A 72089-nucleotide genomic window follows, 5' to 3' on the forward strand; every position below is an offset into this window, starting at 1 on the left:
GAATACATAAGAAAACATATACACAATAGTGAAAAACAAACACATGAAAAAGAAACACCTAACTAGCTTTTCCTAGTTACAAATTCTAAATCATGCTTCCCAACAACATTCACTCCAAAAAGATCTCCATAACATCTAAGTACATACCACCTTATGAATTCCTATACTGCACACCTTCTTGTTGACGATGATCCATCGAAGTAGATGAAGATGATAAAGCAAATTTTCTTTCACCATCATGGTGAGTATCCTTGTTGACGATGATCCATCGAAGTAGATGAAGATGATAAAGCAAATTTTCTTTCACCATCATGGTGAGTATCCAAGCTCAAAAACTCATTTGGGTTTGAACCTTCTGAATCAGGATTTTGATTAAGAGGGTGATGATAATTTTGATTATGATTATGATCATTATCACTTAGCTTTCCTCCCAAGTTCTTTGGATTAAAGAAAAGCTTAGCATCATCAGCTCTACCAGTAAAAGAGTTAAAGACAGACAAATCATTTGGCCAATTAATGTCAAAGAAAGAAGATGAAAGTTTAGCAATTCTAAACTGAAAATTCAAAGAGAGAAACTTTCCATTTATTCATAAAACATATAGATTCAAAGAAATAACAAACATTGTGTTTAGTTTTGTTAGAACTTAAAATGGGTGTTCACTTTGATATAAGCATTATTATTATTATTCACTTCCTATTGAAATTTGCTTCGACAGTTTTATTCACTTCCATATAGATTCAAGATAACTGAAGTAAGTTTCATCCAATGATAATGCATTATCTACTGCTTCTTTATGCGTGAACTCCACATAAGCTGCACTGCTTCAAAAAAAAAGTGAAATGATATAGAGGAATAGAAAAATCTTGAACTTATAAACATACATAATGTGTAAGAACATCTTAAACTTCTTACTGCCCTGTTATTGAATTAGTAACTATAACAGCTTTCAGTACTTCCCCAAATTTATTAAAATGCCGACATATGACATCTTTGGTAGCAGTAAAATGAAGCTGAGAAGATCAATATGCAACTTTAGAAAGTGAACAAGCTCTATTCCTGCCTAACCCCAAATGCATACCAAACCCATAACAAAGGAGCACGAATTATTACATTGCTGGCAAAAATGGTTTGAGAATCAACATCAAATAACAGACAACTGGTGGCACTTGAACCTGAGAACATAAAAGCTCAAGAAAATAGTGCAGCTTTAGATAAATAAATTAGAAATGACAAATCTATTATGTATTGATAAAATAACAGAAAAGTTAATAATATTTATGTCCTACACCAAAAATATATATTTTTTCATAGTCCTACTGTATGCAGGAAGCTTTGATACAACCGGGAGTTGATGAATGTGCCTTCTGAGTCTCTTTTAGCAAATTCAAAGTAGGTTTCATCTATTTACGACATAAGCTTCAACAGGAGATTCAGAAACCACAAACCTGTTGAAAAGTAAGAGTTGTGCTCATAAAAGATTAACCTATCATAAAAACAAAACAACAAATTTAGAATCAAAACAACTAAGTTAGAATTCGAAACCACAAAGTCAGGATTCGAAACCCTAAGCAAACCCTAACAAATTAAAAATGAAAAACTGAATAAAAAGGTTACCTTGTAACAAAATCATGTTGGTTTTTGTGAGAGACGGTGACTGATGGTGACAGGGAGGTTGGTGAGGTTGAGTCATTGTGATTGATGAGAGAAAGACGTTGGTTGATGAGAGAGAGACGGTGGATCGCGAGAGAAAAAAGTTGTGGACAGTGCTAGGGATTCAGACGAGAGTGAGAGACGAGGGTGAGGTGAAACTGAGGGTATTGCATATCCAATCGACACCGTGCAGCTAATGGGTATGGGCGGGCCCAGGTACCCGTGGTTCAGTTATTCTTACTCGGTCCGCCCATTATAAACCACCTTAAACCGAGTTAGTCACCCGTGGACCCGTTTTCCCGTGTTAAACCGCCTGTTTCTTTTTGTTTTTTTGGGTTCGGGTGGTCTGGACCGAGTTACCGGTTCTTGTCCATCCCTAATCCCTTGTCCATCCCTAATCCCTGTCCATCTAAATTTAGCAAAACCCTATCTCACAGAGCTCACTTGTTAAGTCAACCTGTATATTATTATTCTCTTCAATTTTTTTGCTCAACCTTTTTTCGATAGAAGCATCCTACTGTCTTTTACTTTATGAATAAAAGGATTTTTCAGCTAAACCGCCCGTTTCTTTTCTTTTTTTTTCGGGTTCGGGTGGTTTGGACCGAGTTACCGGTTCTTGTCCACCCCTAATCCTTGTCCATCTAAATTTAACAAAACCCCATCTCACAGAGCTCACATAGTAAGTCAACCTGTATATTATTATTCCCTTCAATTTTTTTTTTCATTTTTTTTTTCTCAACCTTTTTTCAATAGAAGCATGCTACTAACTTTTACTTTATGAATAAAAGGATTTTTCCGCTCAAGAGCATTAGAGTTCTTCAATTGTCTTTATTTTATTGAGAAGATTGACATCATAACAGTAAGGTTTTGATGTTTTTGGATTTGCTGGTTGTGTCTCGACATGGGGTTTTTTGTAAAACAAACCGGGTTTTGCGTAAAATAGATCCGTTTGCATCAATTTAGAGCAATCATTTTCTATTTTCTATGTCTAGGGATCAGATCAACAAAGATGTACCTTGAGTATCATCCAAATTCTCCTAAACAAATAATACTATTCTTTTAACATCATAACCTAGTTATCCATTGGAAAGCTCTGATTATCCATACATAATCCACACGATAAATTAATGGTGATTTAATTGGAAAACTCCTATAATCCACGTAATTAATCTATTTTCTTACCATCAAATTCCAATACAAGCCCATTTCAAATAAGCGATTCTCGCCTACAAACAAACAAACCGGGTTTTGCCGGATTTTGCGTAAAACAGGTCCAACATACATTTTCCATATAAGGGGTTTGCATCAATTTAAAGTTCTAAATTGATGAGATCTAAATCTTTTTCTTGCAACACATTTCCAAGAAAAAGATTTAGATCTCGTCAATTTAGAGCTTTCTCCAAGAAAACTGTCAATTTGAAAATCTCGAAAATATTTTGCATCTAAAAATCCTCTATATCTTGTCTTGATATTTGAAAAGCATATCATTGCAGAGTAACATTACTTCCTCATGATGATGAACTATTTTTAAGAAACACTTTAAAGATAATTTCAAAAGTGGTTTCAGATATGATTTTTTTAAAGTTAATCCTATAAGCCTATAAGAGAGTGTGATACATGATCATATAAGAGAGTGTGATACATGATCATAATAGTGAGTTCGCTATTGCATATCACTTAGCAAAATGCTTTCGAACCAAATATATATTCTCAGGAATATATCCCACTCAGATATATTTTGAATTCTCAGAAATATATCCCACTTAGATATATTTTGAAACTATCTTTAAAACGTTTCTTAAAGATAGTTCACTATCATGATACACAGGAAGTAATATTACTCTGCAATGATGTGCTTTTAAAATATCAACATACAGATAATTTTTCAGATGCAACACATTTCCGAGATATTTGAATTGACATTCGTCTTAAAGAAAGTTCTAAATTGATGATAAGATCTAAATCTTTTTTCTTGGAAATGTGAATCTAAGGCAAACCCCATATGGCAAATGTATGTTGGGTCTGTTTTGCGCAAAACCCTGTATTTTTCAAGAAAAAACCCATATTCAGGCTATAGTAGGCAATAATAACTTATTTAAAATGCGTTTGTATTGTAATTTGATGATAAGAAAATATTAAATCAACAATTTTCCATCAGATTTATTATGTGATTTATAGGAGCTTTCCAATTAAATCACCATTAATTTATTGTGTGAATTGTGTGGATAATCGGAGCTTTTCAATGGACAACTAAGTCATGATGCTCAAAGAATACTAAAATTTCTTTAGGAAAATTTGGATGACACTCAAGGTACAACATCTATACTGATTTGATCCCTAGACATAAAAAATAGAAAATAATTTAATAGCAATACCTAAGGCTAAACAATGTAAGTCATTTCCGCCTATTTTCTTAATCGATTTGGCCGGGTTGGGCCGGGTTATGAAGGGTTGCTTGTCGTTGAAGATCCTTGAAGAATAAGAAACCTAAGATGACCTAAAAGTCTATTCATATTAAACTAAAGATTATTACCTCCTCCATAGAAGTGATCATTATTCTGATCCTAATCATATTAAACCGTAGATTATTACCTCCTCCATAGAAGTGATCATTATTTTGATCCTCAACCATTCCAGGAGTGGTTGAAGGTGTTCTTGGACGCTTCAAGATAGACACTATTAACCAAGTGACAGGATCAAAACTTAATTATTGAATGTCTAAAATAATAAGCAAAACTTCATAATGTCTAACCCTCTAACACTTAAAATACTAAGAAAAAACTTCAGAACATGCTATCTTGCGCACTTAGTTACATAATTTTGTTTTATAAATACAATTTGAATTGCTAGGACACTAGTTACCATAATTTTGTTCAAATGAAGCTAAACAAGTGAAAAAACTAGGATGTGTAGACTTGTGATCTGTGGCAAAATTAAGGTAAACACATTTTTTTAGGATAAAAGGACAAAAAGAAAACCAAATTTGTAACCTTGATTCCGTGGGATGTGGGACAGGTATAGTTGATGAGGCATTAGCCATCCAACCAGCCAAATCATAGCATTAGTAGTTGCTGCGGCAGGTGGAAAGGGCTAAAGAAATAAATGAAAACAAAATATTCATTAATCAACATGATAAATTAAATATATAAGTGCAAGGAACCAGTAACAAGTAATCTAATCAACAATTAAAATCTCATGCAAAAGAGATATAGTATCTATATGTATCAGGAAGGCAGAAGCCACAAAAACTTCTTTCCATTTTCCATGCAAAGAGACCCCCCAATAAAGTATGAAGCAATTAGTCAGAAAACACAATAAGTTCTAATGACCTCGGTGGGCAGTCAGACTAGGTTGAAAACTTTAACCTGAATATTTATCTACTATTGTTGGTGTTTGTGACTTTGTGTGTTGTCGAGTCTAGTGTCAGTGTTTTACATTGTATATGACCAATTTTGTCTCAAATTTCTCCGTTAAAATATCTAAACTCACTTACTCAAAGTATTAAGTAACTATGCTTGCACAACAACCTTTATAATTCCAACAAAATCAGGCTCAGGAAACTCTTGCCTATCTTACATTCTTATTTAACTCATTACATTTTTCCCTCTCAACCCACAACATCAATCTGAACCTATTCTTAATCCCACAACATCAATCTGAACATACTCTTAATCAGTGTATGCAGAAACGAAGTTAAGACGTAAAAACTCTCGATTTTACGTTCCATTTACATGTCGTTGTGCTGCGAGTCTGTTGAAATCGTAAGGATAAAACTTGGTAGAATCGTACGATTCAGTTAAGCAAAAACATTGGGCCATCTGATATGCAGCCGCCCCATTTTTTTGGGTTTTTTTTTTAAAAAAAAAACTAATTTTTTCGGGTTGCATTAAAAAAACAGAATTTGGAAACGTGTTGGACCGCGATACTAGTATAGCAGTATATCATTATTATTATTGTCTCAAACCTAGAAAGAAAAACTTTTTAATGATTCGTCTTATAATAATTATTATTATTCTCTAATAATAATAATTATCATCCAATTCCTTTTCAAGCCTTATTAATTACTTGATTATTATAATTAATACAATATTCCTTGATTATTGTTTTAATTTTGAACTAAGTTTTTTTTATTGTTTTGGTTATGAATTTATGAATATAGAAGGTGAACTTATGAATTTTTTATTATGATTTAGAACTTATTTTCTTTATATTTGATTATTTTTTACATGTGTATAAAATTATGCATATATAAATATATATTTTATCAGTAGTAGAAACTTATGTTCCGTGCTACGGTTCTTGAGTCACGTTTTCTCAATTCTCTACCGTTTCCGTGTAAACTCTAGAGTTTTTTAACATTAAACTGAATAGTTGGAAAAAACAACAAATTTTCATAAACATCAACAGACACCACACAACAACACCTCCTAACATCACCTCAAACTTTCAATCCCAAAGAAGCTATCTCAATTGTATAACAAGCTGGAACGGGATCACGAGAAAACCGAAATCCTAAAATTTTCACACAAACTATTAAACTGACTTATAGACAAACAACGCATGCCAAGGGTGTGAGAGAAAAAGAATACCCCAAGAAGAAGAGAAGTAAGAGCACCATGCAACTCCCCTTTTATAGAATGACAAATATCAATAGGCTCCCCTATTGTGCTTAAAGGCATCTGATACAAGTTCTGAAATTCTGGAACCTAAATCAGGTTTGACTGCTGCATCGATCCATCCACCATGGTTATTCTTAAATTCATACCTACGTCACAAATAGTAAGATAAGAAAGGATTCATATTTTAAATAAAGGAAATATCTGCAATATCTAGAATATTAAGGATGGAGTAGTGAGCTATATACCTTTGAAGCAATCGCATTGCACTTGAAAGTGCAGCGAGTGATGGTATGTTGTATACTTGATTTGTGTTTTCTTCACTCATGAAATGTTTCAAACCCGGAACTTTAGGCTTCACATAATAATCACCAAGGATTTCATGCCTGATTACATCATCTGCAGCTGTGGATAGATACATGAACAAAAATTATCGGTTAACTAAAATTGGACAAAATAACATATAATTATGCTGAATTGATATCGAACATTTACCTCCACACAACTTTTGTACTGCTTTGATGACAGTATGTGGAACTACATAATAAGGAAGAGTCCAAAGCTGAACACAATCCTATGCAATGACAACCTGAGTAGGTCTAACAGGTGTGACCTGTGGAGATTGCAAAAGAAGTCTTTGGATCCCTAGCACACATCCTAGATGTGAATATGAGAATAAGAAAATCAATTCAGAGAATAAGGACTCAACAATTTCAGAAGCTATATCAGTTCCTGCTGCTGTATCAGTTCTAAAAATCCCACAATATGATGTAGGCATTCTTGCACTTCCTGCTGTATCAATTCCTATAATTTTAAGAACAAATTTAAATCATTAATCTCATGGAGCGGAAGAGTATCCTAACTTTAAAGGAAAAAACTTAACAGCACTACAAAGTATCAACTAAGTGGTGCTCAAAATAGCTCATGGAATGGAAAATTGGATGACCTAAAGAGAAATCAACAATCTTTGCACCACCAGCAACAGCAGAACCACTAGAAGATCCTCCAGGAATTTGGTCTTCTGCACCGAGTCAGAATTCGAAACAACGAAGTCAGGATTCGAAACCCTGAGCAAACCCTAACAAAACAAAAATGAAAAACCGAATAAAAAGTTACCTGGCAACAAAATTGTGTTGATTCAGTCATAAAATAACAAAATCCTCCATGTGTTCGGCAAGGTCGGTGAGAAAAGGAGTAGTAGTGATTGGTGAGAAAGACGATGACTGATGGTGGCAGTGAGGATGAGTTACAGTGGTTGGTGGAAGAGAAGGTACGTTTATCTGTTTAAAATCGCCCATTTCCCTTTTATTTTCTCTTCGAACCAAAGAGGTTGCAAGTGTGAATCTGAAAGAGAGAATGATTAGTGAGAACTGGACTAAGAATTCTGTGAGTAGTAGAACAATTCTTTCAAAATTGAACTAGATGCGGACGTACTAGATACAGAGAGAAAAAGTACCGTTGTGTTTCACATGTGTTTCACGCGGGGCTTGAGTTCTCCCAACCTTTCCTATCAAATACTAAAACCCAGGAGGAATAGATTTAATGAAAAATGAAAATGTATTGACAATTTTGCCCTTTTATATATTTTTATATAGAATTAATTAAATATTATTAATAACTATTTTTTCTTTGTTTTTGCGCTTATGTGTTTTTATATAGAATTAATTAAATATTATTTATAACTATTTTTTTCTCCAAGTTTTCTCGTTAAGAATGACAAGAATGAGGAGGATTCGAGCATTACATTAGACTAGATGCGTTGTCTTAGCGAGTATTCTGAAGGATACATTTATGAAGACTAGATTAGATTTATATTTGGCTTCACCTTTGAGATATCAATAATTATAGATTTTTTCTTTACCCACCTCCCTATGGGGGTCACCCCCAGCGAAAAACCCATTTTACGCCGCTTCGGAAATGCATTTCCGAAATATTTTTTTTCTAAATTTTTCCATACTTCGGAAGTGCATTTCCGAAAAAATCCCAAAAATTAGGATTTTGATTAATTCGGAGATGCATCTCCGAAAAAACAAAAAAAAATCTAAAAATTCCAAAAATTAATTTTAGGATATGAATTAATTTATATATATTATAAATTTGATATAATTTATAAGTAATAAATAATAATAATTATATATTTTGATATAATTTATTAGTTATGAATAATAATTATTATATATTTTTATTCTGATTCATATTTTAAAATTTAAAATTATTTTAATTAAAAAATTAAAATAATTTCACTTACAAAATGAGTTATAATTTTTTATTTATATATTTATATATTTATAATAATCATTATGTATTTACAAAAAAAATTAAAAAAAATGAGTGTTTTAATTTATATATTTATATAATAATTATAATAATTATTATATATTTATAAAAATTATTATATATTTATATAATAATTATTATATATTAATTATAAATATATTTATATATTTATATAATAATTATAAAAATTATAAAAATGAGTGTTTTAATTTATAATAATTATTATATATTTATATATTAATTATTATATATTTATATATTATATATTTATATATTATATATTTATATATTTCACTTACAAGATTAATAATTATTATTATATATTAATATATTTCTATTCTGATTCATAATTAAAAAGGAGATAATTTTTTATTTAGTTTAAAAAAATTAAAAAAAGATTTTGTCTTAATTTTATTTAATGAATAAATTTTATATTTAATTCTATATAATTCAAATTTTACTTATGGAATTAAAATGTTTTTGATTTATATAAGTTAGTAAAATAATTTTTAACTTTCAAATAGTTTAGGATGTTTTGATTCACCTTGATTTTATTGATTCACCTTAATTTTATTGATTCACCTTGATTTTATACTTATTAATTGTATTGATTCACCTTGATTTTAATTTTTTTAATAATTATTAATTATTTCGGAAGTGTATATGCGAAACATTCCAAGACCAATTTGGTCTTGGAATATTTCGGAAGTTCAATTCCGAATTCCTCCAAGGGGGGTGCGTTCGGAGATGAACTTCCGAAACACCACATTTTCTGAAAATGTAACTTTATTTCGGAGATGCATCTCCGAAATCAATATTTTATATTAAAAAAAACACGTTTTCGGAAGTTCATTTCCGAAAACACCTTTTTAACAAAAAAAAGTACCTTTTCGGAAATGAACTTCCGAAACAAGGGGTAGTGTGGTAAATTCACCGGAGGTGGGCAAGAAGGTTAGGAGGTGGGTGAAGAAATTTTCATAATTATTTCTGGATTCTTAGAATTAATTTTGACGTGTTTGATTGATCTCGAGCAGAATTGATTATGCTTTCAAGAATTGATTCTACTTGAAGTTAGGATTTGTAGCTTTTTATCAAACATGTTTGTTGCCCCTTTAGAGTGTATGTCGAAAATTTGATGGTGTTATTGTATCCCGTTGTTTTTTAAATTTTGCATCTTTGTGTAACAGTATTCAATTGTATGTGGAAAGAGTACCCCTTGTACTCAATATCAATGAATTTGCTTAGAAAGAAAAAAACGTAATTTTTACACTGAAATTTATTGTTCAACTCATTTTTGCAAGAATTTCTTCAAACATAAATCACTTTATTTTCAACTCATTTTTATCTAAAATCAATTTTACATAATCAATTAACTCTAAATCAATTTTTTTACCACAAAACCAAATGCACGCTAGGATAGTTGTTCCAATGCTTTCGACCACCAACATATAAATGAGTTGTATTGCAAACTTAATACTCCTCGTAACATTTTTGTCTACTTTCACGTTTTTTGTTGGGTTTAATGTAAGTTTAAAGTTTTTTTTTTAAAATTTAATTGTTATGCACTATCAATGTAAAAAAATTTACACTATCGTTACATCACAACCACGTGTAAAATTTCTTTACTCGTTAATGTATTCGAATTAAATTTTTCTTTTTTACTTTAACCATTTGAATAGACTATCTAATAGGTCTCTCACTTGAAAAACTAAAGTTTCTTTTTTCATCTCAAATCAATATGAACTATTGGATTGAAAGATTTAATGGTATATATATATATATATATATATATATATATATATATATATATATATATATATATATATATATATATATATATATATATATTAAATCTTATGTTTTTTTAAATTAATAAATCTGAGGTTTCTTTTAAAATTAATAAGAATAACTTTTCTTATTTAAATTGATAAATTGGTAGTTTTTTAATTAATAAATCAATTTTTATATTTAAATTAATAAATTTGATGTTTTTTTAAATTAAAAAAATAAATTATGTGTATATGTTTTAATTTTTTTTAACATTAAGAAATCTCACATATTTTTAAATTAATAAGTATGACGTTTTTTATTTAAATCAATAGATTGGAAGTTTTTTTAACTAATAAATCAAATATTTTTTATTTAAATTAATAAATTTGTTGTTTTTTAATTTAAAAATAAATTATATGTATATAGATAAAGAAGCAGTGAGTGATAACCAAGGGAGTCAAACATATGTACCGTCGCCGCCTTATAAACCACCAATTTCATATCCGCAAAGGCTAACAAACCAAACAAGACACCAAATATAAGAAATTTGTAAAGGTAATTGAAAAACTACTCGTTAAATACCCTTCACCGAAGTTATCACCCAGATTCCTTCATATGCTAAATTTTTGAAAAACATCTTAACAAACAAGCACAAGCTTGACAGATCCTAAACCATTGGAGTGCAATGTGATTGCTGAGAACAGATTAGCCAAAAAGAAGAAATATCCAGGACGTTTTTCTATACCATGCGTTCTTGGAAGACATGTTATTGACAAAGCACTTATGGACTTAGGTGCAAGCGTAAATTTGATGCCTTTAGCTGTTTGCGAAAGATTAAACCTAAGAGATATGTAACCCACAAGGATGTCCCTTCAGTTGGTTGATCGATCAGTTAAATATCTTATAGGTAAATTAGAAGATATTCCGATTAGAATCGGCCAACTCTATATTCCTACAAACTTCGTAGTAATGGACATTAATAAGGACGACGATATTCCTATTCTTGGTAGGCCATTCTTATCAACTAAAGGAGCCATGATAGATGTCAAGAGAGGAAAAATGACTTTTGAAGTAGGTGACGAGAAAGTCGAGTTCATCCTATCCAAATCTCTGAGAGCTCCCGTCATAGATGACTCATGTTGTGGTATTGACATTATCGTTGAATGTATCAGAGAATTGGACAAGGAGGAACCTATCGATACAATAAACTACCCTTTACACCTATAATGAAAGATGACGGAATAAAAGCATATACATCATATATAGACGACAGCTTTCGCGAATGTTTAACACTTACCCCTGATTACATACCTGACCTTAAGAAACCCTCGATAGAACTTAACGAGTTACCTAAGAATCGGAGATATGAATTTCTTGATGAAGAGCTCAACCGTCCAGTTATAGTAAACGTGAATCTAAACAGCAACAAAACTAATCAACTCTTAGGAGTCTTACAAAAATACCTTGCAGCTCCAGGATACACCATATGTGACCTAAAAGTGATAAGTCCATCTGTGTGCATGCCCCAGATTATGCTAGATGAAGACTCTAAATCCTATAGAGAGCATCAAAGAAGAATAAACCCAAAAATGAGTGATGTAGTAAAGAGAGAATTGTTAAAATTACTTGAAGCTAGAATCATTTACCAAATCTATGATGGCAAATGGGTTAGTCATGTTCATGTCGTGCCAAAGAAAGGAGGTGTCACAGTTATGCAAAACAAAAAGGGAGAATTTGTAGCGAAACATATAGAAAACAGATGGCGCATGTGCATAGACTATAGGAAGCTAAACAAAGTAACCAGGAAGGACCATTTTCCCCTTCCTTTCATCGGTCAAATGTTGGAACGTTTAGCCAAGCACTCTTATTTTTACTATTTAGATGGATATTCAGGCTTTTCCTAAATCCATATTCACCCAGACGATCAGGAGAAAACAACTTTCACATGCCCCTATGGTACGTTCGCCTATCGAAGAATGCCATTTGGACTATGCAACGCCCCTACAACCTTCCAACGATGTATGATATTTATATTCGCATATTGCTTTGCTTTAATTCTTCACAATTGGGTGAATCCTCCCCAATTACAATGCAAACACAATTATCCTAATTCCTAAAGTCAAAGGAGCTGGCCCTATGGATAATTTCAGGCCCATAGCCCATGCGAACTTCAAGTTCAAAATAATCTCTAAGATCATAACCGACATGATTGCTTCTTTAATGTCTTTTCTAGTTAATCAAGAACATCAAGGTTTCATTCATGGAAGAAATATAAAAGATAATATATGTTTAGTCTCAGAAGTTTCTAACCTCATAGAAAACAAACAACATGGAGGAAATTTAATCATGAAAGTGGACATTTCCAATGCATTTGATACCTTCAACTAGAAATTCCTCCTCAATGTGCTCAATAGGTATAGTTTCTCAAACATCTTATTGTTTACGGTGATTTCCGGTAAACAACCGCTAGTCCTCCAAACTATAAAATATACTTTGGTTACTCACAGGATCGACTAGATTGATCATAGAACATAGTTAAACAATTGTCTCTTGATATGATTCAAATCATGTTTGTTTGTTCTGACTTCAAGAAAACTCGTTTATGATGTGATCGTGTGAATATTCACTTAAAAAGCAAACACTCGTTATACATGTTAATACAACTTTCGATAAAGAAAACGTAAATAAAAGCGTTTAAACTGTAGGAATGTAAAGTGCAGAAATATAACGTGCAAGAATGTAAAATTGCAGAAATGTAAAGTGCTTCGAAATGAAAGTTAAACGAAAAGGATAAATGAATTGAAAAGATACTTGAATAGATAAAGATACAAATGTATTTAAAACGATGTTGGTGTCATACGTACATTTCTCAGCGAACTCGTTCTCTAAACACTTGATACTTGAGTGATTTGTGAGTGATTTGTACAAAATGAACACCCGGAATCCTAACATTAAGACCCTTATTTATACTACTTTCGATCCTAACGGTCCTACACTAATCTGATGCCACGTTGCCCACAAGAATCCCTAGGATGCCATCTGTCCTTGTGCAGTTACACAAACTACTTCGAAATTCAAATCCTCCCGCCTGAATCCTCTTTCGACGCGTGGCAACGTGATCAGAACCGAGAATGCCACGAAAACACGTTCAGCCTCAGTATCTTACGTATTTCGCAAAATGTTTAAGTCTCTAAAGATAATTCACTTTGAATTAGCTCCGATTCTAACCATCTTTACTCCAACTCAAACAACATTCTCGAAACATGGCCATCAGTAGCCATTTTTAATCTCCGAAATGGTCATCAGCAACCATCTTTCTTCGAATCCTAAACTCTTCAAAGAATATTCTTCCTGAACGAAATCTTCAGCCAACACTTATGCAACTGTATTCACTCAATTCTAGCTTCTGCTTCACTTTCAGTGGCAATTAATGGCTCTCTAAAAGTCTCTACTTTAATTGCTCAAGGGGTGAGACAAGGTGACGCTCTCTCACCCCAGCTCTCCTACTTGGCAGAAGAAGTTCTTAGTAGTAATATTTTTAACCTGGTGACGGATGGTAAATTGAAGCTCGTTAAGAAATTAGGCCTGTCTCGATATCTTCTCATGTTTTATATGCAGACGACATGGTCATTTTTTGCACAAGAAAGTTCTCTAATATCCAAGTGTTGGCCAATCTTTTTACTTCCTATTCTATAAATTATGGTCAGATATTTAGTGTGACTAAATCCAATGTGTTTGTTGGCTTTATGTCTAGAAGAATGTTAGACAAGATTGTTAGAAGGACAAGTTTCACTAAAGGCTTTTTCCCCTTTAACTATTTTTGTGTGCCTATTTTCAAAGGTAGAATGAAGGCTTCTACCCTCAAATCTTTAGCTGACAGGATCATTGCTAAATTGGACAGCTAGAAGGGCTTTTTATCGTCGATGGCAGGGAGAATTTTGTTGGTAAAGTTAGTTGTTCAGAGCATGCTAACCACCTTGATCACTATATATTTTCAACTTGTTTCCCTTTGTAAGGATATTGAGAAAGCAATTAGCAATTTTATTTGGAGTGGTGATGTTACCAAGAGGAAAATGGTTAGGGTAACTTGGAAAAAATGTGTACCCCAATAAATAATGGAGTTCTTGACCTGGGTTCTCTCACCTTTTTTTAATACAGCAACAAACTTGAAAATAACTTGGGACATGTTGACACCAGAAGAAGCTTGGGCCACAATTCTTCGATCTAGAACGATTAGACACTTTGGCATTATAAAGTATCATATTTTCTCCTTTGTGTGGAAATAGATCAAAGGAGAATTTAACTTTCTAAATAGTAAAGTTAGTTGGATTCTGGTTCAAGGCACTAATATTAGATTTTGGATGGATTCTTAGTGTGGTTCCCTTTTGATTGTGGAAACCATTTTTGCCATTCTTCATTCAAAAGATCTAGACATCAATGCTAAATTTTCAAATTTTCTGCACAACGGGAGATGGAATTTTCCAACAGAGTGGTCATATCTCTTTCCTTTCATTTATGTTATAACTTGAGATTTTAATAGCATAAATGACAAAGATCTTATGGTGTGGTCTTCAACTACTTCTATTTTGCTAAGTATGAAGGATTCCTACAATATTAAATCCCCTCCCATCCTAGAGAATTTCTTGGTCATCATATATGTGGTGCACTGATATCCCGCCCTCAAAGTTGCTTCTGGTTTGGAAGCTTATTAACAAAAAAGTCCCAACCGATGAACAACTCATGTGCAGGGATGTGCCTTTCGTCTCACAATGCGGCCTCAGCAATACTCATTCAGAATCTAGCTCTCATCTTTTCTTCTCCTGCAAATTTGCAGTCCAGCTTTGGCATTGGTTCTACAAGAAAGCTAACATGAGCAGTAGACCTACAAACCTGGAAAATATGATTCATCACTACAATGCTGCCTATTCTTCCCAGTGTTTTTTGATTTTGAGATTTGATGTTATTTACAGTATTGGCAACGTATGGTCAGCTAGGGCTTTGGAGAAATACAATCAGATCACTCCTAATGTGCAACATACCATTAGACAAATTCTAGCCAAAATTGAATTCACAAACATGAATGCTAAGATTGCCTCTAACCCCTCCATACAAGACTTCACTCTTCTCAGTTCCTTCAATGCTCAAATTCATCCTCCCAAGGCGCCGGTGATAAAAGAGGTTTTTTGGCGTCCCCATAACTTCGGATGGATCAAATGCAAGTGTGCAGTGCTTTTAGCTATGATAATCTCAATGCCAGACGTGGGGATATCTTCAAAAATTATAGTGGGGATCTAATTTTGGCCTTCTCTAAAAATCTATCATGACATTCCTCCATGCATGCTGAAATTAGCATTGTGATGAGAGCAATTGCTAGTGGCAAAGAGAATGGTTGGCCTAAATTTTGAATTGAGATGAATTCCAATCTAGTTATACAGGCTCTCACCAACCATAAGATCATTCCTAGGCATCTTAGAAGAAATTGGAAGACTTGTATGAATACAATCTTTAATATGACTTTTATTTTATCGCATATTTACATAGAAAAATTGTTGTGCGAATTATTTTTTATAACATATGCATCACAACTACTTCTCTCACCATTTTTTATTCTATCCCTATAAAGACAAAGAAAGAATATGTACAAAATAGACTTGAAATGCCTTTTTTTTAGATTCATCACGTATTAGTGGATTTTGGCCTTGCTTGTCCCCCAAATTTTTGTGTATTTTTTTTCTTCAATATATGACTCTTTTATTAAAAAAAATGTTATATAATAAAATTATAGTAATTTTGTATTTGACAATTTATATATTAATATTTAGACAATTTTTATATATATTCTTTTGAGTTAGGGATTCTAGTTATGTCTCATCTAAATTATAAAAAAAATTAAAGAAATATGATTGTTTAGAATTAAATTCTAAATCAACAAATTATATCTATCCAATCCAAACTAATACATTTCGAGTTGAGCTACTCCTCATATATATATATATATATATATATATATATATATATATATATATATATATATATATATATATATATATATATATATATATATATATATATATATATATATATATATATATATATATATATATATATATATATATATATATATATATATATATATACTATCTACCCAATATTATTAAATTGAGCAAACTACCTAATTTAACCTTCAATCAAAATAACTTTACCCTTACTAAAGGTTACTTCAGTAATTAACAAATTGATTTTTTTGCCTTGCCATTTGTTGTTTGCTGATTCGTCCACAGAAAGAAATTGTACTTGATTTCACTTTTCCCTCCAAAGAGCTATTACTTTCCCTTTCTTTCTCACTCTTCGTTTCATTCTCATCACTTCCCAAATATTTCCTTTCCCTCTCCTCACAGAACTCCTCCCTGACTCAGAAGCCGAGTTTTCGGTCCCTTCCTTTTGCTTCTCTCCGGCGCCGGTAAGGATAAATACAGAAAGGTGAACGTTTGATATTTTTTGAGCAAAGAGGATGAATGTTATTCCTTGGTTTTGAACTTTGTTAATGTTTGAGTTGTTTTGTAATCCTTTTTGAAATGTCATCGGTTATGAGATTTCATTATGACTAGAAACTTGATTCTGATTTTGGGATTTTGACACCCGCCTTTTTTATTCATTTTCAAAGTAGAACGTTTTTTGTTTTTCCTGATAACAACAATCTTCCATTCTAACACAGGAACAATGTCAAGGGCTCCCATTCTCATAAATGATCTGGTCAAAGGGAACCAAGTCTGGAAAATGTTGATTAGGGTTGTTGATCTATGGGTTGTGAATGAGAAAAATGGCCATCAACACCTTGAAATGGTGATTCAAGATGTAAAGGTATCATTTTTCCTAAGATTCTAAACATTGTTTGATTGTGCTTTCATAAATTGTTATCTACTGTTTGTGTTAATCGCAAGCAAACATCCTTGCGTTCTTTTTTGTTTCTGGTTTATGAACATTGTTAGACGATGCTCTTTGCAGGGTGGTAAGATTCATGTCACCACTTGGAACCGAGATTTCAAAGATTGGTTTGAACAAGTGAAGGAGCATGAGACTTATATTCTGTATAATGGAGAGCCCGTTGACAACGAAGGTCCTTTAAAAGTCTGTTCTCACCCACTCAAGCTCGTCTTCAACGGAGGGACTACGATGACTAAGGCGGCGTTACCCGACATACCAACCCACAAATACATTTTTCATCCTATTGATAACTTTCTCAAAGGGAACTACAAGCATGACATCTTATATGGTGACATATCACTCTTTTATTATATCTTTGCATATGGTTTACTTATTTGTTTCTCCTTCTGTAAAGTCACCATTTCCATGCATTTGTTAAGTTGTTAAATACATTTTTCATCCTATTGGGAACTTTCTCAAAGGGAACTTCAAGCATGACATCTTATATGGTGACATATCACTCTTTTATTATATCTTTGCATATGGTTTGCCTTTAGGATTTTTCCTTCTGTAAAGTCACCATATCCATGCTATTATTAAGTTGTTAATGATGCTTTATTTGCTTCATACATTTCAGATGTTATAGGGGTGTTGCAAGATGTTGTCAAGACACAAATGGGCGGTGGTGGTAGGAAATCTTGCGTCAATATTACCTTGCGTGATGTCGAAGGGAATGTTATCGAGGTGGCATTATGGGAAGTTTACGGCAAGCAATTCATGAACTACACTACCCCAAACAACAGTTCTGGTCCTACAGTTATCATTTTGACCCATGCCTGGTGCAAGCCAAATACAGGTTTCAATTTGTTTATATTTAACTACTTTGATTTTTAGTTCAATATTTCATGTATTCTGTTACACTGTCCTTCTTACAAACCATCGCATTCCATTATAGTTTCCGGTTTGCCGTCTCTTTCGAACGCATGGAACGACTCTAGACTTTTAATTGACTTGGACCATCCACAAGTGGCCGAATTCAAAGCTAGGTACTGTATCCACTTAACCGCCAAAGGCATCAATTTTTATTATTCAATTCCATATCATATTTTATGACATACCTATTTTTGCAGTTTCGGAGCTAATGCTTTATCTGGTATACCTGCCCTTTCCCAATCATTAACATGTGATTCTTCCATTCAACCTGCAAACAATTTTTGGACTAACTTGAGTGAGGTCAAAACTATCCGTGCAATCTCTGCACTAGGAAAGGTTAGGCTGATATTACATTATTTGTGTTTTGAAAATAATTTTAAAAGATCTATGTCATTAGCACGCCATTATTGCTTCAATTCTGTTTTCCATTCCCTTCGATGCAACAGGATTCTTTCGGAACGACTATTGGCACTACTGTCGGTTTCAAAGCGTCTAAGAACGGCTGGTATTTTGAATCGTATGCTGGGTCATCTGGAAATATTGATTCAAAACCTGTTATGAAGTGAGCACTTATTCTTGCCCTTCTACCCAATTGCATAACTTACTAGCATATCTATCTATGATCTTAACCTCACTTATTCATGGTAGGTTCAAAGTTGAGGTTGAAGTCGTTTATGCTGATCACAAGGAAACCTTTGTTTTTTGGGATAAGGATTGTATCCCTTTTACAAAAAAGACTGCTAGAGAATTAAGAGAAGTTATGAAAGAGGTGAGATTTTTCATAGGCATTTCACTTTTTTTACATTAAGCCAGTTACTCACATATTAATACTATTGTTATTTTGTTTTTTTGAATAGGCTGGAGAAGACAACCCTAAAATTTGGCCTGCTCATCTAGATGTTTTGTTGAATAAACAATTTGTGTTTCGTGTCAAGTACCAACAACAGTACCGACAATTCTCTATTGTGAAAATACTTAACGAGGAGGGCCTTTACGACAAGTTTGACAAATACCTCACACCTGATGAGGTACAGCCTGATGAGGTACAACATCTGTTTCATGCTTCTTTTTGAACTTCCATAGTCTTTTAGAGTAAGAAAATATTTTCTTTGCATTAACATCACATTCATTTTATGATGTTACAGACCATGCCAGGCGAGCCCATTCTTGCAACGTCCACCACTGCTCCGATACTTAATCCAAACCAAGTTAGTTCATCCCACTTTACTTCTATCTATTGTAAAAATAAGTTTTAATGTTAACTCCCTCTGAATGTTAGCTCATTTCTTTGTCCCATTGATAGCTCACACAAACTTCGGAGCAATCATTCTGTGCTGAGCCATACTCGGCTGCTAACCCGAGTTGGAGTCCTGAGGCAAGCTCCAACAGTACTCCAGCCAAGAGGGGATCTGAGTCAACCTCAATTAATGATATCATCCAGCCCGAAGAGATCACACCCAAACAATCCGCCACTAAGGCCAAGCCTGGAAAGAAGATTAAGCATTTGAAGAAAGAATGATTTGGTGGGTTTGTTTCAACAATTTGTCTATTTTTTTGTTGCTGTTTCTAGCATTTTGTAAGTGTAAGGATATAATCCACTAACTGCACTAAATTCTGAACTTCTCGCATTATTAATTATCTATCCCATGACTTTGTACTATTAAAACTCCTTTATTGAGTATGCACCATGTCAAGTATTCATTCTGATATCGCTTATTCAAATTTGTCATCAAATCGTGGTATAGACAAATCAAATTAGCACACAGAGAACAAATGTATAGTAGCTAGAAACATCATGCGTCACTACTACAAGAAATACATAGAAATGAAAGCAGAATACTTGTGATGCATTGATTTCCTTTGTTAGCATAGGATATATATTGGAAGTGTATAAGCATGATACAGTGCATATCAGTCTAAGGGATAATGTGATCAATATTATAAATGACAAGTGAACAAAAGAAAAGAAAATTAGCACATGTTGTTGATTGATAGATTGGTGCATGCTGAAAAACCAATGACAGAGTGAGGTTTTCATACAAAAAATGAAGTACATATACCAGTATAGTACACTAATCTACAAAGTCACCTTCATTTATGTATTGGACTTAGCCAATATATATATCTACAAAGTCATTGATCTTCCATGTTATCCACGTAACTGTTTTATAGGAAAAAATATTTATATGTTGTTTTTCATATACCTCTATTAGTTTTGGGCCAATATATAAATGTCTTTATACGTAGCCATGCCTTTATACATTTTCGAACTTTCTTATTGTTTGTGTGCTGTTTTATGGTTAGATATACTTAATAATACTTAATATTGGCCTTTTGATTGTACACTTCAAAACTTTGCTTATTATGTTGAATTAAATTTTTTAGTTTCACAAGTGTATGCTTCCAAGAATAAGGTCAATTGACAGCTACTGTTCCCGACCTCAACATCATTTTTTTGTGTTTCATAACAGCCCTAGCAGTTTTATATTTTTCTATTGTACAATGCACAACATCCTTTTTCAGCATTGCTCATTGGGCCATTCAACAAGTCTCTAAAACCCTCCTTAACTGCGCAGGTACAGCAGGCTCATGGTTGCACAGTCCAGCATTTTGGGAAATTCTAGAGATATGTGTCACATCTACCTTAAATGCTATGTACACTTTTACACGGTAAGTCAAACATTTTCAGGAAAGCTGTATTTTTTTATGACATCCCTTTCATAATTACATTCAGTTTTGATGTGTTAATGTATTGTAACTTTAAACATTAGGACCCTTTGTGTTGCAGCATGTAATGATATCCTAGCAGAGTAGGTCTGCATAAAATAACTTTTTGGAACCAAGTACATATTTCATTTACAATTTTTCTTCCTTTTTAAAACTAAATACTAACTACCTTTTGTAAGAGACAACTAATTTCGTTTCTCCTCAACAGAGTATGAGTTACCACATCTTTTTAACTGCAACTCAATACATTATGAAAAATATCTTTGGTTTTAGGGGGAATTGTTACTATTCGTTTTAAAAATTGACATGTCTTTTAACTCTATTCAATATAATTTTAATTGGTACATCTGTGAAATACATTGGACAAACAAAATTAACTAACCTTGACAAACCATTTCATAAGATCCTTTACTAGGCAATTGGCTTGGCATCCAACACAAATAGAGAAATATTTGTTAACATTTGTTTTATATGCAACAGTTTTGCAACTTCATTGTGCCTGAGAAAGCAGATCGAGACATGAGAAAGATATAACTTCATCAGGTGCAAATCTAACCTATTAAAGTATGTATGCCCCTGTAGTAATATATATTGGAATTTGCAAAAACAAACTAAATGAATCCATTGCTGTTGAACTGTTGTTACTTCCTTTGCATTTACTATGCCCAACAAATCATAAATACAAGCAAGAATTATTTTTAGGGATGAAACTGATTCAGAAACGTATAATTTGACCTTATGTACAAGTTGAGAATATTGCTTAAAAGTATATATGAATGCGAATAAATTGACTTGACGATTTAACAAATACAAGATATGCATACATGTTCTTTAGAAAACAACACCTTTCACCAATGAACTCACCAGTCAGAGCAATGTATTAGAAAAAACAAGATAACCACTTCATCAATATACAATATATGGCTAACCGTTCCAAGGCAATACCTTTTACAGATTTGCATTTGTTGTTCTAATTATCCCTGATTTATTCTGAATGTGAAAAGCCAAAGTTTGTTGAATATCGCCGAACTATGCTTCTATTTATATAATTTGAAACATCTACTGATTCTTTTAGATAACTCTTATAGTTATCTTTTTATATAGAGTGAAGTTGGTTGGAGCCTTTAATGTATGGCACATCTACCACATTGATATCAATAACTGCTATATCAACTATTTTAAAACTTTTCTAAGTCATAGAGATGTTGTGTTTTTACCCTACCTTTGAGAATTTAATGCAATGTCTTATTTAATTTGAGATAGGAGCAGTTTTTATTTTGGTTAACCAACGACAAAACAGTATTAATGGTACCCTATAACTATACTATGACATGTTGCAGAATAAATGTTGTTCATAATCGTTTGTTTTAAGACCGTCATCATTGACCGATTACTAATTGTAATATGAATGATTGTTAGGCATCATTTTGTGTTGCTAATTATGGACGCTGTTCACAAAGCATCGGGAAAAAAGGCTAGAGCAAGAAGAATGTTGATTTTGAAGGAAAACCGGTCAAAACGTCAGAAATATAGTCCTCACCAATTTCTTCGTGGGGAGACTGTGATTAATAATCCTACCTTCCACACGCCGAGACAACCTTTGGACGAGCTTACTCCGTCATTCCAAAACATCCTTACAAGAACACCAGTTGATCAACTTGCTGTTACTCCAAGTCTACGCGATGCAGGGACAGAACCTAGCATATCAAAACTCGGTTTTAAAAATTTGAGAAGCTGCCACATTGGCTCCTTAGGAACAAATCTTTTCTTAAAGTTTGCATCAAGTTCTACACTAAAGGAGAATGTTACTTTTGCTAAATTCTCACTGGACACTAATCAGCAGCCCCTTCCTCTTCATGAAAATGAAGTTCCAGCCGGAAGTTCTTCTAATAGAGCCAGGTTACTGTAATTATTTTTTCCTTCGTACTAGCTGTTACAACCAATGTTTATATTTAATAAGTATACGGTCTATAGTTGGTTATTTCTAATGTATTCGCCGTTTTATTTGTCAACAGTTGCCAACCGGATTCCAAAACAGGTCGGGGACGACCTAAAAATCCCGATGAAGTTCCAAATATGGCGCTTAACTTGTGCAGAAAGTTTCCTATACCAACGAATATCCAAGACACTGCCACACAAAGTGATACCTTCTATGCAAACCCACAAACTAGGTAAATTATTTGATCATATAATTAAATTACCCTTCAAATCACCTAAATATTTGGTTGTTTAATCTTACTAATCTTGGGGAGTTGTACAGGTGTTCAACATTCCATAAACCTGGCAGGGGCAGGCCTAGAAAGAAAACCACAGATCCTAACCTCTCTATGAATTTGAATACAAGGATCTCCAACCAAACTATTAACCTGCAGCAGTCTATTCCAACTGAGAGATATGGTTCAAGGTACCAAACAAAAAAATCTAACCATTACTTTGACAAATTATTTCAATGGTAACTCTCTAATATGCGAATTGCATTTTCACTCCAACAGGGATGTCGTTACACCATCTGTCCCTGGGCTGCAAGTACCACAGAAAAGGGGCAGTCTTGGTGGTGACAAGTATACGCCGGTCTCAAGGCCCACGCATGGTCCCAATTATGTAATTGAGCCAACATGTCCTATTTTTACACCTACGGTAAATTTGGATTTTAATAGCGACTCAGACACTGATAGCGACTATGACCCTTTTGCAAGTAAGTTTAATAATTTATATAGTACACTGTATTAATGGTGTGTATTTTAAACTGTGTCAATGCCACCTATGTTCCCATTCTATTTCAACTATACCCACACATGTGATTATATTCCTTTACTTCCATTAATTTTTCTTTATCATAACATTACAGCATATCTATCCGAGGATGAGTTATGCTCGGAAGACGAACATTATGATGCACCTTTCACAATTCATGATAATGCTGCCGACAATTCTGAAGGTATCAATTCTTAAACAGGACATGTAGCATATCACAAAAACAGTTCTGTTTAGATGTTCTATTTCTTATAAAATATTGATACATTTCATGCTTTTGTAGAATATTACGATATTGGATCCCCTCTTATTGAATACCGTTATTGTAAAGCGATGATGTGGTATCAAGAGAGGATGCATAAAAGTTCTCATTCCGCCAACCCGAAGTTTATGATGTGTTGTGGGAACGGAAAAGTTGAACTCCCACTGCTTAAGGAGCCTCCGGAAACCCTTGCAAAACTTTTATTTGATCACGATAGTTTAGTTAGCCGCAAGTTTCAACAACAGATCCGAGTATACAACATGATGTTTGCGTTCACGTCACCGGGGCAAAGGTTGACAATCGATTTAACAATGGCCGTGGGCCTCCAACACTAAGGATACAAGGTCAAACGTGTCACCGAATCGGAAGTTTGTTGCCTCCGCAAGGTCAAAAACCTAAGTTTGCTCAGTTATATATTTATGACACAGAAAATTAAGTAGCAAATCGAATGCATGGACTAAGGTTATTTACTGAAACCCATCCCTGTGATTGTGTCATATACTACTCTCTTTTGTAAATATTGTTACTGTTTTTATATCCTTTTAATTAATATTCATTTTTTCTCCATATCAAGGAACAAAGAAGATTTTGATCTGGTGGTTGTCAGTCGATTATCAAGCATGCTGTATGAATTCAATCCTCATGCTAAGAGTTTTCAAATGGCAAAACAATGGTTAAATAATGCGGAAACTCCAAACTTAAAGCTGCGACTTATTTCCAACCGATCCACCGATGGGAGGGTGTATAATCAACCAACTGTGTCTGAAGTGGCTGCTTTGGTTGTTGGTGATATTGACACTGCTGAAATGAGGGATATCATAATGCAGACAAAGGGAGGAAGACTTCAAAGAATCAACGAACTGCATGCTGCTTACATGGCTTATCAGTATCCTTTGATATTTCCTTATGGTGAGGACAGTTATAGACCTGATGTTGCACATAGAGACTTGCCCGTCAACGAAAACAGCATAAGAAATAGGCTCACAATACGCGAATGGCTTGCCTTTCGCATTCAGACAAGGTTAGCTGAAGCTAAGACTTTGTTATCTTCTAGAAGGTTGTTCCAGCAATTCCTGGTCGATGGTTACACAATGTTAGAATCCGAAAAACTAGAATGGCTTCGTAAAAATCAACCAAAGCTTCGGGTGTCAAAGTACAACTCTTTAGAGAAAGAGGGCGATCAAAGTCAAGCTCCAGGAATAAGCATAGGTAAACGAGTTGTTTTGCCTTCTTCCTTTGTTGGCGGTCGTAGGTTTATGGATCAATTGTACTATGATGGGATGGCTATATGCAGCAAAGTCGGATTTCCCGATTTGTTTATTACTTTTACATGTAATCCAAATTGGCCGGAGATTCAAAGAGTTCTCGGACCTCTACATTTGAAGCCTCAAGATCGACTGGATGTCATTTCAAGAGTTTTCAAAATCAAGTTCGATCAATTGCTTTCAGATTTAACCAAAAAAGGCGTTCTTGGGAAAGTGCTTGCTTGTGAGTTAATTCTGCCCAGTTACTCAAACTTTATAATACTATTACTGTCATGATTGCTAATTTTGGTATATTCTTCCCATGCTAGATATGTACACCATTGAGTTCCAAAAGAGAGGATTACCTCATGCCCATATTTTGCTGTTTTTGCATCCTTCAAACAAATATCCAAGGCCCGAAGACATTGACAAGATCATTAGTGCCGAAGTGCCCGATCCCAGAACACACCCTCGATTGTACAATTTGGTAAAATCTCACATGGTCCACGGTTCTTGTGGTTTGGCAAATCAAGACTCACCTTGCATGAAAGATAACAAGTGCACCAAATTTTATCCTAAGAAATTTCAGCCTACAACTATAGTGGACCACGGGGGCTACCCGGTTTATAGGAGAAGAAACAACGGACACACAATTGAAAAAAACGGCATAATATTTCATAGTGGTCATGTGGTTCCTCACAATCCAAGTTTTTTGTTGAAATACGAAGCCCACATCAACATGGAATGGTGCAACCAAAGTACTTCCATCAAATACCTTTTCAAATATATTAACAAAGGTTCGGATCGTATTTCGGCAATCATACAAGGTCAGGACAAGAATAACATTGACGAGATCAAGCAATATTTGGATTGTCGATACATCTCCCCAAGTGAGGCATGTTTTTTCATATGGAAGGTGAAAACTCTGTGTACTACAAAGACTACTAGCAAGTAGGTGATGTTTTACTCAAACCAAGTGTAACCGAGTCAATGTTTACATCTTGGTTTGAGGCAAACAAAACTTATGAGGAAGCAAGATTGCTAACTTATGGTGACTTTGTTTCTAAATTTGTTTATCATAAAAGAAGTCGGACTTGGAAACCAAGGAAACGAGGGTATACCATTGGTCGACTAATTTGGGTTCCTCAAAGCACTGGTGAATTGTTTTATTTAAGAATGATGCTCACGGTCACAAAGGGTCCTTTATGCTATAAAGACATTAAGAAAGTTGATGGAAAACAACTTAAAACTTTTAGGGACGCATGCTTTGCGATGGGATTTCTACAAGATGGTCGAGAATTTGTCGAGGCGATCAAAGAGGCACATCTTTGGGGTTCCGGTCCATTTTTACGGAAGTTATTTGTGACAATGTTGTTATCTTCGTCCATGAATAGACCCGAACATGTTTGGAGAAAGACTTGGATGTATTTGTCAGATGGCATTCTTTATGATCAACGCTTATTCACAAGAAATCAAGGTATTTTGTTTTTACTCTAACTGTAGTGTTTATTTAAATATATAGCTCCCTTCCTGCATTTTTCTTTCGTGTTGCATCATGCTCTTTTACTCTTACAGAAAACTTGCATGCAATATCTTAGAACCAATAGATCCAGTTTATTGCATTCAATTATTACAGCCGTAGAACAGCATCTGGTAACTGTAAGGCGACACGTTTTTAAACGTATATATCTATGTCTCTGGCAGTTTACAGCCTATGTGCTACATGCTTAAAACAATGTCCAATTTATTTAACCATGGTTACTTAATTTATATTTTTTTTAGGAGAAGCAGCCTACTGGTACGTTACAATATATTGTATGCATAATGGGATGAATATATATGTCTCAATTCGTGTTTACTTAATTTATGTTTTCATAGGAGAAGCAGCCTACTGGTAGCTTGCAATATATTTTATGAAACATGGAAACTGGACGGTACATATAAAGTTTCAATAGGTTTTTTTAAAAATTCATTTCCAGGGATAATACCTTGCCTATCATGCATAACATTCTATCTTTATTAACAAGGTCTACGTAAATTTTTTTGTATTATGCTCTGTCATGCATAACATTCTTTTTTTAACAACTATGTCGTAGGTCTGACAATGACCGATGTCGAGCTCAAAGAAAGGACACTTATGGCCATTGAAACACTTTTACAAAATAATAATCGAAGTCTAAAAGACTTCAAGACAATGCCATATCCAAAAGATTTTGTCGTCTCCTTTACTGGAAATAGGCTACTTTACGATGAACTTCAATATGAGGTTGTAGCTCAAAAACAAATTTTTGATACTTTGTATGCTTCTCTTACAGGTAATATGACTCTATTGAATAATATGACTCTATTGAATAAATTTGACAAAATAATGACACTTTTGTTTTTATTAACACTCTGTTTTGAAATCTCTATTATACATAGATGAGCAAAGTAACATTTTTGAGGAAATCATGGATGTTGTAGAAAAGCAACAAGGTGGGGTGTTTTTTTTATATGGCTATGGTGGGACTGGTAAGACCTTTATGTGGAACACTTTATCAGCAGCACTTAGATCTAAAAAGAAAATTGTCTTGCCGGTTGCTTCAAGTGGAATTGCAAGTTTGTTATTACCAGGAGGAAGAACGACTCATTCTAGATTTAAGATTCCAGTTCCTACTTTAGAGACTTCTATTTGCAACATTGAAAAAAAAGATGATATTGCTGAGCTTCTTAAGTTTACAGACTTAATCATATGGGATGAGGCTCCTATGGCTAACAAGTTTTGCTTCGAAGCTTTGGACAAATCCTTAAAAGATATCATGAGTGGATCCACACATGCATCTAAAAAAATATTTGGAGGTAAGGTTGTTGTTTTTGGTGGTGACTTCAGACAAATTCTCCCTGTTATACCAAGAGGTACTAGATCTGATATTATCCATGCAACAATCAATGCTTCTTATATTTGGGATCATTGTAAAGTATTGAGACTTACAAAGAACATGAGGTTGCAGAGTGGTACACCTACTACTACAGCTGATGACATTATGAGCTTTTCTGAGTGGATTCTAAATATTGGAGATGGGACCATGTGTGAACCTAATGATGGTTATGCTGATATCTGTATTCCAGATGAGTTCTTAATTTCAAACTTTTCAGATCCGATTCAGGCCATTGTTGAAGATACCTACCCTGATCTCATTCATAATTATCTTGATTCCAATTATCTTCAAAGTCGTGCGATATTAGCTTCAACAATCGAAGTAGTTGATGACATCAACCAATATATCACTAACCTTCTTCCAGGTATTCATATGCCACTTAGTTCATTTCATACATGTTAGTCATAAATATCTTTTGTACTATGATATATCTTTTTTTTCTCTTTAACATTTTTAACTAAATCTTGGTATTTTTCATGATGTAGGTGATGAGAGAGAATACTTTAGTAGTGATTCCATTGATAAATCTGATGTAACTAACTTTGATGCATATGAGCATGTGACACCCGAGTTTTTGAACGCTCTTAAAACCTCTGGATTGCCTAACCATTCAATCAGGTTGAAAGTAGGGGCCACTATTATGTTAATGCGCAACCTAGATCAGTCAGAGGGCTTGTGCAATGGTACACGACTAACTGTAACCAGACTTGCTGCCCATGTCATCGAAGCCAAGATCATTTCTGGAAAAAATATTGGTAACATCTTTTACATTCCTAGAATGTCTTTATCCCCCTCACAGTCTCCATGGCTATTTAAATTGGTGAGACGCCAATTTCCAATTATTGTTTCCTTTGCCATGACTATTAACAAGTCACAGGGCCAGTCACTTGACAATGTTGGATTGTATTTGCCAAAGGAAGTTTTTAGTCATGGGCAATTGTACGTGGCTATCTCAAGAGTCAAATCCAAAAAGGGATTAAGGATTCTTATTCACGACAAAGAGAAACAACCTATGCTCTCTACCACCAATGTTGTATTCAAGGAAGTGTTTCATAACATTTAAAAGGTGTGAAGTTAGATATTGTTTCGTACCAAACCATTATCCACGTAATTTACCACTTCGAAATATTATTCATTCACAATTTAACTTTGATTGTGTTTTTTTCCTATCTTTCAGGTTATATTCATTCACTTCATTTTGGGATGTCATGTTGCAGCTCAACTTATTTTTTATAAGCTTTTGTAACACATTTTGTATTTCTCTACTTATTTAAAGCAGCATATTGTTTGGTCAGTACCAAGCTTATAACATTTGGAATTTTACTAAAGCCAAAGAAAGTCATATGGAGGCTACCACTACTTCATTTACATGACATTAACAATACTATCAATATACTTTTTGGCATATTATATCTTTTCATTATGGCCATATTCCATTTGTTAATTTAATCCGGAACTAAACAACATCATTATATATATATATATATATATATATATATATATATATATATATATATATATATATATATATATATATATATATATATATATATATATATATATATATATATATATATATATATATCAAAAGTTTGGTAGATGTTTAGCATAATATAAATCACTTATTAAAAACAGTTATCGAAATTTATTTTATGGAGAGACTATTCAAAAACAACTTTTTTATTTGAAATATTTTTAAATTTTTTCTCTCTAAATTCTCAACTTTTTAAGAATCCATAGCAAATAGATGAAAATTTATAAAAGAGGTTGTTTTGTTTTGCATAATAAAATTCAGACAATTTGTATTTTATAATAGATGAGCTTAATCTCTCAAAATTCATTAAACATAATCTATTATATTTTGGTAATATTGTATTACTTTTTTTCACCATTTTTTAAATTTTCATATAATTTATTATAAAATGTTTAATGAAATTTAGAGATAATGAAAATTTAAATTAAATAACTCAATCAATATTAATTATTTTTATATTTGTAAAAAACAGTCAGATTCTTCAAAGTAATATTGTAGTTATTAAAATCAACCAATATTTTAATATTAAGATGGTAGATAACTTTGAACATCTTACATTTCCCCCTTTTATAAACGAAAAACCATGTTCTCCCCTTTGAACAAATCTGGTATTACAACCCTTGAGCTAAGTAGAATCAACCCTTGAGTGATAGACCTTTTTTCTTCTAAAAAGTGTAATTTTTTAAAATTTAAATAAACTCGTGTTGTTTCATATAAGTATTAATTATTGATAATTTGACAATTAATATATTAAACATTAAAAGAAAAAATGAAAAAAAAATTCATGTTGTATTTCTTTTTATTAAAAAAAACAATTTTATATTGAACAAATCAATTCAGTACTTAAGTAAATAAATTATTTTATTATTTTAACTATTAAAGTAAATAAATATAATGAAATATAATAAGGTGGGTGGTCTCAGATAAGTGAGTGAATTCGGTGGGTGGTGTAAATATATTAAAGAAAACGTTTTGTCTATGGTCATCATGTTTGACTGGAATGTTGCTTTATCCTCCAATTTTCGCCCAAAAATATTAAATTAATTTTAATCTTAAAAGACTAAAACTAAAAATATCAATAAAATATTCATCTCAGGTCCTTCATCACTAATATTAAAAGGCGGAAATGTTTGGCAAAGATAAACAAACAAGTAAAGACGAATACAAAAAACAAGAGAATGTCTGACCACGATGCTGAGAGAAAGCAAGAGCTTCAGCTATTCACTGCACCACAACCAGAAATCGAAACACCAAACACCAATACCACCGTAGATAACAACCATCACGCATCTTCCTCCACTGCCTCTCGCCGCCCCCGGGGGCGTCCTCTTGGCTCTAGGAACAAACCTAAGATACCTGTCATAGTAACACATGACAATACTAATGTTGTAAGTTCTCATGTCCTTGAGATTAGGGTTGGAGACGACATATCAAAAAGTGTCTTTGATTACGCTCACCGTCAGGGGAGGGGCATATGCATTCTCAATGGAGATGGATTTGTGACACATGTTAGACTTCGCCTACCCACAGGAAGAGTTACAACCCTACAAGGAAGGTTTGAGATTATTTTGATATCTGGGACAGTTTTTCCAACGCCAACACCGATGAATGTTGGAGGATTGACAGTTTACTTATCAGGAATAAATGAACAAGTGATTGGGGGAAGTGTGATGCCCCCTTTGGTGGCTTCAAGTCTAGTGACTTTGACGGTTGCTTCCTTTGCAAACACTGCACCCGAAAAACTTTCTTCGGTGGTAGTTGATCGAAAAGAACATCACCTTCCATGCATCGATGGAGTTGGACAAGTGAGAGTAGGTGATCATGACTTGTCCAATGCTGGAGATTCAACATCTGGAACGAGAAACATGATGAGTAGCAACATCAGTTATCCATCATCCTCTACTCAAGATCGTGTATTTGGATGGGATGCTACTGCAACCGTAATTCCCCCACCCAAACATCCCCGTTTCTAGATGGATTGAATAGAAATATACATTTTTATATTTTTAAAACATTTATGCTTATCTAAATAAATAAATTTGTGGGTGGAATGAGTTTTTGTTGTTTTATACATACATTTTCTTCATTAATTTATTTATGGCACTTGCTCTTCATAATATGATAAATATGAATATTAAGTTTAATTATAGTACTTTTCAATTGAGTAAAAGTAAGGGTGTAAATAAATTAGTCTGATTAACACATGCCTATTGTCTAACCTACAAGGGCTTACATAAAGTCATACTTTTTAAAAAATAAAAAATGCATAGGGCTTTTTATAAGCCTATTTAGTTGAAGAAAAGGTAGTTCACACACCATTAAAAATATGTTTTAAAATTATCAGACCGATTTACTTAAATAAATAGACATAATATTCGGAGTTCATTTTGGTCCCATAAATTTAAAAAGGTTAAATATGTCAGGGGTCCCTATAAATATGGCAACCTTCAATTTTAGTCCCTAGAAAAATTTTCTTTAAACAATGATCCTCGTAATATTTTGCGTCCCTATTTTTGGTCATTGCGTTAGATTCCACTAACGTAGGCTTACGTGGCACGCCACGTCAGTTAAAGTCAACACTAAATAAAAAGAGACAAATTACGGGGGTTTTTAACCCCCTTTAAATAACTTAAAAAACATGAGCAAAAAATATAACTTCCAATAATTTTAATTGGTGTGTCTGAGCTTCATAGCATATAACAAAAGCCCAACCCACATGCAAAAATATAACTTCCAATAATTTTAATAATAATTGTCTAGGATTCCTTATTTTTATGAGAATAAATTTATGGAAAACTATACTTTCCCTCAACAACAACAACTACTTGAATTTCTACTTCTACATTGTTCTCTTGTAAATTTGTCAGATAGCGATTCGAAAAATTTGAAGAGAAAAACTTTGGTGAATCTCAAGAAGGGTGAATATGCAACTCAACATACATGATTTGTCTGATAGCGATTATCTCAGTGAGTGAGGGTTAAGTAATAGTGGACACTTGACACACACAGAGGGGAATCAAACGTCACCAATGTTATATAATTGTCTTCTAAGGGGCCTCAAATGCTCCGTTTTTGTGAAAATTATTGTTTTTTAAGTTATTTAAAGGGGGTTTAAAACCCTGCAATGTGTCTTTTTTTCTTTAGTCTTGACTTTAACTAACGTGGCGTGACACGTGGTGTACCACGTAAGCCTCTGTTAATGAAATCTAACGCGAGGGATTGTTAAAAGTGTAACTCCTTGTGTCGAAAGCAGTATGTTGTGTGACACAAGGTGTGTCAAATTAGGAAGTTGTATGTCGAAGTGTTGTAAATAGGTTGCTACACACACATTTCAATTTAGATCCAAAATAGTTATTTTGGACATTTGTAGTTTTGGGCTTTTCGGCTTAGATAGCAAGCTAACCTAAAGTTATAAATAAAGGGAGTAACCCCTATTTTGTAACACATTGAGTATTCTTAGAATTTGCAGTTGCAGGTGAATAAAGAAGTTTTTCTCAATTTGTGGGCAGAGAGAAACTCTGCAGAAAATCATCTTCTTAACTTTCTTTCTTCTTCAAATTTCTTTTCTTTTTTGTTGTCATTATGTGTTGATAACAATCTTTTTCATGAAGATTGATAGAAATTCATCATAGGTTTTGGTGGATTTCCATCATCTGGTATCAAGAGCTCCGGTTGAGCGATTCAAGGGAAAAAGAAAAAAATCATGATGGTGATTATGCATCTGAATGGGAATTTTCTAGCAAGTCTTCCATTTTTCAAAAGTGATAACTATGAGAATTGGTGCAAGCAGATGAAGGTCGTGTTCTGTTGTCAAGATCTTTGGAATCTTATGAAAGATGGAATGGAAGAGCTTTCAGAAGACACTTTAGAAGAAAAACAAGCAGTGTACAAATAATTGAAGAAGAATTATAAATCTCTCTTTATAATTCATCAATGTCTAAGTTCATACAATTTTGAAAAGGTTAGTGATGTAGAAGAGGCATGAGAGATTCTTGAAAAATCATTTGGAGACGCTGAGAAGGTGAAAGAGGTGAGGTTACAAATTCACAAAAGATCGTATGAATTGTTTCAGATGGAAGAAAGTGAAATAAGCATGAAAGATTTCTTCACTAGGTTTACGAAACTAGCGAATCAAATCAAGGTATATGGAGAAGTGTTGACATTGAAATATGTTGTAGGAAATATTTTGAGATCTTTGGCTCCAAAGTTCGATCATGTGGTGGTAGCCATAGAAGAGTCGAAAGATTTGTCGAAATTGACAAAAGAAGAGCTTCAAGGAACACTTGAATCTCATGAACAAAGAATGGTTGAAAGAGCTGCATGCAAGTCGAAGAGTGATGTAGCTCTGCAAGCGCAACCGTCTAGAGAAAAGAAAGGCAAAGGAAAGTGGTTCGACAATAGAGGTAGAGGAGGCTACAACAATTCTACTGGTAGAGGAAACTAGCGGGAAGGAATTGTGTCGAATCAAAGAAGACCATACAAAGCAACCAAAGAGGTGGTCTTGCTAATAGAGGAAGAGGTGGTAGTCGAAATCCTGACAAAAGTCACATTCAGTGTTTCAATTGTCAGAAGTATGGTCACTATTCTAGTGATTGTCCAGAGAAACAAAAGAATCAAGAAAGTGATGCAAATTTTGCAAAACATGAAGAAGAAATGATGACGATCATTGTAACACCCGAAAATTTATTTAATTATTTAAATAAATTATTCGAGGATTTAATATGGAAATTCGATCGAAGTTGGATTTATTAGGGATATTATAAGACGAGGAATTTGTATTAATAGAATATATATATATATATATATATATATATATATATATATATATATATATATATATATAAATATATATCTGTGTGTGTGTGTGTAGGAGCGATTAAATTATATTATCGGATAAAGTCGGAGGATAAATAATATTAGAGTTATTATTTATTTTATAAGTTATTAGATAATTTTGGTTGGATTTAATTATAGGTGTGAATTAGCAATTGAGGGGTATTAGTTAGTAAAACCCAAACATGAGTTTTAGAGAGCCCAATTATTCTATTAGGTTTTGTTAGGGTAGTGGTAGTTATCAAACCAAAACAAAAGAAATCAGAAGGAGTCACGTAGCAGAAGGAAGAGGAAAAATAAGAGCTAAAGGTTTTGGTGCTAGCAGTATGGAAATTGGGAGTTGTAGTGTTAGAGGTTGCAGTTACCGATCTATTTTCGAGCTCCGTTCAATCCAAAGGTAAGGGGTGAGATTCGACTAATATAATTGATTGTATGATGGTTGTTATGTAGGATTTAGGGTTGTGTGATTTTACTGCTAAATTGTGTTCATGTGCTAAATTGTAATTTCTGTGATTTTGTTGTGTATCGGTTGATCTGGATTTATAACTAAGTTGCTATGTAGTTGATAATTGTTGGCATATGTTGTGTTGAATCGAGTCTGGAATATATATTAGTATATCAATGAAATTGTATTGGAAAAATTTATAAGTGTATACGTAATGGCTAAGAACAGGAATAAATATGAACGAGTGGAGACGGGGGTTTCGAAGTGGGTGACTTCCCACCCATATATAGGAGACGAACGTCTCCCTAATTTCTTCTCCATAGGAGACCGGCGTCTCCAGGACATGGTAGGAGGAGGCGGGCGCCTCCCTTCCTTAAGGGGCCCCACCTCTTTGGTTTTTCCTCCTTTTAAGATAGGATAAGTGCCCATTTTGTTTTACTGTGTTTTTAGTGACCTTTAACATAATTAGGTGAATTTTTTGCATAGGTGACATGGATTGATGTTAGATACCAGATGAATACACCTATGTAATAGATATCAGATGAATGAATTGTGATATTTTAGCAGTGGTTTGGTTAGAAGGAGAAAATCAATAATTGGCAGAATAAGTGTAACAGGAACAATTGTTAGTACCAAAAGTTATAATTTTGACAGGAAATTAACAATGCAGGAATGGCTTATAATAATGGTAGTAGTTAATAGGAATGTATAGTTGAACGAATAGATGTCGCGGGAAAACAGAAATAGTATAAAAACAGCCGCGTAGGTGAAAAATAATGGTATAATTAATTAACTGGAATTGAATGAAATTCGTCAGAGAGGTTCGTGTATATAATTGGATAACGTTGGTTGGTTATTTTGTTGACTATTATATCGATTGTGTGAGTTGCAGGTACTGTTGAAGTAAGTGGGTTTTGTCTCGAATTTGGACAAGTTTTGGTTGTAGGCTCAAATAGCCAAGGTGGAAAGCTGTTTAAGTTGTAGTCTAAGTTGTTGTTTCTGTTGTCGTTGTTTTGATTGTGTTGTGATATTGTTGATTTGATGTCGTTCATATTGTCGCATAACATTGCATTGCTTAAGTTGGCCTTGATGGCATTGATTAAGTTGGCCGTGATGGCACCCTGTTCAAGTTGTTGAAATGCCTCGATAACCTAGCATTTGTTTAAGTTGGGAGTTTTACTCCGATGGATCCACATGCATTTTCATAGTCGAGTTTCATGTTGGGTTGCATTTTGACACTGTTGTTATTGTTATGTTGCTTGGATGATTGTTGTATATTGTGGTTGCTTCTGAATGCGGCGAATATTATATGATTCTATGTCTAATTTATCAATTATCATACTTTTGCTTATACTTTTCGATATCTCACCCTTTATTTGTTTTTCTCTGTTGCCTTTATATTGGTAACGTGCAGGTAACGAGGAGTAAAGACTTAGTTGCTTTTGGGTATCGTTGTTCTGATATGTAGCACTCGGGGGAAACAAACGCTTGTTTTGATTTATGTTGTTATTACCTTAATGTTGAATTCAATTGTTATTTTGAGGAGTTTGCTGCTGATTTAAGTTATTGAAAGATGCTATGAATTACTCAAAGTTTTAAGTTGATTTGTTTTCCGCCGCAGTTATTTAATTAAAGTTTAATCATTGAGACTAAATACCTGTTAAAGTTCTGTGTTTTATTTTGGTGCTATATATCTGTTTAAAAATCAAGTTGTTTGCGTTGTTGTTTTTGAAAGTTGAATGTAATACCTCAAGTTAAATAGAAATTTTGGCACTCTGATTTTAATATAAACGTTGGGTAGATCTGGGGCGTTACAATCATGGTCACAATAATATATGAAGAGAAATTCAAGGACCAATGGTACTTGGACTCAGGATGCTCATCACACATGTATGGAAGAAATGATTGGCTTTTCAATATAAAGCCCTAATGAAGAACATGGTGAAATTTGCAAATGACAATACCCTAGCAACTGGAGGTATTGGTGATGTTCTAATTATGAGGAAGGACGGCAAAAGGTCAGTAATTTCGAATTTTTTGTACATGCCAGACACGAAGAGCAATTTGCTCAGTATAGGGAAGTTGGTCGAAAAGAATTATAAAGTGTCGGTCAAAGACAAGATAATGAGAGTTATTTACGCAAAAGGAAGGTTAATATTTAAGGCTCCAATGTCTCAAAATAGAACCTTTAAGATTGAACTTAATGTGATGGAGTACAAGTGGCTTGCAACTGCAACTAGCAGAGATGAATGGATGTGGCACTATCAACTAGGCCATCTCAACTTCAAGGACATCATAGATTTGAAAAGAAGGAATATGGTTTCAGTCTTTCCAGAAATCTACATTCCAAATGAGGTATGTGAGGAATGTGTACAGGCGAAGCAACACAAGAATAACTTTAGCAAGGATGCAAGAAGCAAGTCGAAGTCTATTCTTGAAATCATATACTCTGATGTATGAGGACAAATCCTGGTGGATTCGATTGAAGGTAACAAATACTTTGTCACATCATAGATGACTTTAGTCGAAAGTTGTGGACTAACCTGATCAAGAAGAAAAGTGAAGTGATCAAGGTATTTTTCAAGTTTAAATTTATGGTCGAAATACAAAGTGGGCTAAAACTCAAGACTTTGCAAACTGATGGTGGTGGAGAATATGTGTCGAAAGACTTCGACATGTTATGTGAGAAAGAATGGATTGTGCATGAGGTGGTGTCACACTATACTCCACAGTAGAATGGAATTGTAGAAGTAAGAATCAAACCACCAAGAATATGGTGAGAAGTATGTTGAGTGGAAAGCATTTACCTAAAGACTTTTGGGGGTGAAGCTATGTCAACTACAACATACATTTTGAACAGATGTTCGACGAAGAAGCTAGAAGGAATCATGACAAGAGAATGTTGGTCTAGTTTCAAGCGTAGCTTGAGTCATCTGAAGGTGTTTGGATCTATAGCACATAGACATGTGTGTTAGAACAAGAATTGTTCTGATCAATAATCTTAGTTTTGATGATAACAATGTATATGAATTTTGTTCAAGATAATGTGGTACTCTAATCCTATGCAATTTCCTTTTCAGGAAATATATAAAGAGTATGCACAAATCAGCGCTAAGAAGCTTTGACTCAGAAGGTTCAGTATGCAACTTCAGCACTGAAGGATAGAAAAACACTTAGAAAGGGGGGGATTGAATAAGTGTGACTTTAAAACTTGGACGATAAAAATAAATTGCACAATTATTTTTATCCTGGTTCGCTGTTAACGAAGCTACTCCAGTCCACCCCCGCAGAGATGATTTACCTCAACCTGAGGATTTAATCCACTAATCGCACGGATTACAATGGTTTTCCACTTAGTCCGCAACTAAGTCTTCCAGAGTCTTCTGATCACACACTGATCACTCCAGGAACAACTGCTTAGATACCCTCTAAGACTTTTCTAGAGTCTACTGATCAACACGATCACTCTAGGCTTAGTTCACTCCTAAGACTTCCCTAGAGTATTCTGATCAACCTGATCACTCTAGTTACAAACTGCTCAGCCAACTGCTAAGACTTCCTAGAGTATACTGATCACACGATCACTCTAGTTCCTTACAACTTAATGTAATTCTAAGAGTATTACAAATGCTTCTTAAAAGCGATAATCACAACTGTGATATTTCTCTTAATGTTTAAGCTTAATCTCACTAAGATATTACAACAGCAATGTAGTGAGTTGATGAAGATGAAGATTCTGAGTTTAGATTTGAACAGCGTTTCAGCAAGTTTGATATGAGATGTTTTGGTGCAGAATCGTTAACCTTGCTTCTCATCAGAACTTCATATTTATAGGCGTTGAGAAGATGACCGTTGAGTGCATTTAATGCTTTGCGTGTTCCGTACAGCATCGCATTTAATGTTATACGCTTTTGTCAACTACCTCGAGCCTTGTTCATGCTGTGTCTACTGACGTAGCCTTTAGTAGCTTTTAACGTTCCTTTTGTCAGTCAGCGTAGATTGCCACCTGTACTTCCTTCTGATCTGATGTTTGTGAATACGACGTTTGAATATCATCAGAGTCAAACAGCTTGGTGCATAGCATCTTCTGATCTTCTGACCTTGAAGTGCTTCTGAGCGTGATACCATCTTCTGATCTTCAGTGCTTCTGATCTCATGTTCTTCTGATGCTTCCATAGACCCATGTTCTGATTCTGCTTCGACCATCTTCTGATGTCTTGCCAGACCATGTTCTGATGTTGCATGCTGAACCATTTGAGACACAACTTCTGAGCGCTGAATTATGCGTACTCTTTATATATTTCCTGAAAGGGAAATTGCATTGGATTAGAGTACCATATTATCTTAAGCAAAATTCATATTATTGTTATCATCAAAACTAAGATAATTGATAAGAACAAATCTTGTTCTAACAATCTCCCCCTTTTTGATGATGACAAAAACATATATAAATGATATGAATTTGCGATCAGAAAGAGTAGACGGCAAAAGACAAATTACACAGCTATAGCATAAGCATATGAATATGTCTCCCCCTGAGATTAACAATCTCCCCCTGAGATAAATAATCTCCCCCTGAAATAAATACTCGAAGAACTTTGATAAAAGACTTCCCTGATTATTTCGGTAGAGACGATCATATAAGCTTCTGCCTTCAGAGAATTCATAGCTTCTGACTTCTGCTTCCATTGGACAGCTTCAGAACTTGAATTTCTTTAGATCCTTAGAACACTCACAGCTTCTGATTCCTGCTTCCATCGTGGACAGCTTCAGAACTTGAATTTCTTTGATCTTCAGAACATTCACAGCTTCTGACTTCTGCTTCCATTCAGGACAGCTTCAGAACTTGAATTTCTTTGATCTTCAGAACATTCACAGCTTCTGATTTCTGCTTCCATTCAGGACAGCTTCAGAACTTGAGTTTTCTGGATCTTTTAGAACATTCACATCTTCTGATTTCTGCTTCCCTCGGATAGCTTCAGAACTTTGAATGTCTGCCAACATCGCTTCATGCTAGATTTGTATCAGAACATTGTTGAATGTACCAGAGCATCATCAGAGCATCTCTACATCCTGAAATGTTACAGAACAAAAACTAAACGACAAAAGTCAGCATGAACGAGTTAGAACATAAAATGTATGTTTGAACACATTATATGAATCAGAGCCATATAGGCTGAAATAATGTATCAGAGCCATAACATTATATGTATCAGAGCAAATAGAATTTTGTCAGAACAGGATAGACAATGATATTCAAATTCTATTATCAGTGCTTCTGATTCATTCTTCTTTCTTGCTTCTGATCTCTGAAGCTTGACAGCACTCAGCTTGCTTCAGTTTCCAAGAGCTTATTCCTTTTACAGAATAACGCTTCTTATGGTTTCGCTTTCTAGTGTTTGCTTTGAAGATTCACTTCACTTCTCTGTACCTGCAAAACACTTAAACCATGTAGAACTTGCAGTTCTTGTTAGTGAATGTGTGGGAGCCTTTACCCAGCAACTGATAGATTTAATCAAATCATTTATCATTTATCTTTCTCCCCCTTTTTGTCATAACATCAAAAAGAAATATTTCAAAAGATTCAGATGCATAAGACAAATAGAAACACTGGAATGTAAAAACAAAGAAACTTATTCATTGATAATCAAAAGAGGATTACAAGAAGATGTGCAACAAAGAAAAACAAAACTACTAAGACCAAATCCTAGAACCCTAGCTAAGACAACGTCTGTGCCAGCATGCCATGAAGGAGTGAAACGCCTCATTGACTGCTTCTTGGGCTTTCAGGCGAGGGATCAGGGAGACTTGGTCCTGAAGCAGATCTTCCACCATCTTTACCAGAGACAACATTCTCAGCGGGTGAAGATGAAGAGATTTCTTCAGAAGAGATTAAGGGAGAGGAAAGGTTAGATGAAGAGGAAGCTGAGTCTTGAAGGTCGAAAGATGAGGAAGAAGATGGAGATGATGGAGGGCTTTCACCAGGAGGATGAAACACTCGTCTAGAATAATTTCCAGACAACATTGCTTCGAAAGGATTCACCTTGAGAGGATCATAGGTGATTTTGATCTTTTTGGGTTTGGAAGGTGATGTTTCAACAGCTTTCCTTTTGTTGTTTTGATCATTTTCATTATTTCCTGGGCTTGATGAAGAGTTCATGATGGGTTTGCAGAAAAAAAAAATGAACAAGTAGGGTTTGATATGGAAGAGAGAGAGAGAGAGAAACTTGATGAGGAATGCACAGAGATAGAGAGAGTTGAGAGGGAAAGAGAAGAGTTTAAAGAGTATTTAAAAGAAAATGAAATGAAACGAAAGATGAAAATCATTTAATGTTACGTGACGTGAGGAGAGATAATAAAGACAAATGAGGTGACTAGCACAGTTACCTATGGTCGGCGTCCCTTCAACTGCACGCGCACTTATCCATGAATAGTAACGACAGGTTTACCATCCCGAGATAAAACGTAACAGCTGTTTTGCTTTAAAAGAGGTTCTGAATCAACTTAGACAATGAAACGTTAGTAATAACCGAATCATAATTTCTAAAAGATTTCAATCAGAACTTATGATTAAAAAAAATGTTCCACATTCATTTCAGAAGATACTCATACATGAGAACTTCTCATCTTCTCATTCTGGGCATAAATCCATACTGATGTTCTTCAGAATGAACTTAAACCTATCTTCAGCCAGGGGTTTTGTAAAGATATCAGCCCATTGATGGTCTGCATCAACAAAGTTTAAAGATATAACACCCTTCTGAACATAGTCCCTTATGAAATGATGTTTAATCTCAATATGTTTAGCTTTTGAATGAAGAATAGGATTCTTAGATAAACATATAGCAGAAGTATTATCACAGAATATAGGAATGTTACTCTCAAATATCTGATAATCTTCTAACTGACTCTTCATCCAGAGCATCTGTGTGCTACAACCAGCAGCAGCGACATATTCTGCTTCTGTTGTTGATAGAGCAATTGTTGCTTGCTTCTTGCTGTACCAGGAGATCAAATGACTTCCAAGAAATTGGCAACTTCCTGAAGTACTTTTTCTTTCAATTCTGTCTCCAGCATAATCAGCATCGCAGAATCCTACTAAGTTGTATTCTTTAGATTTTCTGTAAACTAAGCCAACATTAGTAGTACCTTTCAGATACCTTAGAATTCTCTTAACAGCAGTTAAATGAGATTCTCTAGGATCTGATTGGAATCTAGCACACAAACAAACACTGAACAGAATGTCAGGTCTAGAAGCAGTCAGATATAGAAGAGATCCAATCATACCTCTGTATAACTTCTGATCTACCTTCTTACTTACCTCATCCTTACCTAGGATGCATGTTGGATGCATAGGAGTTTTGGCTTCTTTGCAGTCCAGAAGATTAAACTTCTTCAGAAGTTCCTTCACATACTTGGTTTGGTGAACATATGTTCCTTCTGATGTTTGATTTATTTGTATTCCAAGGAAATACTTGAGTTCTCCCATCATGCTCATTTCAAACTCAGCCTGCATAGACTTAGCAAACTCCTTTCCAAGTGTAGCATTAGATGTTCCAAAAATAATATCATCTACATATATTTGACAGATTAAAATATCCTTTTCAAAGGTTTTACAAAAGAGAGTAGTGTCCACTTTTCCTCTAGTGAAACCATTATCCAGAAGAAAAGAACTTAAGCGTTCATACCAAGCTCTGGGAGCCTGTTTCAATCCATACAATGATTTCTTTAGTTTAAAAACATGATTAGGAGACATAGAGTCTTCAAAACCAGGAGGTTGATGGACATAAACTTCTTCATCTATATAACCATTTAAGAAGGCACTCTTAACATCCATCTGATAGAGAGTGATGTTATGTTGAGTGGCAAAAGAAATTAATAGACGAATAGACTCTAACCTGGCCACTGGTGCAAAGGTTTCTGTATAGTCAATCCCTTCTTGCTGACTATAACCCTGAGCCACCAGTCTGGCTTTGTTCCTTACCACTTCACCTTTCTCACTGAGCTTGTTTCTGAAGACCCATTTTGTACCAATTATATTGAATCCATCTGGTCTAGGAACAAGATCCCAAACATCATTCCTTGTAAACTGATTCAGTTCTTCTTGCATAGCAATTATCCAGTCTGGATCTTCTAGAGCATGATCAACAGAAGTTGGCTCGATCAAAGATACAAGACCTAATTGACAATCTGCATTGTTCTTAAGGAATGCTCTTGTTCTGATTGGATCATCCTTCTTTCCAAGAATGACATCTTCTGAATGACCAGAGATGAGTCTGGATGATCTTCTGACAGATGGTTCTTCAGAAATACTTAGATCCTCCAGAGAAGCTGATACTTGATCTTCAGATTCTTTGCTTCTGAGAAGCTCTGCTTCTGATGCGTTGCTTCTTGGCTCAACAACTTCTGATATGTCAATATCACAATCTGCAAAATTATCAACCTGCTTTGGTTTTTCAGAACCAAGCTTATCATCAAACCTGATATTGATTGATTCTTCTACAACCAATGTTTCAGTATTGTATACTCTGTAGCCTTTTGAGCGTTCAGAATATCCAAGAAGGAAACACTTTTGAGCTTTGGAATCAAACTTACCAAGATGATCTTTAGTGTTCAGAATAAAGCATACACATCCAAAAGGATGGAAATATGAAATGTTGGGCTTTCTATTCTTCCACAATTCATAGGGAGTCTTATTTAGAATAGGTCTGATAGAGATTCTATTCTGAATATAGCATGCAGTGTTTATTGCTTCTGCCCAGAAATGCTTAGCCATATTGGTTTCATTGATCATGGTTCTGGCCATTTCTTGCAGAGTCCTATTCTTTCGCTCTACAACTCCATTTTGTTGTGGAGTTCTAGGACAAGAGAAATCATGGGCAATACCATTTTCTTTGAAGAATTCTTCAAAGGATCTGTTCTCAAATTCACCACCATGATCACTTCTGACCTTTATGATTTTACACTCTTTTTCAGATTGAATCTGAATGCAGAAATCAAAGAACACTGAATGAGTCTCATCCTTGTGTTTCAAGAATTTTACCCACGTCCAGCGACTATAATCATCTACGATGACTAATCCATATTTCTTTCCTCTGACAGATGCTGTTTTGACTGGTCCAAACAGATCAATGTGCAAGAGTTCTAATGGCCTTGAGGTAGAAACAACATTCTTAGACTTGAATGCAGGTTTGGAGAACTTGCCCTTCTGACATGCTTCACAAAGAGCATCTGATTTGAATTTCAGATTAGGGAGTCCTCTGACAAGATTCAGTTTGTTAATCTGAGAGATCTTTCTCAAACTAGCATGACCTAATCTCCTGTGCCAGACCCACTGCTCTTCAGAAACAGACATAAGACAAGTCACCTTCTGACTCATAAGATCTTGCAGATCTGTCTTATAAATGTTGTTCTTCCTCTTGCCTGTAAATAGGATTGAGCCATCCTTCTGATTTACAGCCTTGCAAGACTTTTGATTGAAGATTATATCATAACCATTGTCACTTAATTGACTGATAGATAAGAGGTTATGAGTTAATCCTTCTACAAGAAGTACTTTAGAAATGGAAGGAGAGTTACCAGACTTTATAGTTCCAGAGCCAATTATCTTGCCCTTCTGATCTCCTCCAAACTTGACTTCTCCTCCAGACTTAAGCACCAGGTCTTGGAACATAGACCTTCTTCCTGTCATGTGTCGCGAGCATCCAGAGTCCAGGTACCATGACATGTTGTGCTTTGTCCTTCTTGCAGCCAAGGATATCTGCAATAGGAATAATCTTATCCTTAGGTACCCACATCTTTTTGGGTCCTTTCTTGTTAGATTTTCTCAAGTTCTGATTGAACTTGGATTTAACATTGTAAGCAATAGGAGGAACAGCATGATAATTCTTAATGTGAGTTTCATGATATTTCCTAGGTTGTGTCACATGCTTCTTAGTGTGTGTAATGTGAAAACTTTGAGCATGTGAAGTGTGCCTAATATCATGTGAGTGGCCATACTTGAACTGATCATACAATGGCTTGTATGTGATTTTCATCTCATCAACAGGTTCAAGTTTGTATGGGATTTCACCCTCAAAACCAATGCCGACTCTTTTGTTTCCAGACACAGCATATATCATAGAAGCTAGCTGACTTCTGCCAATACTTCTAGATAAGAACTTCCTGAAACTTAAATCATATTCTTTCAGAATATGGTTTAGACTGGGAGTGGATTTTTCTGAATCAGAAGGAGATCCAACATTATTGGATAATTTTAAAAGTTTTTCTTTTAATTCAGAATTCTCCAACTCAAGCTTCTTTGTTTCAAATTCAAATTGCTTTTTCAGCTTTTTGTATTTGAGACTAATCTGAGACTTGAGTTCCAGAAGTTCAGTTAGACCGGAAACTAACTCATCTCTAGTAAGTTCAGAAAATACCTCTTCAGAATCTGATTCTGATGTAGATTCTGATCCGTCATCTTCTGTCGCCATCAGCGCACAGTTGGCCTGCTCATCTTCTGAATCATCTTCTGACTCATCCCAGGTTGCCATAAGACCTTTCTTCTTATGAAACTTTTTCTTGGGACTTTCCTTCTGAAGATTTGGACATTCATTCTTGTAGTGTCCAGGCTCATTGCATTCATAGCACATGACCTTCTTCTTGTCAAATCTTCTTTCATCAGAAGATTCTCCTCGTTCAAATTTCCTTGAACTTCTGAAGCCTCTGAACTTCCTTTGCTTGCTCTTCCAGAGTTGATTTACCCTTCTGGAAATCATGGACAGTTCATCTTCTTCTTCAGATTCTGATTCTTCAGGATCTTCTTCTCTAGCCTGAAAAGCGTTAGTGCATTTCTTGATATTTGATTTTAATGCAATAGACTTACCTTTCTTTTGAGGCTCATTTGCGTCCAGCTCAATTTCATGGCTTTTCAAGGCACTGATCAGCTCTTCCAGAGAAACTTCATTTAGATTCTTTGCAATCTTGAATGCAGTCACCATAGGACCCCATCTTCTGGGTAAGCTTCTGATGATCTTCTTTACATGATCAGCCTTGGTGTATCCTTTGTCAAGAACTCTCAATCCAGCAGTCAGAGTTTGAAATCTCGAAAACATCTTTTCAATGTCTTCATCATCCTCCATCTTGAAGGCTTCATACTTCTGGATTAAGGCAAGAGCTTTTGTCTCCTTGACTTGAGCATTTCCTTCATGAGTCATTTTCAAGGACTCATATATATCATAGGCTGTTTCCCTGTTTGATATTTTCTCATACTCAACATGAGAAATAGCATTCAGCAAAACAGTTCTGCATTTATGATGATTCCTGAAATGCTTCTTTTGATCATCATTCATTTCTTGCCTTGTCAGCTTTACGCCACTGGCATTTACTGGATGTTTGTAACCATCCATCAGAAGATCCCATAGATCACCATCTAGACCAAGAAAGTAACTTTCCAGTTTATCTTTCCAGTATTCAAAGTTTTCACCCTCAAATACCGGCGGTCTTGTATAACCATTGTTACCGTTGTATTGCTCAGCAGAGCCAGATGTAGATGCAGGTGTAGGTGTAGTCTTTTCACTTTCATCAACCATCTTTTACTGAAGCGTTTTTCTCTTCCTGAATCTTTTCTAAACACGGTTAAGTGCTTGCACCTTAGAACCGGCGCTCTGATACCAATTGAAGGATAGAAAAACACTTAGAAAGGGGGGGATTGAATAAGTGTGACTTTAAAACTTGGACGATAAAAATAAATTGCACAATTATTTTTATCCTGGTTCGCTGTTAACGAAGCTACTCCAGTCCACCCCCGCAGAGATGATTTACCTCAACCTGAGGATTTAATCCACTAATCGCACGGATTACAATGGTTTTCCACTTAGTCCGCAACTAAGTCTTCCAGAGTCTTCTGATCACACACTGATCACTCCAGGAACAACTGCTTAGATACCCTCTAAGACTTTTCTAGAGTCTACTGATCAACACGATCACTCTAGGCTTAGTTCACTCCTAAGACTTCCCTAGAGTATTCTGATCAACCTGATCACTCTAGTTACAAACTGCTCAGCCAACTGCTAAGACTTCCTAGAGTATACTGATCACACGATCACTCTAGTTCCTTACAACTTAATGTAATTCTAAGAGTATTACAAATGCTTCTTAAAAGCGATAATCACAACTGTGATATTTCTCTTAATGTTTAAGCTTAATCTCACTAAGATATTACAACAGCAATGTAGTGAGTTGATGAAGATGAAGATTCTGAGTTTAGATTTGAACAGCGTTTCAGCAAGTTTGATATGAGATGTTTTGGTGCAGAATCGTTAACCTTGCTTCTCATCAGAACTTCATATTTATAGGCGTTGAGAAGATGACCGTTGAGTGCATTTAATGCTTTGCGTGTTCCGTACAGCATCGCATTTAATGTTATACGCTTTTGTCAACTACCTCGAGCCTTGTTCATGCTGTGTCTACTGACGTAGCCTTTAGTAGCTTTTAACGTTCCTTTTGTCAGTCAACGTAGATTGCCACCTGTACTTCCTTCTGATCTGATGTTTGTGAATACGACGTTTGAATATCATCAGAGTCAAACAGCTTGGTGCATAGCATCTTCTGATCTTCTGACCTTGAAGTGCTTCTGAGCGTGATACCATCTTCTGATCTTCAGTGCTTCTGATCTCATGTTCTTCTGATGCTTCCATAGACCCATGTTCTGATTCTGCTTCGACCATCTTCTGATGTCTTGCCAGACCATGTTCTGATGTTGCATGCTGAACCATTTGAGACACAACTTCTGAGCGCTGAATTATGCGTACTCTTCATATATTTCCTGAAAGGGAAATTGCATTGGATTAGAGTACCATATTATCTTAAGCAAAATTCATATTATTGTTATCATCAAAACTAAGATAATTGATAAGAACAAATCTTGTTCTAACAAGCACATGGTCTGGCAAGACATCAGAAGATGGTCAAGCAGAATCAGAACATGGTCTATAGAAGCATCAGAAGAACTTGAGTTCAGAAGCAGAAGCACTGAAGTCATGGAATCACGCTCAGAAGCATATCAAGATCAAAGGATCAGAAGATGCTCTGCACCAAGCTGTTTGTACTCTGATGATTTTCAACGTAGTATTTACAAAGAACAAATCAGAATCAAGTACTAGATGGCAGGCTACGCTGACTGACAAAAGGAACGTTAGAAGCTATTAAAGGCAATGTCAGTAGTCACAGCAAAAGCAAGGCTCGAGGTAGTTGACAGAACAGTGAAACATTAAATGCAATGCTGTACGGAATACGCAAAGCATTAAATGCTCCCAACGGTCATCTTCTTAAACGCCTATATAAATGAAGTTCTGATGAGAAGCAAGGTTACCAATTCTTGACAATTTCTGTGAATATTAACTTGCTGAAACGCTGTTCAACTCAAAGCTCAGAAACTTCGTCTTCATCAAAGCTCACTACATTGCTGTTGTAATACTTTAGTGAGTTTAAGCTTAAATCTGTAAGAGAAATATCACAGTTTGTGATTATCGCTTTTAAGAAGCAATTGTAATACTCTTAGAATTTGTTTACATTAATTTGTAAAGGACTAGAGTGATCGGGTTGTGATCAGTATACTCTAGAGAAGTCTTAGAAGGTATCTAAGAAGATGTTCCTAGAGTGATCAAGTTGTGATCAGAAGACTCTAGAAGACTTAGAAGTTGTCTAAGTGGAAAACCATTGTAATCTGTTACGATTAGTGGATTAAGTCCTCAGTTGAGGTAAATCACCTTGTCTAGGGTGGACTGGAGTAGTTTAGTTAACAACGAACCAGGATAAAAATACTTGTGCAAATTATTTTTATCTTACGAGTTTTGAAACTACACTTATTCAAACCCCCCCTTTCTAAGTGTTTTTCTATCCTTCAACTGGCATCAGAGCGCCGGTTCTAAGGTGCAAGCACTTAACCGTGTTTAGAAAAGATTCAGGAAGAGAAAAACGCTTCAGTAAAAGATGGCTGGTGAAATTCCAACAAATACATCTGCATCTACATCTGGATCTGCTGAGCAATACAATGGTAACAATGGTTATACTAGACCACCAGTATTTGATGGTGAAAACTTTGAATACTGGAAAGATAAACTGGAAAGTTACTTTCTTGGTCTAGATGGTGAATTATGGGATCTTCTGATGGATGGTTACAAACATCCAGTGAAAGCCAATGGCGTAAGGCTTACAAGGCAAGAAATGGATGATGATCAGAAGAAGCTTTTCAAGAATCATCATAAATGTAGAACTGTTTTGCTGAATGCTATCTCTCATGCTGAGTATGAGAAGATATCTAACAGGGAAACGGCCAATGATATATATGAGTCATTGAAAATGACCCATGAGGGAAATGCTCAAGTCAAGGAGACTAAAGCTCTTGCTCTAATCCAGAAATATGAAGCCTTCAAGATGTAGGATGATGAAGATATTGAGAAGATGTTCTCAAGATTTCAAACTCTAACTGCTGGATTGAGAGTTCTGGATAAAGGCTACACCAAGGCTGATCATGTAAAGAAGATCATCAGAAGCTTACCCAGAAGATGGGGTCCAATGGTGACTGCATTCAAGATTTCCAAGAATTTGAATGAAGTTTCGTTGGAAGAGCTTGTCAGTGCCTTGAGAAGCCATGAAATAGAGCTGGATGCAAACGAGCCTCAGAAGAAAGGTAAGTCTATTGCATTAAAATCTAATGTTAAAAAATGCACTAACGCTTTTCAGGCTGAAGAAGAAGATTCTGAAGAATCAGAATCAGAAGAAGAAGAAGATGAACTGTCCATGATTTCCAGAAGAGTCAATCAACTCTGGAAAAGCAAGCAAAGGAGGTTCAGGAGCTTCAAAAGCTCAAAGAAGCCTGAAAGAGGAGAATCTTCTGGAGGCAGAAGAAATGACAAGAAAAAGGTCGTGTGCTATGAATGCAATGAGCCAGGACACTTTAAAAGTGAGTGCCCAAAACTTCAGAAGGAAAATCCCAAGAAGAAATTTCATAAGAAGAAAGGTCTTATGGCAACATGGGATGATTCAGAATCAGAATCAGACTCTGAAGATTAGCAGACAAATCTGGCACTAATGGCCACAATGGATGACGGATCAGAATCTACATCAGAATCAGATTCTGAAGAGGTATTTTCTGAACTATCTAGAGAAGAGTTAGTTTCCAGTCTAACAGAACTTCTGGAACTCAAGTCTCAGATTAGTATCAAATACAAGAAGCTGAAAAAGCTATTTGAATTTGAAACTAAGAAGCTTGAAGTGGAGAATTCTGAACTGAAGGAAAAAGTTTTAAATTTATCCAAAAATACTGGATCTCCTTCTGTCTCTGAAAAATCTACTCCAAGTCTGAACAATATTCTGAAAGAATATGACTTAAATTTCAGAAAGTTTTTATCTAGAAGTAATGGCAGAAGTCAACTTGCTTCTATGATATATGCTGTGTCAGGAAACAAAAGAGCTGGCATTGGTTATGAGGGTGAAATCCCATACAAGCTTGAATCTGTGGATGATATGAAAATATCATACAAGCCTCTGTATAACCAATTTAAATTTGGCCACTCCCATGATATTAGGCACACATCACATGCTCAAAGCTTTCACATAACACACACCAAGAAGCATGTGACAAAACCTAAGAAATATCATGGAACTCAGAACATAAACTATCATTCTGTTCCTCCTATTTCATATAATGCTAAACCCAAGTTCAATCAGAACTTGAGGAAAACTAACAAGAAAGGACCCAAGAAGATGTGGGTACCTAAGAAAAAGATTATTCCTATTGCAGATATCCTTGGCTGCAAAGAAGGAAAAGCACAACATGTCATGGTACCTGGACTCTGGGTGCTCGCGACACATGACAGGAAGAAGGTCTATGTTCCAAGACCTGGTGCTTAAATCTGCTGGAGAAGTGAAGTTTGGAGGAGATCAGAAGGGCAAAATTATTGGCTCAGGAACTATAAAGTCTGGTAACTCTCCTTCTATTTCTAATGTTCTTCTAGTAGATGGTTTAGCTCATAACTTATTGTCCATAAGTCAATTAAGTGACAATGGTTATGACATGATCTTTAATCAAAAGTCTTGCAAGGCTGTAAGTCAGAAGGATGGCTCAATCCTATTTACAGGCAAGAGAAAGAACAACATTTATAAGACAGATCTTCAGGATCTTAAGAATCAGAAGGTGACTTGTCTTATGTCTGTTTCTGAAGAGCAATGGGTCTGGCACAGGAGATTAGGACATGCTAGTTTGAGAAAGATTTCTCAGATTAACAAACTAAATCTTGTCAGAGGACTCCCTAATCTGAAATAAAAATCAGATGCTCTTTGTGAAGCATGTCAGAAGGGCAAGTTCTCCAGACCTGCATTCAAGTCTAAGAATGTTGTTTCTTCCTCAAGGTCGTTAGAACTCTTGCACATTAATCTGTTTGGCCCAGTCAAAACAGCATCTGTCAGAGGGAAGAAATATGGATTAGTCATTGTAGATGATTATAGCCGCTGGACATGGGTAAAGTTCTTGAAACACAAGGATGAGTCTCATTCAGTGTTCTTTGAATTCTGCACTCAGATCCAATCTGAGAAAGAGTAAAATCATAAAGGTCAGAAGTGATCATGGTGGCGAATTTGAGAACAGATTCTTTGAGGAGTTCTTCAAAGAAAATGGTATTGCCCATGATTTCTCTTGTCCTAGAACTCCACAGCAAAAGGGAGTTGTAGAACGAAAGAATAGGACTCTACAAGAAATGGCCAGAACCATGATCAACGAAACCAATATGGCTAAGCACTTCTGGGCAGAAGCAATAAACACTGCATGTTATATTCAGAATAGAATCTCTATAAGACCTATTCTAAATAAGACTCCGTATGAATTGTGGAAGAACAGAAAGCCCAACATTTCATATTTTCATCCTTTTGGATGTGTTTGTTTTATTCTGAACACTAAAGATCATCTTGGTAAGTTTGATTCTAAGGCACAAAAATGTTTCCTTCTTGGATATTCTGAACGCTCTAAAGGCTACAGAGTATACAATACTGAAACATTGATTGTAGAAGAATCAATCAATATCAGGTTTGATGATAAGCTTGGTCTTGAAAAGCCAAAGCAGTTTGAGAATTTTGCAGATATTGATATTGATATCTCAGAAGTTGAAGAACCAAGAAGAAAAGTTTCAGAAGCTGAAAACCTAAGCAGCAAGAATCAGAAGATCAGGTTGCTGCATCCTTGGAAAATCTGAGAATTTCTGAAGAACCAACTATCAGAAGATCATCTAGACTCACATCTGCTCACTCAGAAGATGTCATTATTGGAAAGAAAGATGATCCTATCAAAACAAGAGTATTCCTCAAGAACAATGCTGGATGTCAATTAGGTCTGGTTTCTCTGATCGAGCCAACTTCTGTTGATCAAGCTCTTGAAGATACAGACTGGATAATTGCCATGCAAGAAGAGTTAAATCAGTTTTCAAGGAATGATGTTTGGGATCTTGTTCCAAGACCTAAAGGATTCAATATTATAGGAACACAATGGGTTTTCAGAAACATGCTGAGTGAGAAAGGTGAAGTGGTAAGAAACAAAGCCAGACTGGTGGCTCAGGGTTATAGTCAGCAAGAAGGGATTGACTATACAGAAACCTTTGCACCAGTGGCCAGGTTAGAATCTATTCGTCTATTAATTTCTTTTGCCACTCAACACAACATCACTCTTTATCAGATGGATGTTAAGAGTGCCTTCTTAAATGGTTACATAGATGAAGAAGTTTATGCCCATCAACCTCCTGGTTTTGAAGACTCCATGTCTCCAAATCATGTTTTTAAATTAAAGAAATCATTATACGGATTGAAACAAGCTCCTAGAGCTTGGTATGAACGTTTGAGTTCTTTCCTTCTGGAAAATGGTTTCACTAGAGGAAAAGTGGACACTACTCTCTTCTGTAAAACATTTAAAAAGGATATTTTAATTTGTCAAATATATGTTGATGATATTATCTTTGGAACATCTAATGCTACACTTGGAAAGGAGTTTGTTGAGTCTATGCAGGATGAGTTTGAGATGAGCATGATGGGAGAACTCAAGTATTTCCTTGGGATTCAAATCAATCAAACATCAGAAGGAACGTATGTTCATCAAACCAAGTATGTGAAATAACTTCTAAAGAAGTTTAATCTTTCTGACTGCAAAGAAGCCAAAACTCCTATGCATCCAACATGCATACTAGGTAAGGATGAGGTAAGTAAGAAGGTAGATCAGAAGTTGTACAGAGGTATGATTGGATCTCTTCTATATTTAACTGCTTCTAGACCTGACATTCTGTTCAGTGTTTGTTTGTGTGCTAGATTCCAATCAGATCCTAGAGAATCTCACTTAACTGCTGTTAAGAGAATTTTAAGGTATCTGAAAGGTACTACTAATGTTGGTTTAGTCTACAGAATATCTGAAGAATACAACTTAGTAGGATTCTGTGATGCTGACTATGCTGGAGATAGAATTGAGAGGAAAAGTACTTCTGGAAGTTGTCAATTTCTTGGAAGTCATCTAATCTCTTGGTACATCAAGAAGCAAGCAACCATTGCTCTTTCAACAACAGAAGCAGAATATGTTGCTGCTGCTGGTTGTAGCACACAAATGCTCTGGATGAAAAGTCAGTTAGAAGATTATCAAATATTTGAGAGTAACATTCCTATCTTCTATGATAATACTTCTGCTATTTGTTTATCTAAGAATCCTATATTGCATTCAAAAGCTAAACATATAGAGATTAAACATCATTTCATAAGGGACTATGTTCAGAAGGGTGTCTTATCTTGAAACTTTGTGGATACAGACCATCAGTGGGCTGATATCTTTACAAAACCCCTGGCTGAAGATAGGTTTAAATTCATTCTGAAGAATATCAGTATGGATCTTTGCCCAGAATGAGAAGATGAGAAAATCTTATGTATGGCTATCTTCTGAAATGAGAATGGATTAATCTTTTATAAGAGGTTCTGTTTTTAAATCAATTAGAAGTAGTGACTCATTTATTACTAACGTTTCATTGTCTAAGTTGATTCAGAATATCTTTTAAAGTAAATACAGCTGTATCTAGCTTTCCAGATGGTAACACGTGTCTACCCTATTTGAACAAGCATGCCTGCAGTTGAGGAGGCGCCTTTCCTAGGTATCTGTTCTATCACTTCATTTGTCATAGTTTCTCTCTCCTCTTGTCACGTAACATTAAACGCCATTCATCATTTCCTTTACTTTCTTTTTCGTTTTATATCTTGTCAAATGTTTCCTTCCCCACGTTTCCTTCCCCAAATATCGGGGATCGCTGACTTTGATTTCAAGACAGATCTCTCAAGATTCCAAGAAGTCTCAAGTCAGATCTCTTCTGTGATGTTGTTATCAATATTTATCCAAAGGAAGAAGACTTTCTTGAGATACTGGATGAAGTTAAGGATCATGTTCTTGACTTCTATGTTAAGAGAAAGCCCCGTTTGCGACATTAGCTCTCTTTCTGTGAACTGTCTCTCACTTCCTCCTTGAATTCATGCATCTCTCCGACAGTGGAGGTTCTAGTCTGGACAGGCTTATGACTAGGCTAGGGTTGTAGTCTTTGTGTCCTTGTAGTTTTCTTTGCTTGTTGCACTTGTGTATCAGCATACATCTTCTGTAACTCTGTTTGGTTAATCAATGAAAAGCTTATTCTGCATAACTCTTGTACTTCTACTTGTTTTATCAATGATTATTTGTCTCTCTTTCCTTTGTCGAATGCTTACATCTGAATCTTTTACATTCTTTTTGATGTTATGACAAAAAGGGGGAGAAATAGTGATAAATGATTTGATTAATATTAGCAGTTGCCGGGAAGAAAGCCCCCACATTTCTAACAGAAGCTGCAAGCTTCATATGTTTCTAAGTTGTGTTGTTGCAGGAATTGAAGATTCAAGATCAATAAGCAACAAGATGAATCAAGTTCTTGGATTCTTGAAGAAAGCTGAGTGCTATGAAGCTTCAGAATCAGAAGCAAGAAGGAAGAATGTTCAGATATTCTGATGATAGAATATGTTCTGATACATTTTATATGGCTTATATGGCTCTGATACATATTATGTGTTCTGAAACATATTTTATGTTCTGATTCATTCATGTTGACTTTTGTCGTTTAGTTTTGTTCTGTAACATTTCAGGATGTAGAGATGCTCTGATGATGCTCTGGTACATTCAACAATGTTCTGATACAATCTAGCATGAAGTGATGTAAGAAGAAATTCAAGCTCTAAAGCTGTCCGATGGAAACAGGAATCAGAAGCTGTGAATGCTCTGAGGATCAAAGAAATTCAAGTTCTGAAGCTGTCCGATGGAAGCAGAAATCAGAAGCTGTGAATGCTCTGAGGATCAAAGAAATTCAAGTTCTGAAGCTGTCCGATGGAAGCAGAAATCAGAAGCTGTGAATGTTCTGAGGATCTAAAGAAATTCAATGTTCTGAAGCTGTCCTATGGAAGCAGAAATCAGAAGCAGTGAATGTTCTAAAGTTCAAGCATATGTGAACGTCTCTACTGAAATACTCAGGGAAGTCTTTTATTTATAAAATTCTTCTAGTATTAATTTCAGGGGGGATTATTCATCTCAAGGGGAGATTGTTAATCTCAGGGGGAGACATATTCACATGCTTATGATTTAGCTGTGTAATTGTCTTTAGCCGTCTGTTATTCTGATCGCAAATTCATATCATTTATATTTGTTTTTGTCATCATCAAAAAGGGGGAGATTGTTAGAACAAGAATTGTTCTGATCAATAATCTTAGTTTTGATGATAACAATGTATATGAATTTTGCTCAAGATAATGTGGTACTCTAATCCTATGCAATTTCCTTTTCAGGAAATATATAAAGAGTATGCACAAATCAGCGCTAAGAAGCTTTGACTCAGAAGGTTCAGTATGCAACTTCAGCACATGGTCTGGCAAGACATCAGAAGATGGTCAAGCAGAATCAGAACATGGTCTATAGAAGCATCATAAGAACTTGAGTTCAGAAGCAGAAGCACTGAAGTCATGGAATCACGCTCAGAAGCATATCAAGATCAAAGGATCAGAAGATGCTCTGCACCAAGCTATTTGTACTCTGATGATTTTCAACGTAGTATTTACAAAGAACAAATCAGAATCAAGTACTAGATGGCAGGCTACGCTGACTGACAAAAGGAACGTTAGAAGCTATTAAAGGCAATGTCAGTAGTCACAGCAAAAGCAAGGCTCGAGGTAGTTGACAAAACAGTGAAACATTAAATGCAATGCTGTACGGAATACGCAAAGCATTAAATGCTCCCAACGGTCATCTTCTCAAACGCCTATATAAATGAAGTTCTGATGAGAAGCAAGGTTACCAATTCTTGACAATTTCTGTGAATATTAACTTGCTGAAACGCTGTTCAACTCAAAGCTCAGAAACTTCATCTTCATCAAAGCTCACTACATTGCTGTTGTAATACTTTAGTGAGTCTAAGCTTAAATTTGTAAGAGAAATATCACAGTTTGTGATTATCGCTTTTAAGAAGCAATTGTAATACTCTTAGAATTTGTTTACATTAATTTGTAAAGGACTAGAGTGATCGGGTTGTGATCAGTATATTCTAGAGAAGTCTTAGAAGGTATCTAAGCAGTTGTTCCTAGAGTGATCAAGTTGTGATCAGAAGACTCTAGAAGACTTAGAAGTTGTCTAAGTGGAAAACCATTGTAATCTGTTACGATTAGTGGATTAAATCCTCAGTTGAGGTAAATCACCTTGTCTAGGGTGGACTGGAGTAGTTTAGTTAACAACGAACCAGAATAAAAATACTTGTGCAAATTATTTTTATCTTACGAGTTTTGAAACTACACTTATTCAAACCCCCCCTTTCTAAGTGTTTTTCTATCCTTCAATGTGTCATATCAATTGAGAAGAAAACTTGATGATAAGTCAAGTCAAATGATCCTAGTAGGATACCATTCGACTGGAGGTTACAAGTTGTTTAACCTAGTGAAAAAGCAAGTAGTGATCAGCAGGGACGTGATCATAGATGAGCTTAAGGAATGGGATTGGACTGAAAATGTAAAGAAATATTCAATAAGAATCTTTGAAGGTAGAGAAAAACACAAGAAATGGGGGGTTTGAATTGAGTTTTCAAAACTTTTCCCTTTAGAAACATTATTCGTATAAGATAAACAATAACGAATACAATAAATAGAAAGATGACACATTCAGTTATCCAGGTTCCCCTTGGAAAAAAGTTAGTATTGTCCACCCGCCAAGGTGATTTTGCCTTAGAAAAAGACTTAATCCACTAATCATATAAATGATTACAATCGCACGGGCCAACTGTCGGTGGCTAACAACCAAAATATTAATCAATTTTGTTAATGATCCCTTAAGAATTCTGACCTAACTAGTCCCCTAAAAGATATAACGATCAACAAGTCCTTTAAGAAAATCTGACACAGCTGGTCCCCTAAAGAAGATTTCCCACTAAGACAAACTGTCAAAGTCTTATTAAATATACAAACTAAGACTAGTCACTCAAGGAACAATTAATAGAAATTGATTAACAAGTTGTGTTTACATGATTTCTTCTATTAAGCAGATTACACAAATGTTTAAGTACAAGTAAAACACAAACGTGTTAAGCAAGATATGAGCAATAACTCCTTGATTTTACATGATTATACAAAGATGTATTTGATAGTTTTTGGGTAGCATCTTGTAATAATAATCTTTATCTTCTTTCCTCATTCTTTATCATCCTTAGCTTCAACTTTCATAATGTTGCAATAATTTTCCCTTTGCTTTGAATACTTGAGCTTTGGCTTCTTCGTATTAAGCAGTAACATTACATCTTTAGCATTAGCGAGCGTATTTTTGGCTTTCGCAACAACAACTAGTATTTGACATTGAGCAACAAGCCTTGGATGTGTTCCAACACTTTTTCTTCTGATGTCTTGATCTTCATTTATAGTCTTCAGATAAAGAGACGTTGTGAGGATATAAGAGTCTTTTCTAAAAGCCAACGGTTACTTTCCAACAGATAGTTTCAAGTATATATGTTGGATAGTACATCATGTTTATTCCTTTTCCTGTAGCTTGTAACTTCACCATGGAAGACAACTTTTGAATAGTACGAACGTCTTGGGAATAGTGGAGTTGTTAAAGCATAGCGTTGTACTAAATCTTCTTGAGAAAGTTTCTTGATCTTATCTTCAAATATTGTACTTCTGAACTAAAGTAGTAAGCTTGGAAGATATCAACTTCTTATCTTTTTTTTCTGATGAGTAATTTAGAAACTACTTTGTTATGATAGCATGAAAACATCAGAGCCAGTAGGAACAAAACTTTGTCTTTCAAAAATAATAGCAATAGCCTTTATAAAGTACGACGTAGGACTTCCTAGATTAAATCTGTATCTGAAGTAAGATAACTAATTTGAGGAGTGAGAAAGAAATCATATAACATTATGCGCAATAGTGTCAAAATCTTTTAGAAAAGAACAATGTCTTCAGATATTAATGTAACAACATATCTGAGGAACACGTATTGATATCTTAACTTTGAGTCATGTCAACTAATTCGTATTTCCAAATCTTATTGATGTATTGTTATCATAAAAATTTAGAGATAAAGTGCATAACCAAATCTTGTTCTAACAATCTTATCTGAAGAACCAACAACTGAAGTCGAAAGAGAAGTTCGACAAGAAGTAGTTATAGGTGAAGCAGGCCCAAGCAGACCTCAGAGAATAAGACACATACATGTAAGGTTTCAATATTGTGTGTTATATCAGATGATGTGATTGATGATGAAGGTGAGTTGATATACTATGCTTTCTAAGTGGGTGAAAGCAATGAACGAGGAATTAAAATCTATCGAATTCAACAACATTTAGTCACTTGTCGAATTGCCTCAAGGAAAGAAGTCAATTGATGTCAACTGGATATACAGGTGAACTTAAACCCCAAAGGGCAAGTAACTCGATACAAGGCAAGACTTGTGGCGAAAGGATTTCTTCAGAAGAAAGGAATTGACTTCGATGAAGTTTTTGCACCCGTCGTCATGAAGAATTGGCACATGTGTCTGATGGACGTGAAATGTGCATTCCTGAATGGCCCCTTAGACGGAGAGGTCTATGTTGCACAACCTATGGGTTTGTAAAACATGGCGAAGAGACAAAGGTATACAGGTTGTATAAAGTCATGTATGGACTCAAACAAGCTCTAAAAGCTTGGAATAAGATGATTGACAGTTTCCTACGAGAGAACGAATTTGTGAAGTGCACAACTGAACATGAAGTATATGTAAGAAGAAGCAAGAGTGGTTTTCTTATACTATGTCTCTACATCGATGACTTGTTGATAACAGGTAGCTGCAAGAAAGAGATCAAAGACTTCAAATGTGATATCTGCATGGAATTCGAAATGTCTGATTTGGGTGACATTTTATATTTCCTTGGCATAAAATTCTACAAGACTGGTAAAGATTTTATGATGCATCAAAGAAGATATGAAATCGAAATTCTCAAGAGATTTGAGATGGAAGAATGCAACTCAACTTTGACACCTGCTGAGCAGAGACTTCAACTGTCGAAAGAGTTAGATGAAGATTAAGTTAACCCAACCCAATATAGAAGACTTATTGGTTCACTAAGATACCTTTGTCACACAAGACCTGGCTTAGCATACAGTATGGGTATGGTAAATAAATTCATGTAAAAGCCCAAGGTATCACATCTAGCAGAGGCGAAGAGGATACTAAGGTATTTGAAAGGAACTCTCGACTATAACATTTTGTTTCCTGCAGTTGATGAAGGAAAATAATGTAAGTTAGTGGGATACATTGATTCAAGTTGGTGTAGTGATGCTGAGGGTCGAAAATTCACAGCAGGTTATGTGTTTATGTTACGTGGTGCACTAGTTCCTTAGAGTTCGAGAAAAGAACTGGTGGTGGCATTATTATCATGTGAAGCAGAGTACATAGTTGATTCTCTTTGTGCATATCAAGCAACATGGATGGTGAACTTGGTCAAAGAGATTACAGGAAAGAATCATGGAGCAATTACCATGAAGATCGACAACATGTCAGTTATTAATTTGGCGAAGAATCCGATAGCGCTTGGCAGAAGTAAGCACATCGAAATGATGTTTCATTATCTTCATGAGCATGTAGCAGATGGGAAGATGAACTTGGAACACTGCGGAACTGAGAATTAGATTGCAGACATCACGACGAAGGGTGTGTAGGACGAAGTATTCAAAAGACTAGGAACTATGATGAATGTAGATAGCTTAGACACGATGAATTAGGTGTTGTGTTGAAAGTGTAATTCCTTATGTAGAAAGCAGTATGTTGCTCGACACAAGGTGTGTCAAATTAGGAAGATGTGTGTCGAAGTGTTGTAAACCGGTTGCTACACACGAATTTCTATCTAAAATAGGTATTTTGAGATTTTGTAGTTTTGAGCTTTTTGGCTGAGATATCAAGATAATATAAAACTATACATAGAGGGAGTATCCCTTATTTTGTAACACATTGAGTATTCATAGGATTTGCAGCTGGAAGTTAATAAAGAAGTTTTCCACTGTTTGTGGATAGAGAGAAACTCTGCAGAAAATCATCTTCTTCTCTAAGTACTAACTTTCTTTCTTCTTCAAATTTCTTTTCTTTTTCGTTGTCATTATGTGGTGATAACAATCTTGTTCATCAAGATTGATAGAAATCATCATAGGTTTTGGTGGATTTCCAACAAAAACCAAAAATATGAACAAAAAATATTGCGAGGATTATTGTTTGAATTGTTTTTTTATAAAAACTAAAATTGAAGATTTTCATATTTATAAGGATTAAAAATATATTTATTCTGTTTAAAAAATATCATTTATATGCTTTACTTTTCAAATCACGTCTCTTTAATAATTTTCATCTAAATAACAGTAACAACCTCAATTATCACAAATGTAAACTGATTTAAAGATTATAGAATTGGTAACTAAAATATATTTTTTAGGTTTTCTAAATTATATGCATAAATCTTCATCTTATTCATAACAAAATAGGTTGTTGAACATGAGAATTAAATCTAACAAGTCCACAACTTACCATAGGTTGTTCTGAAATAAGAGTATTCACATGTCGATTACAGCATAGACGGAATTATTTTCAAAAACATGGTAATTGGAGGAAGAGGAACATTCAATTCTACAATTTTAAAATGTGATTTATTTTTGTGACTTTGTCTATGTGTCTTGGTAATTGGAGAGAGGCAAGCCTAAGGGTAAGACAGGCTAGGCCTTTACGCTACACCTAAAAAAACTTCTTTAAAGAAATTTTAGACCTCAAAAAAATTCAAAAAAAAATTAAATATAGTATTTGTTAAATATAACATGAATATTTTATGTGTACTAAAATTCTATTTAACTCGTATTGTTAATATAAATAGACTATTGATAAATTTTAATTTTGTTAAATTTAATTTTTATTGTATTAATCATATTTATAAAAAGACTCCAAAAGACCAAAACTGTGTCTTTCTAATATTCTAATTTTATTAAACAACCCAAACAATCAAAACAGTAGTATTTGCATCTAACAACCAATTTTTACTGCGCCTTTGCCAAAAGGAAGCAATATTCACATGCAATACCACCATGAGACTTCGAGTTAGGTTCTATTTATTTGAACTCAAGTTCCAACCAAAATCTTGGTTAATTTCTTTATTGATATCTAGAATATCTAGATTTGGGTATGTATTGAAGAAGATGAAGACACCATCAAAATCCAAAAAAAGTTTTCAGAGATCAACTTTTATGTTGCTAAATAAGAGTTATAAAGTTGGACTTTTACTCACGTGACATTCCACGTCAGTGCCACATGACTTTATCCATTGAATTTAACTAAATAATAGACGAAAAGTACTAACATTATTCAATTTGTATAGTTAAAGAACTCAAATAACCCTTTTCAAAATTATGAGACCATAATAAATCCCGAATACAAGAAATGCGACTAAAAACAATATTAAACCAAATAAATACGAATAGTATTCTTATTATCATACTACTACTATTATTAATGTTATATTTTATATTTTGAATTAAAATATAAATTTACTAACATTTTTAGTAATTTAATCTTATTAACCTACATTAATATTTGTATATGGAAACGCGTTATTAAAAATTAGAATTAAAATATAATATTTTTTATACAGTGTCGCACGCTCGCGAAAATGAACAGACAGAGTCGCCACCAATATATTTATCCCATAAGGGAAAGGAATATCAGAAAACCTAGAATAAAGAAAGGACGAGGTCTTTCGACCAGAGATAGGGTACGGGAGTCGGTTACGCAAGGGGAATGTACTAGCACCCCTCACGCCCATCGTACTCGATGGTATCCACCTATGTTTGTTGCTATCTAAAGGGTGTATAAATCTAAAGCTTAATCACTAAGGGAATGCATGCAAATGAAAGAAAAGAAACACGGGGAAAATAAGGTTTATAAATAGTTGTGCTCGCTTAGGCCCCGCGACCTAATGCCTACGTATCCTTTTCAGGAATCAGAGCGCCGTAGTTCGGCTCTTTAGTTTTTGTTTGTTTTTGTGTTTTTTAGTTGAACAGTTACATTCGCACTCCGCTGCTCGACCTCTGGAGTCTTAAGCTGGGAATGGAGCGGAAATAACGTGTCCGATTAGGAGAAAGAATGCCCTGAAGGCAAGAGAAAGAATGCCTCGGGGGCAAGAGAGAGAAGAAAGAAGATTGGTTTGTGTCTTTTAGATGTAATTCCATGATGAACAAAACCCAATACAAGGCTTCGCATCACTTCCTTACTTTGTTTAGGTCTGAGCCTTTATTAAGTATTTTAGATGTTTTGATTGGTGATTTTTAAGGGATTTTAATCTGCGAGTTGAATCACATAGAATGTATGATGTCAAAGAAACAGATTAGGGAATGAATCCCACTCATTTCTCTACATGGATAGAGAAACAGATTAGGGAATGAATCCCACTCATTTCTCTAATAATCGAGAAACAGATTAGGGAATGAATCCCACTCATTTCTCTAGGTAGTGATCGAGAAACAGATTAGGGAATGGATCCCACTCATTTCTCTCTCACTAAGTGTTCGAGAAACAGATTAGGGAATAAATCCCACTCGTTTCTCTCCCACTTTTAATGTGATTCGCCTCTTCCTTTGTTAAGTGTTTTAAAGTTGAAAAGGAAAATAAACAAAACTAGCCTAAGATGAAAACTAGCCTAATATGATGGGAACCTTTAATTCCTAATGTTGTCATGGTTTCTACCTAATGGTTAGGAGCAAAAAGCGACATGAGAATATAAGCATAAGCGGAGATCGAAATTACAAGTAAAAATACAAGTAAATAACGATACAAGAATTAGTGTAAAATGGCTAACATAAACACTTGAAAATATGGTACAAGACATGAAAGTGAACAATGCAAAATAGTACAAAAATCGAATTTAAAATACTATTATTTTTATGGTTTTTTATGTGCCAAAAAGACAAGAATTTGATCAAGCAAAAAGAAATGAAATAAAAGCCTAAACTAATGTTTATTTGTTGATTATTTTCTATGTCGAAAATTAGTACTAAAGTCTAAAATTAGTAGGAGAAAATAGTATTTTATCACCTAAAAGAAATTGATGAAAAAAACTAATTAAACCTAAATAAAAGATATAAACAGGGGGGTGAACAGTGAAAATGGGATTGTGAAGAGTAATTCGTGGCCCAAGTGTATTGTTGAGATTGATCCATATCATGTTTTATTCAGAATAATAATAATTGAAATAAAAACAAATAATTAATAAACAGAACAAAGGGAAATTGAGAGAAGGGAATTTAGGGTTCGTTGTGTGACCTTTCGAGTTCTATCGCTCAGACCTCCTCTCTCTCGCGACGGCGGTGATCGTAAAGCTCCTTCTCAACGGCGCCGATTTGAACTTTTCTTCCGATTGGAGCTTTATTCCGTTGTCGTGAACCAAATAACAAGACGACCCTCCTCTCTCTGCTTCAATCTCTCTTCGTGTTCGATGAACGTATCGTGGTGATGATGAAGACTCTACGGTGCTTGAAGCTTGATGGCGGAGATCGATCTTTTTGAGGATGGTGATTATGTTGCAGGTTCTTCCATGATTGAATTCGGTGCAGAGCGATGAATACGATTGAAGGTGAAGAAGCTTCAAACGTTTCGATACCAGTAGGATGCGAAATAAACGCAGAGCCAAGATTGATTAAGGTATTTTTGTTTATTGCACTTCGATTCACCTCCTCTTCAACTTCAATTCGCCAAGATTAATTCTTCTTCTGATTATGCGTTTGGTGTAGAGTTGTTGTTTGATGAAGATTGAAGAAGAGCAAGGTTGGTAATGATCGATGATGATCTTGATGATACGACCTGTTGCACATATATGGTGTTGATGAAGCGTGATCAAGATTCAGAAGGAGAAGAAGCTTTTTACAAGTCTTGTGACGAGAAAGAGATGAAGAGTGATTGGAGAAAGCTTGAAGATTGGAGGGAATTGATGGTTGATGCGATGAATGATTCAGAGTGAGGGAGGAGAAGAAAGGATGACGATGGAGTGGATGATTGGAGATTGAATCAGTGATGATTTTTGTGGCTTCAGATGAATGTAGAGAGTTTCAATAATTATGGTGACTGAATGAAGGTGAGGGATTGAAAGTGAAGAAGTGGGTGATGGTGATGAAGAGAGTGAAGTCCGAGATGGAAGAGTTGCAGAGGGATAGATAAAATGGAGGAGAATGGATCAAGGAATGGTGGAGGGTGAGAAAGTGAAGAATCGAAGGAAGCTTGAAAAGGTGAAGGGCCCTGTTTATATAGAGGTTCTCTCAGGTTAATTCAATCCTTCTCATTCTGTTATTCTCTTGTCTGATTCTGTTAGAATTGGTTAAATCAGTTATGGTCAGTTAGGTTGTTATAATTCTGTTATATGATGAGCTGGAAATTCTGTTAGGTTAGTTAAAATTCTGTTTTAGGTGGTTATGGTTTTCTGTTAGGGAATAACTGAATCAGTTATGCTGTTAAGAATGTGTAACTGAATCCCTTAGCTTCTGTTATAGGTGAATGAAATTGTTTGGGACTGTTAGGATGGTAGTTATGAGAATCGGTTAGGACAGTTATGAGTTTATGATGGTGTATGGCTGAGCTGGAAATTAGTTGCTAGAAAATTGAAAGGTTAGTTGGAATAAGGTAGTTAGAAATGTTAGGGATTGGTTACAATCGGTTAGAAACCTGTTTGACAGTTAGTGAGAGGTTATAGGTTTGTTATTAAATCGGTTATAGGTTGTTAACAGTTAGTTAGGTTAGAGTTTGGGAAAAGGGACTAGTTAACTGTTAGATTCTGTTTTTTTTCTGTTAATGAAACTGGCTGCTGGTTTTTATTCTCTGGATGCAGGGCTGTGGTTTTTTTTTTGTGGAGGTTTGAAGCAAGAAGTTGTGACATCTGAAACAAAGAAGTGGCATGACACGGTGACGAGACTATACAAGAAGAAGAAGTGGAAATGGCTTGAAGATGAAGAAATGAAGAGAAATGGTTTAGGATAGGAAATATTGACTTGTGAAAGAATGGTGTTATAACATAATTGTAATGGTTCCGTTTTCTTTTGTATTTATTTGATGAAGTGAAATGATGTAGTAACCTAGACTTGATTTTTGTGTGTAAATGCGGATGGATTTCGAATGGTATAACGGTAATTGGAATTGAATGGATGTATAGATCGAATGAACTAGGATTTGGTTAAGGGATTTGGAATGAGTGTATAGACACTTGAATTTTGTATTGACATTTGAAGGTGTACACTTTGTTCACAATTTAGAAATATAATGAAATGCTCCTCTTTTGTAATGACATGGTTTCTTGGACTTTGAAATGTGATTTGTTGACTTGAGTTTTCCTTCCACTACTTGAATTCAAATCTTCTTCTCCTTTGCCGACTTAGATGAGCACCATAACATATAATTCAAGTAGTGTACCAAATACTTATCCAAACTCCATAAGAAAAATCCTCTTGATTACTAAATAAATATGGAAATAGACCCTGATTCAATTGATATCTTTAATCCAACACCACTGATTTAATGAACCAATATATTTTTTTTTGATGAATGGATGATGTGTAAGTGACCTAAAATGCAAGTGAAATTAAAAACAATAAGCCAGTTAGAAGTAAAAATTGGATGGGCAAATTTTGGGGTGCAACAGCTGCCCCTATTTAATCATCTTAAACCTGAGAGTGAGATTGGCGCTAGCCTTTCGAACACTTAAGGTGGAAGAGGATTAAATACCAAAGAACCTGAAAATTTGCCTTATGAAAGATAGGATCCATTGGGGAAAAGATGGTGTCAACTCCATTGGGGAAGATTGTATCAACTCTGGATTGATCATATTAACTCTGGGTTAGAAATGAAATAGAACTCAATTCTGGGTTGAAGAAGGAAAGTGGGTCAACTCTGGGTCGAAGAATAAAGGGAAATCAACTCGGGGTTCAAGACAATGGGTAGACATCAACTCTGGGTTGAGAGAAGGTAATTCAACTCTGGGTTGAAAGAGGAAAGATGATCAATTAGGAATAACCATCAACTCTGGGTTGAATGGGAGAGACAGAAGGTAACCGTCAACTCTGGGTTGAGTGGGAAAGGAGGAGTCAATTCTGGATTGAATAAAGGGTAACCATCAACTCTGGGTTGAGAGGGAAAAAGGATAAGGGATAACCATCAACTTTGAGTTGAGTGGGGAAAGACAAGGGATCGACTCTGGGTCGGATAAAAGATAAACGTCAACTCTGGGTTGAGCGGGAAAAGACAAGAGATAACCGTCAACTCTGGGTTCAGTGGGAAAGAAAGACAAGGATCGACTCTGGGTTGAATAAAAGATAACCGTCAACTCTGGGTTGAATAAAAAGTAACCGTCAACTCTGGGTTGAGCGAGAAAAATGAACAAATAGAGATGACCGTCAACTCTGGGTTGAGTGGGAAAAGGAATGATCAATTCTGGATTGAACAAAGGATAACCGTCAACTCTGGATTGAGTGGGAAAGAAAGACAATGATCAACTCTGGGTTGAATAAAGGATAACCGTCAACTCTGGGTTGAGAGGGAAAGACAATAGGTGACCGTCAACTCTGGGTTGAGTGGGAAAGAAAGAAGATAAGCGTCAACTCTGGGTTGAGTGGGAAAGAGAATAAAGGATAACCGTCAACTCTGGGTTGAGTGGGAAAGGATAAAAGGTGACCGTCAACTCTGGGTTGAGTGGGAAAAGACAAATGATGACCGTCAAATCTGGGTTGAGTGGGAAGAGGATAAGATGACCGTCAACTCTGGGTTGAGTAGGAAAAGATAAAAGATAACCGTCAACTCTGGGTTGAGCGGGAAAAGACAAGAGATAACCGTCAACTCTGGGTTCAGTGGGAAAGGAGAAAGATAACCTTCAACTCTGGGTTGAGTGGGAAAGAGAAAAGATAATCGTCAACTCTGGGTTGAGTGAAAAATAAGAAAAGGTAACCGTCAACTCTGGGTGGAAGAAAGATGAACATGATTGACTGTAGGAGATGACACCACAATGGTAACTCTGAGTGATCCAGTGGAATATCAATTGAATGCTTGTAGAGAACCCATCTGATGAGTAACTTGGCTTATGCTTCATATGTAATGTTTGATTTATTTTATGCACTTCTGGAGATGCAATGCTATGGATTCTACATGTAGTGTACTGATTGATCAGGGTTTCTGCTTTGTGGAGAGTAGATTAGATGGAGTTCTGAAACTCTGTTTGAGAATCAAGGTAGGGTGGATGCCCCTGCTTTATTGATGATTGGATTATTGGGAGAGATGCCAATGAGAATGCAATGATATATATGATGAATGTATGATCATGAATGGAATGGTGGTTTCCAAGGTACAAGGGATGGATGGAGAATGCCTTTGCGGAAGGGTCACAGCTTGAAGGATAGAATTTGTGAAGGTGAGGTGTTTGACTTGCCTCCTCGACACTTGCCTAGATATCTGACACTTGATTGAAGATGAAGAGATGGCATGTTACTAGCTTGCCCCAGGTTGTATGATCTTTTGAGATAAAACTTTGATAGTGCTTGAATCATGGAGATTTGCGATGGTCTGCCCCAGTGTAGATCATGGGATGAATGCCCCAGATTGAAAGGAACTCTTACACCAGATGGATGCTTCAGGTATTTGCTTTGCGGATGACCAACCTTTGCCTTTGTAAGATTACTCGACGGAGTTTCAATGTTGAACTTTCCTTGGTATCAAGTACTTGTTTCATATTAGAGACAATTCTGTTTTGAAAGAGATAATGAGAATGCAATGCACATGTTAATCTCAAAAGAAAAGTTTTATTTGTCAAAATGTTGTATTGATACTAACACAATTGACATAGCAACATTAGGAGTCAGTTTGACATGATTTTACAGTTTGTATGCTTTCGGAACGAACCCTACTTCAATTAGGACTTTTGAGGGTTGTAACGTGGCCGGGTTCGCGGTTTAAGAAATAAAGGATAAAGGCTCAAGTTCTACTTAACCCACCCCTTCTTCGTGATGTTCTCCAGTCCTACATTCAGTTAGTTCGACACGAGTATTCACCTTTCAGGAAGGATTGTGATGGATGAGGATCCTTTGTGACTTTGATGGAGGTGGCAGCCACCCTTTGGTGCTTTTGTTGATGGTCACAACAACTTGTCCCTTGGAGGACTTTTCTTTTGCTTTGTCTTTTGCTTTCCCTAATTTTTGCCTGGACAAAAAGTTTCTTTTGATTTTGGTTTCCGTTGTCCAGCGGGATATGCCCTAATTTTTGCCTAAGTGATTTGCTTCAAAGCTTTTCCTTCTTTTTGACTTAGCGGGCTATTGTTTCTTTCTTTTTTATCATGATTCATAACTTTCTTTTCATTCTTTTTTGTCTCGTTCGGGAACAAGTTGTATGACTTTGGTGATTGACTTGATGAAAAGGTTGTGACTGCCTTCTTCTTAGTGAATGAGAGACTTCCATTGTGGATAGTGCTCTTCTTCTTTTGTTGTGAGACATGAAATATGATTGATCCTCTGATGGAATACCTGAAAGTTGAGCGCTCGGTCGCACTAACTGAAGACTACCCTGCCCCTGGTTAAAATTGAGGGTTTTGTATTTTTGAAAAGAAACTACTACTCCTTAGGCTCAAAGGGGTTGACGAAGGTTTCACTCCCTTATAACTCCGGTGTTTAGGAATTGAAACAATGCCTGTACATCGTCAGCAGGATCTTTGTTCCAAAAGCATACAGTTAGTAGTTCATGTGTTTTTGATTTTCATCATTCTCTTTTTTTTTTAGTTGCTTAAGACAGATGAGTTGAATATCAATGAACATAATGACAAAGATGAAATGATTTGAGAAAAACATGTATATTACATTATTTTTATTTATTCAAACAGAATGAGTTTCTTACAATGAGAAGTACTTGATAACAACAAAAGTAGTACAATTGAAAATACTAAAGAAATCTATACAATGGCAAGTTTGGCCTTATTCTAATGCAAATGAAATGTTTTCTGACAAACATAAAAGTCTTCATGTTCCACTGGTGGAAGCTCCATTGTGAGGTGGCATGGGATTGTTGACCACATTAGGTGCCACAGGTGTAAATGTAATCTCTTTTGCGTCAAGCAGGTCTTGAACTTTGTCTTTTAGAACTCTGCATTCTTCAGTAGTGTGACCAGATCCTCCAGAGTGGAATTCACACTTAGCATTAATCTTGTAATTTGGAGGGAGGGGATCAGGAGGAGGCCTCGCTTCAGCTAATTGAATCAGTTTTTGATCAAGCAAGGCGGCGAGAAGTTGGCTATAGGTCATTGGTACACGATCATACACCCTTTTAGGCCTATTCTGCCTCTGTTGACCTTGTCTCTGCTGATAACCTTGTGGTTGGAAACCTTGTTGTTGTTGTTGGACATATTGTTGATAAGGGACCCAAGGTTGTTGACCAACAGGTGCCACATAAGCTTGAGGGGCGGTGGCGGCCACTCGATAGCAAGGAGCTTGATCTTGAGCATAGGTGGCACTGGTCTCGCCTTCTTTCTTCTTGACAAAGTTACCCTGAGGTTTCTTGTACCCATATTGGTTTGCAGCAGCAGCATTGGCGGGATTCTGGATCTTACCAATTTTCAAACCATTCTCAATTCTTTCACCAATCCTGACTAGATCGGAGAAACCAGAAGAAACACTACCAACCATTCTCTCATAGTAATGTCCTTGAAGAGTGTTCATGAACATGTCAACCAGTTCGGATTCAGAAAGTGGTGGATTCACTTGAGCAGCCATTTCTCTCCACCTCTGAGCATACTCTTTGAATGTCTCATTGGTCCTTTGCACTTGATTTTGAAGTTGCAACCTAGTCGGTGCCATGTCAATGTTATACTGATATTGCTTGAGGAAAGCATCAGACAAATCCTTCCAAGATCGGATTCTATTACGCTCCAGATTCATATACCAGCTCAGAGATGCCCCAGATAAGCTATCTTGGAAGCAGTGAATGAGCAATGAGTCGTTGTGGATGTGAGAAGCCATCTTACGACAATACATGATGATATGGCTCTTCGGACAGCTCAAACCCTTGTACTTCTGGAAGTCGGGAGTCTTGAACTTAGGAGGGACAACCAGATTAGGAACTAGACACATATCCTCAGCATCCATCCCATAGGCATTAAATCCTTCAATGGCTCGAATTCTTTCCTCAAGGATTTTGTACTTCTCAGCGGATTTCTCAACGGGTCGAGCTCTTTCAGCAGTTGGTATTGTTTGCATTTCTGGGTTAGCAGAACGAGTACCACAGAAAGCAGGAATAGGAATCTCTGTTTGAGAAGGTGGCACAGGGAGTGGGAAGACGGGATCAGCCATAGTCATTGCTCCAGAAGTCACGGGTATAGTCCCACCTTGGTTTGGAGCTCCAAGGGTATCAACAGTCATGAAGTTGAATGGCATCCCAAGAGTAGCATTAGTCCTTGCTTGGAACTCAAATGGAGTAGAAGAAGGTGGAACGATCTCAAGTTGGCTAGCAGCAGCTTGGTTACCAACAACGGGAATCTCTTGTGTAGCAGGAACCCTTTCAGTTCGCAAGGCTTGGATAGCTTCCAGGATAGCATCGACCTTAGTTTTCATTTGATCCATCTCTTCTCTAATGGCAGCTTGATCTTGTTCGTAATTCTCCATGATTCTTCTTCTGTGAGCTCTTGTCAGATATCGGTGTGGAGGAATCGTCTTGACTGATCTGATGGAGAGAAATAGGTAAGAGTATTGGTAACCATGAATGCACAGGCATGAATGCAAAATGTTAATGATGATGCAAATGCAACATAAATCAGGATCAAGGATCAAGGCCTCTTGGATAACAACTTCTCATGGTCAATAAGATATGGTCGAATCCTCCAGATTCAGAGGTTCGACGTTGCTTTCTGAATAAATAGCTTGTGCATAAGTCAAAGATGGTCAAACCCTCTAGATTCAGAGGTTCGACGTTGATTCTGATAGATAACCTTTGCAAAAGTCACATAAGGTCAAACCTCCAGATTCAGAGGTTCGACGTTGATTATGATAGATAGTCTGAATGGTTTAAGGTAGGATGGAGGCATGTTTTCCTGCAAAACAAAATTCCCAACCCCTCTCACAGGTAGGATCTAGTATATGGTAGGTCAAAAAGCCAACAGAGGATTGAAAGTAGGCGCAATCATACGATATTGCCTCGTTCAACCAAGCTCTGCCCGTGGATACATGATCGGATCAATCAGACATACGTCTTCTGTCCGTCATGGCCACTCTATTCCTAGTTCCTAGGGTATCACTCATGGCCTGGGTATTGGGCCTTTTACCTCATAGAACATCCCACCCAACCTGCAAACAGAGAAAATATGTGGTCCCCACGGGGACCCATAATATAGTCCAGATGCATGCGGAAAGTAAATATGATATGCGAACAGGAATAAACATGATATACAAACATATATACATAGGATGTAAGCATATAAACAAATAAAGAAAAACACCCAAAGAAAAGAAACAAACAAAGGCTAGGATCGACTTGCTAAGAATGGACCAGCACAGGTCTATTTCGTCCCCAGCAGAGTCGCCAGCTGTCGCACGCTCGCGAAAATGAACAGACAGAGTCGCCACCAATATATTTATCCCA

The 72089-nt window shown here is 35.4% G+C and overlaps 5 protein-coding genes across 5 annotated transcripts in view; 4 read left to right on the forward strand and 1 right to left on the reverse strand.

Annotated features, from left to right (window-relative positions):
- Nucleotides 1-10815, reverse strand: part of LOC131597666 (amidase 1-like) — an 11047-nt gene extending 232 nt beyond the window's left edge. Inside the window, exons 1-8 of the mRNA XM_058870350.1 lie at nt 10786-10815; nt 7724-7784; nt 7214-7288; nt 6848-7071; nt 6774-6804; nt 6516-6672; nt 6241-6416; nt 1-4741 (exon numbers count right to left, since the gene is read on the reverse strand). The exon at nt 1-4741 is cut by the window's left edge and continues 232 nt beyond it. Coding sequence (XP_058726333.1) covers nt 6299-6416; nt 6516-6672; nt 6774-6804; nt 6848-7071; nt 7214-7288; nt 7724-7784; nt 10786-10815 — 696 coding nt within the window. The 3' untranslated portion in view covers nt 1-4741; nt 6241-6298. The remainder of the gene's footprint in view (nt 4742-6240; nt 6417-6515; nt 6673-6773; nt 6805-6847; nt 7072-7213; nt 7289-7723; nt 7785-10785) is intronic.
- Nucleotides 10816-11178: 363 nt separating this feature from the next.
- Nucleotides 11179-11541, forward strand: LOC131597667 (uncharacterized). The gene has a single exon (XM_058870351.1). It carries the CDS (start codon nt 11179-11181, stop codon nt 11539-11541), a length of 363 nt encoding a protein of 120 aa, XP_058726334.1.
- Nucleotides 11542-17034: 5493 nt separating this feature from the next.
- LOC131597668 (uncharacterized) lies at nt 17035-19690 on the forward strand. The gene is made up of 10 exons (XM_058870352.1): nt 17035-17175; nt 17320-17587; nt 17876-18094; nt 18194-18284; nt 18369-18507; nt 18618-18733; nt 18820-18940; nt 19029-19214; nt 19317-19379; nt 19475-19690. The coding sequence occupies exons 1-10, from the start codon at nt 17035-17037 to the stop codon at nt 19688-19690; spliced, it is 1560 nt and encodes a 519-aa protein (XP_058726335.1).
- Nucleotides 19691-26430: 6740 nt separating this feature from the next.
- On the forward strand, nt 26431-29139 carry LOC131597669 (uncharacterized). Its single transcript, XM_058870353.1, has 5 exons — nt 26431-26635; nt 27255-27473; nt 27580-28135; nt 28205-28440; nt 28562-29139. Exons 1-5 carry the CDS (start codon nt 26431-26433, stop codon nt 29137-29139), a joined length of 1794 nt encoding a protein of 597 aa, XP_058726336.1.
- A 1649-nt stretch (nt 29140-30788) lies between these two features.
- LOC131597671 (AT-hook motif nuclear-localized protein 29-like) lies at nt 30789-31583 on the forward strand. Its single transcript, XM_058870354.1, has one exon. It carries the CDS (start codon nt 30789-30791, stop codon nt 31581-31583), a length of 795 nt encoding a protein of 264 aa, XP_058726337.1.
- Nucleotides 31584-72089: the final 40506 nt, after the last annotated feature.

This window comes from Vicia villosa, linkage group LG4, assembly GCF_029867415.1.
Source record: "Vicia villosa cultivar HV-30 ecotype Madison, WI linkage group LG4, Vvil1.0, whole genome shotgun sequence".
Lineage (NCBI taxonomy): Eukaryota > Viridiplantae > Streptophyta > Magnoliopsida > Fabales > Fabaceae > Vicia > Vicia villosa.

What these genes read in the sequence shown, in the direction of transcription:
- LOC131597671 (XM_058870354.1), top strand. Translation starts at nt 30,789, where the DNA reads ATGTCTGACCACGATGCTGAGAGAAAGCAAGAGCTTCAGCTATTCACT.
- LOC131597667 (XM_058870351.1), top strand. Translation starts at nt 11,179, where the DNA reads ATGTCCCTTCAGTTGGTTGATCGATCAGTTAAATATCTTATAGGTAAA.
- LOC131597668 (XM_058870352.1), top strand. Translation starts at nt 17,035, where the DNA reads ATGTCAAGGGCTCCCATTCTCATAAATGATCTGGTCAAAGGGAACCAA. An exon ending in TGGTGATTCAAGATGTAAAG is followed by an intron (nt 17,176 to 17,319) that starts GTATCATTTTTC and finishes TGCTCTTTGCAG; the next exon opens with GGTGGTAAGATTCATGTCAC. An exon ending in CGATACTTAATCCAAACCAA is followed by an intron (nt 19,380 to 19,474) that starts GTTAGTTCATCC and finishes TCCCATTGATAG; the next exon opens with CTCACACAAACTTCGGAGCA.
- LOC131597669 (XM_058870353.1), top strand. Translation starts at nt 26,431, where the DNA reads ATGGGATTTCTACAAGATGGTCGAGAATTTGTCGAGGCGATCAAAGAG. An exon ending in TTTGTATGCTTCTCTTACAG is followed by an intron (nt 27,474 to 27,579) that starts GTAATATGACTC and finishes TATTATACATAG; the next exon opens with ATGAGCAAAGTAACATTTTT. An exon ending in TATCACTAACCTTCTTCCAG is followed by an intron (nt 28,441 to 28,561) that starts GTATTCATATGC and finishes TTCATGATGTAG; the next exon opens with GTGATGAGAGAGAATACTTT.